The following is a 72,089-nucleotide window of genomic DNA, read 5'->3' as shown; positions in this document are numbered from 1 at the left end:
GTATGTATATAATGCAAGAAACCTCATGAAGGACATACTCTAGATAACAGAGATCTCTAAGAGTCATGAACATGAATAGAAGGAATCAAGGATACAATGAATCCTGTACCATCTAAGAAAGAGAGAGGCTTTGGAACTTGCTCGCTTACTCGTTCCTTTAGACAATAAAGATCATGCCAAAAAAGAATAAAAGGGACAGCCTTAGCATACCTTGAAGCGTATCTACTCGTCCAACGTCTACTCCTTGAAGTCGTAAGTCTACAACCAAGATAACATAGGCCACAATTAGACCCTTTATAAACTTCCATCCAATTCAAGTGAAAGGGGACCTAATGAGGTCCGGACAACATCCCCTTCATAACTCAATAATCCCTCAATTCCAATTTAACTTAAATATCACAATAATACTAACAACAACCATATCAATACTTACATATCAAAATAAAATCAATTCTACTCCAAATCACCCCTCCAACGTAGCCCTCAAGTCCAACTCTACTCTTATTCAACTTACAACTTTCATAACTATAATTCCCTTTTCTTAAAACCACCAAAATTCTTGATAACAACTCAAACACAAGGATAAGAATCATATACATACCTTTATGGAAGTAAAATAACAAGAATCAAACTCTAACTCCTATTCCCAAGCTCACCAACTTCAAAGAAACCCTAGGAACAACCTTTTTGCTTCACTAGCTCGGGTTTACGGGCTTGGATCTTGCTAAAACTCCTCCAATATAATATAAAGTAGTGACAGGGAATATTTAGAGGTTTTCTCTGGTTTGGAACTGAGAAAATAAGAGACAAATTCGTGGGACTAGATATTTATAGATGGATCAAGAAGGTTCCAGTGGTTGCGGGTCGACGGGCGATGGCATGCGACGCCACTCGTCGACGGCCCGTCGACTAGCTCCGTCGGATTCAATGTTTAGCCAATCGAGAGAATATATTCGGAGGAGGTGGCGTGTCGATGGCATGCATTGACGCCCTTGTGACAAAAAATGAGAGGTGTAACCGACACGTCGACGGTCCGTCGTGATTAAAGGGATTACCGGTTTTGTGGTTTAGAAGCTTTATCTTAGGCCCCTATGACGAGTCCATTCCGCTGTAACGATTCAATTTGTTTAGCTTCAATCCTATTGTATTGCGAAGAACATATATTCATACTTTGGTACCCGCGAGGTAAGGCACTTAACGCCTCAAAAACTCAGGTGTGAATCTCCATATTGAGGGTATAAACCACTCATAAGCCAAGGACCGCTTGTGACAAAAATGAGAGGTGTAACAATAAATATGATCATCGATTGAGTTAAATTGTGGATTAGTGAATCTACCTAAGGTCGGAACTTGGACTTGTGATTATCAAGTGAGATTATTGAAATTTGACAGACTTGTGGTTTAGAAGCTTTATCTTAGGTTGTGACTTATATGCGTGAACTAATCGTTATGGATATTCTATGACGGGGATTAAGTATTAAGTGCCTATCTTAATTTATCTTGTTGATTTTATACTTATATGCGCCTGAACTAATCTTAGTTGGCCTATGATGCTTACCGGTACATAGTGTTTGTACTAATACTACCTTGCTGCACCCTTTTTTTAGTGCGGTTGTGTTCCGCAGATTTCATCCGGACCCTTTTTGACGTTTCATCCGTATCTCTAGCTTGAAGCTAGTTAGCTTAATTTGTTTAGCTTCAATCCTATTGTATTGCGAAGAACATATATTCATACTTTGGTACCCGCGAGGTAAGGCACTTAACGCCTCAAAAACTCAGGTGTGAATCTCCATATTGAGGGTATAAACCACTCATAAGCCAAGGACCGCTTGTGACAAAAATGAGAGGTGTAACAATAAATATGATCATCGATTGAGTTAAATTGTGGATTAGTGAATCTACCTAAGGTCGGAACTTGGACTTGTGATTATCAAGTGAGATTATTGAAATTTGACAGACTTGTGGTTTAGAAGCTTTATCTTAGGTTGTGACTCTGTTATGGATATTCTATGACGTGGGATTAAGTATTAAGTGCCTATCTGTTTATCTTGTTGATTTTATACTTATATGCGTGAACTAATCTTAGTTGGCCTATGATGCTTACCGGTACATAGTGTTTGTACTAATACTACCTTGCTGCACCCTTTTTGAGTACAGATTGTGTTCCAGAGATTTCATCCAGACCACATCTCTAGCTTGAAGCTAGTTAGCTTAATCGGATCCGAGGGTGAGCGTCTATCCATGCCATGCCACGCCACGCCACCTGAAGATTTCTCTTTTCATATGTCTACTTCCATTCCAGACATTATTTGTTATTATATTTGAGATATACTCCATTCTTTAGACATTATTGGTTAGAGTCCTTGTACGATGACTTTCAGATTTTGGGGGTGTAATAGTTAAGACTTCCACACTTATATTATCTATTAATTATGACTTGTTTTATTTATTTATTCATTTTATTTATTTATTCATTCACATGATCATTGATTTCTTAAGTATAAATGATTAAAGAAGTTGAGATTGGCTAGTGATTAATGGGTTAACGGATAAGGGTTCGCCTACTAGTGATAATAAGGTAGGTGCCCGCACGATCGGTGACTTGGGTCGTAACAACAGTCATAGGAGTTTTCTTGTCATTGATAACACTCTGGTCATCCTGGTCCCGGAGGCGAGGCCGAATTTCCAAGGCTACCTTAGGGAACTTCTGATTTCAGGCTCACCCTGCCCGTCCCTTTCAGGATCGGTTTGATTCTTCTTTTTCCTCTTCTGCCTCTTTGAAGATACGCCGGAGTTAGAAGTGGCTGAGGGGCCAGACCTGATTTTGCATATGGATAGAAGCTCTTCAAGCTTCTCGACCAACTCTTCAGGCTTATGGGGCTTCGGTAGATCATGTAGATTCTTCTTGGTGATGAGACCTATAAAGCTGAAAAGGTCCAAATCAGGACTTGGATCGGTATCACGAGAATCAGAAAAGAAAACTGAACATATAATCGCTATTGAATTTCCACCCTATGTCCTTAGCCACAACTTTCCAGGTCTGAGCAGGCTTCTCAGGTTCGTCAGGCCCGAAAGGTCTAAAATGGCTTGTACCCACTTAGTCATCTCGAGCACAACATCTGGAACACAGATAGAGGGTTATACAACAAAAGACAAATAGTGAGGCTAACAAGAGTAGAGTAATAGCATGAAAGCTGGTGATATGACACTAACGAGAACTGTTCCAAATCTCTAGAAATGATTGGTGAGAAGTAGGGATAATCTCGGGGGTAGGAACCACAACAAATCGGTCAATCCACCCCTAATTGTTGTAATCGTCATTGTTCGTCAGGATATTCTATTAACTCCAGCCTAGAAAAGTGAGCATACCCCTTCTGAAGGTCGCTGGTAGAGGTAGATAAGGTGCTCGAGGTTGAAAGGTTGTTCGGCTAAATTGCAAAAATGACGAGGCAGCCCACTACGCTCCAAATTACTGGCCTAATTTGAGCCAGATATACATTGTACCAGTGGCAGAAATCCAGAATAACATTATCAATCAGGGGGTCAAACCCTACAGTGATAGAATGTGTGTACAAAAATGAATAGTTGGGTTGGAGGCTCGAGAACTGTTCATACGAAAGCGGGACTTCAACTTGAATGTCTTTGTCTTCCCAGTGGAAGTCCTTCACAACCTGCGGCAATAGATCAGGTGTAATTATAGACGAAAAATCTTCCATCGGCATATCCCGATCGCTAGAGGAACAGCCTGTATTGGCAGAGCAATATTTTGTGTAATTCCAAGCCTTGGGAACAATTTTCACCGCCATATAAACCAATAATTCAGATTACTTGACCTTTTCCTTTGATGAAGATGGACATGCTCTAGCTGGAGCTGTTTATGTGGCGATGATCGGCGGCAGGTTGCTAGAGACGGCAACAAATTTGGCGGAAGGCGATGATATCTAGGAGTATAAGGAGAAGTGTTGCACCTAGCCATGATGGAAAGAATAGATAACGTGTAACACCAGTAGCAAAAACGTGAACAAAGAAAGTGGTGAAGAGATTGGTCACAATGTGGATATTATGTAGAAATTGGGGAAGAATTGAAATCGATAAAGAAGCGGAAGGGAAAGGATTTTATAATGAGGTTTTTGGTAAAAAGGCCACTCATCATTACCTCAATACCTCGTGCCTAGGAGGACGTCCAACACGTGTACACAACATTTAATGTTAAAGGGTGCGTGATTAGGGTATTTAATTCGAAAGGTCGCGCATGGTCAAAACAAACGGCGGAGAAGGACGAGGGTCATTTTGTGTGTTAGAGGCATGTCTCGTTCCCTTTCCCACCAAGAAATCTGCAACTCTTTTACTTCCCCGGAATGTTTCATCAAGTGCCAAAAGTGGGGGACTATTTGTAAAGGGTAAAATCTGGTCTTGAAAAAGGACCCAACCGAAGGCGGACACGTGGAAACTTAGCTCTAGCTCGGTCCTGGCTATCTGGGAAGTTCTCATCCTGCCAACATCACCCTATGGGTACAAGAAGTAACCCACAACTTGGGAAATGATAGAGTAATTGTCATTGTGTCATTGCGTCCCAGCCCGGCTCCTTGTACAGTTGTAATGCACTCCCAACAACTCCTATCCCATCAGTCGGCCTCGGGCTTTAGATCATTGTTCAATGGGACGTTTGCACTGTTGCATAGTTATTTTGTTGGTACTTGTGTGTTGAAAAGTCTAGTGCCAACTATGTAAATAAATATACCTTCTTAAAGAAGGAAAAGGCATCTCATCTCTCACACTTCTAACCCTAACTCCATTCATGAGCTCTAATATCACAAGCTTCTCTTTATTTTCTTGAACACTGGTCTCATTGTTTTTCAGTCATGTACATAGCATTTTCAGTTTATCTACTCCAAAAAGAGTTTAGATCGAACACGATTCATTTGTCTTTAACTCATTCTTACTAATTTTTTTTTAAGCAAATTTATCAGGAGACATGGCCCCCTGATGTTTTATTAATAATGATCAAGTTCCTAAAATTAACAAATTTAATTGATTATCCTAAAATTATTTTTTAGCTGTAAACAGAAATAAAAGGGAAAAATGCATTCCATTCATTCCAATTTATGTGACATGTTTTTCTTTTTAGTCTGTAAAAAGGAATGTCATCTTTTTATAATTAGAAACACCTCAATTTTAAAATTTTCTCTTTGATCCTAAATGAAATGATTTACAGTCACATAAATGTCTAAGGTTTATTTTTTAGACCATAAATTTTAAAAGTTTTTTTTTTCTTACATTTTATGTCTAAACAAATTGTGCCACATAAATTGAGAAGGAGAGAGTAGTAGCGATTCAAGCATGATCATGCTTAACTTGACTATAGCTTTCCCTTATAATGGCTAGGCCGGCAGAAAAATGAGAAATTACTACTCCCTCTGTCCCAATTTATGTGATACACTTTTCTTTTTAGTCCGTCCCAAAAAGAATGATACATTTCCTTATTTGACAACAATTTAACTTTAAACTTTACCTTTAACGCTTAACGAGATGATCTATAAGCACACAAATATCTTTGGCTTATTTTAGACCATAAAATTCAAAAAAAATCTTTTATTTCTTAAACTTTGTGCCCAGTCAAACTATATCACATAAATTGAGACAAGGGAGTATTAATAGCAAGGACTTGTTTACTTGTGTTGTTATGGTGGATTTAGTGTTTGTAACATCTCCATGATCCTTCTTTTTCCATGTCCACATCAACCAATTTAATATTTCAATTTCCCCTTCTTCCATTAATTGTTCATGATTTTAATCGGTACTTGAAACTACCATCTCCACTTGTGTGTATTCTTTTTTCTCCTCTTGTGTGTACTTGCTCTTTTCTACGGTTTTCACTGGACTAGAAAAAGAAATGTATTTAATATCGCAAATTTAGGAAATATTAGTAGTACGGATCAAGTTGGCCATAAAAATTATTCACTTTTTTTCCAAATTAATTCTTCACTTTATTTGAATATTAGTGTTTCACCATGAAAATTTCAAATCCAAATTGAAGTTGTATTTCAAATTTGGAGAATAACTTATAATCAGTTTTCCAACTTTATTTTTCACTTTTGAAGTTATATTTAAGTACATTCAAGCATGAACATTATTCCAGATATTGTTTGCAAAAAGTATAACCACACACAAGTCGCAACTCCATCTTCAGCTCTAGCTCCATCTACATAAATTTTAAATAAAGTGACAAAAATTTTGGAATGTATGGCCAAACGCTTACTAAATATTGCTCCCTCCAATTCCAATCAAGCGAAAAGAGCCACTTGCCCATTAAGATAAAGGTGAGAATATGACATATCAAAATATTGGAAAAAGCAACTATAGTGTAGTAACAAATTTTGGCGGGTAAGACAATAGTCAAATAAAAGGATAACAAGGTAATGGGGCTGCTGGTCATAAATTCAATTTTGAAGTAATGATATCTTCATCAAGGTCAACGAATACTATAGTCGTCTCATGTCTGCACCAGAAAAAAACGTTGTCATGACTCTGTTGTACCTTCTGCATCCACTTATTCACTTCACCACCAAATATTGTTTCATATTGATAATTAAGTCAGGCTTCAACTTCATCACCAGCACCATCCCAAATTTAGAAAGGAAAACAGTAGTCTTTTGCTAGTACTCAGTAATGGGTCTCTTGGGTATTTGCTTTCTTGTACTTTGGTTGTTGAAAATTGCTGCTGCACAGCCACTCACGGACTCTATTGAAGGTTCTTTATTATGGTTTTTTCCCCTACCCTTTTGTTTTATTAAAGAATTTATAAAGGGGTAGTAGGTGTTTGAAATTAGGAAAGAGAATCACTCTCAGTCACTCAAATTCTTTCTTGAAGATAAATGGAGGAAATGATTCTTTTTTACTTTACTTGCTTTCTCAATCAGTAATTTCTCTTCGAAGAAAAGTGGAGGAAAATATTTTCTACCAACTTGACTTACATAAAATGTTGTAGTGCGTAAGTATTTATAGAAATTCTTCTAACGTATAATTAGAATAGGTACATGTATCATAATTTAATTCTAAACTTTTTTGCCATTCCCTAATTAATGACTAAAAGCATACATGCCTCTTAACATTAATTTCGAACTGGGTAAATTCATGTACTTGGGATGAATCTAGTTTACTTTTTCAACATGTAGTTGGTTGAGAGCTAGTGTAGAAACAGTTAAATTATGACAATTCTCTTAGAACGAACTCGTTAAGACATGCAGTTCAAGGCACATGTTACGACCAGAGTGGATGTAGAGGATTCAAATAACTAACGTCAAATTGGTGTTGGATTGAGCCATATTTGATGGATTTATTAATTGATTGTTTTCTTTTTATGCATGTATTGATTAGTGGATGCTCTGAATAAGATTATTGACCATTGGAATCTGAGGAGCAAGCTGAATTTAACCGGGGATCCTTGTGCTCAAAATGCTCCTTGGGCACCAGACCAAGCAAATCCTAGAGTTATTTGTGTCTGTTCTGCCACTATTTGCCATATTACACACTTGTGAGCTCATTTTCACCCTTTTTTTTTTCCTCTTCTCTGGAGTTGTGAATTCTTCTCTTTAGAGTGTTTGTTAATGTACTGGTGAACTTCCTAAAGAACTGTTTCTGCTAAAAGAATTGATGGATCTGTAAGTGATTGTACTGTTATGATTAGTACAGTAATATTCTGTAACTTAAGATGCTTTAGTTATCATGTTTTCGTTATGCAGGAATTTGGCTCAAAATGTTATCAATGGAACCATTCCAGCTGAAATCAGACAGCTAACAAAGATGCAGTACTTGTTAGTAGCACTTAAGCTTCCAAAAATTTCCTTATAGTCGTCATTATACATTCATGTGACATTCTTCCACTTGAAATCGACCAGTTCTCATTGTGATTAAGAACTTTATGGAACAGGAGCCTTGGCATTAATAATCTCCCTGGTCCTGTGCCTCCAGAACTTGGAAGTCTAACCAAATTGGTATCCTTGTAAGTATTCATCTCACTTTGAGTTGTATTCTGTCGGTCTTAGTGGATTTTAAGCATTTCTGTTTTCTCTAAATGCTGTTTTACCCTTTTTACAGAAGTTTTAGTTCAAATAATTTCAACGGACCATTGCCACCTCAGCTTGGAAACTTAACCTCCTTACAGCAGCTGTAAGTATGAATAAATTCCTTAATTTATGTTCTTGTATCATTCCTTCTTAGATCATGATGATGTACATATGAAAAGGAAGTATTTATTTGAAGGAAGTGAATTAGTTGTCTTCTAGGAATTAAAGGTATATACGTTATTCTGAATTACAATCTAGTCCTTGCACACTAGTTTCTGATACAATCAATTGTACTCAGGTATATTGATAGCAGCGGAGTGAATGGTCCAATTCTTCAGGAACTATCAAACATGAAAAACCTTTTAATAAAACTCGTTACCCAAGTCAGGGACTTCTCCCCTATCGTTAATTCAGAGAAGACTTTGGTCACAATAAAATATTTAAAACAATGCATATGAACACGTCGACCTACATGGCCGCTTTACACAACTGTCGACATCTCGACACACTATCCACAGGACACTGTCTACAAAAGCCTTTACAAGGACTAAGTTACGATAACATAAGTTGAGACAGGGCTCCAACATACCCGTAATGCTTCTGACTCGAGGACACGCATAAGTACTCTGACTCGGCAACACTCCGAATAGAAATGGAGTTACCCAATCCAGCTGATAGCCCGGGAACATCCCATGGCAAGTGTCCTCTACTCAACAGTCTGCACCTGTGTGGCATGAAACACAGCGCCCCCAGACAAAGGGACGTCAGTACGAATAATGTACCGAGTAGGTAAGGCGAGGCGAAACAATATATCTCGATTCGAATGATAAAAAGAGTAACAAACTCAATCTGTACTGTCACCAACACCAACATGTACGTGCATATGAATCATGTACGTGCATATATATATATATATAAATATGAACATCATGCCTTCGCCACCGCTCGCCGACCAAGCCCGGACATAATAGCATAATGGCCCCTTCGGGCATAAGAGCATAATGGCCTCTTCGGGCAGCCCCTTTGGGCATCATAATCATCGTATACCAGATGATCAGGTGGTTTGCGTATATAACACCTTAGCCCTTTTCCCCTTCCCCATGAAATGATATTGTACATGTATATAAATATACAAATGCATGAAAATCTTTGGAAACCATCAAAAGACTCCCTTCGCAGCAACTTTAGTTCAAAACGGGAACTTATTCCCTTTTCTTAAAAATGGGAACTTCTTCCCCGTTTCATTTGTCTCCTTTGAGACTCAAAAATCAAATGTGAAATGCATAGGAATAAGGAAACCTTATAAATGTCCCCTTCAAGAATTAGACATCGTTATGAAATCGTACAACTTATGAATGCCCCTTCAGGCTTAAGAAGGCAAGAAACTCAGGATATCCTACATCTATGAGTGGATTCATTATGGACATCATTACGCTTCGCGCTTGTCATAGATCATGCCAAAAAGAAGGAAAGGATAGCCTTAACATACCTGGATAATCTCCTTCTCAATCCACAATAAAGCTTAACATAATCCTCTTGCGTCTACAACAAGTGAAATGATACTCATCATCAACAAACGGTTGTCGCAACTATCATATCTTGCTAATATTATAACCTTTGAAAAATCGAGCAGCACCTTCCCTATTTATACTACATCCCAAATACCACTAAGGGTCATCAAACAGCCCAACAACAACAACAACAATCAAAAATAGCAATAACAACATCATCAACACCAATAGGCTCCATAAAACATCCCACACGATGGTCTCCCAATTCATCAACCAATCACTAGACTTTACGAAGCTTTAATCAACTAAATCTCCATGATACAATTCATAATATCCATGGTAAAGAATATTCTTACCTCAATCAAGGTTGGAAGAGCTTGACATCTTGTTTATCTTTGATAAATTCCTTTTTCCCGTAAAGATTTGGTGTTTGGCACAAGAATCACAAAACTCTATACGTTTTCCGAACCTCGTATATAATCCCGTCACTTTAATCCGCTCACTAATTACCTCTCAATGTTTCTTGGGAGCTCTCATATATTTTTGGATGAAGAGGAGTGGAGAAAATGAAGTTTAGGGTCAGATTTTGCCCTTATATAGTGGATTAGAGTCGGTGGCACTGTAGCAGCTCGGTACTGTAGCAGCCCCGTTACTGTAGCTTGATGTTTCTGTTCTATCAGCCTAACTTGTAACGTCCGTAATTCTCTACTCCGATATTGTATCGACAAGAGGTTTATTGCGTTGGAAACTAGACACGACGAACTTCATTTTAGGCTTTTGAAACACCTTAAAACTCCTAATATACTAGGAGATATACCCCTCCAAAGTTGACTAAAAATTTGCCCGAAATTCTGCCAACTTTTTTCAAATTTTCGACAAACTTATTTTCTTCGATTTGCTTGGTCCCGGAATCTTCCGAAACTCTCCATACATGATATTTATCATTAATCATACTTGATAATAGTCATGTTCTTTGATTCCAAGGTTGTCCTTTCCGGTTATGACTTACAGGATCGTAATTCATCCTTTACTCATACAATATACTTAATAATGCTTCGTTCCTCATGATCCAAAGTTGTTTTTCTTAGCCATAGCTTGACATACGTACGTTCAAATTTAATAAGTGCTTCTTCGGAAATACGGAGTGTAACATCGTTCCCCCCTTTAGAAACATTCGTCCTCGAATGTTGTAACTTGCGAGCTTACGATGCTATCCTTAATTTCTTGAAATGGTCGTCCTCCTTTTTCACGTTTGCCTTATAATATACTTGAATTTAGTCCATTCTACCTTTTCTCTAGCACATTCTCAATATATTGGTTCATCTCGAGTTTTGGTTCCTTCAAGCCAGTGCATTTCCCTCTTTTGAACTTGGGAATATTGTGGTTCATCTTAGAACTGAATTTATTCTTCCCCCCTTTTAAAAGATGATCTCATGTACCAGTAACCTTCGAGTATTAATTGTCTTTGATAGTCATCTGGCCGACCTTAGCGATCCTTCAACTCCTATCTTCCATATAATGCCAGAGTCTTTTTTATCGCATAGCTTAACTTATTTCCTTTTTGCCAGTTGAGTTCTTGTATCAAACCAAAACGTTTATGCATATCGGATACAATCCTGATACCTCCTCTATTGTCTTTTCACTTCTACCTTTCATGACTAGTAGTCCCCTAGGCTAATGAATTAATGGGGACATCGAATTCATTGGGCCCCTTTTATGGAGTATCCGACTATTCCACGCTCCTTTAGCCCTAGTCTTTCTTCAGGAATATCTTCTTAATATCCTTGAAATTATCCTTGCTCTAGGTTCCCAATTCTGATTTTATTTATACTATACTATTAGAAGTTGATACTCTCTACCATTCATCCCCATAACTCTCCCTTTCTGTTACACTCCATAGTTTCGTACGTCGAGATTTATAAGTGTTGAAGGTTTTAAGTGCGCATACTATAGTTCCCTTCAAGGATGTATGATATTATGCGAGCTAATCCTATGGTTATGGCAGTTTACATTCATACAGTAAGCTATGGAAGGATTGGAGGGCAAGTGAAGCAAAAGAATTAAATTGTTGGAACTTTGGAAAAACATGAAGGGCGACTTGGGTCTGACTTGGAGGAAGAATATCTTATAGTATATGAAGAGTTTTGGAGCACAACTAAAGCCTAAAATGAAGTTCGTCGAGTCTAGTTTCCAACGCAACAAATCGCTCATCGATACGACATCGGAGCAGAGAATTATGGACATTACAAGTTAGGCTGACAAAGCAGAAACGCGCGCTACAGTAATCGCGCTACAGCATCTGCTACAGTACCACCAACTTTAGAACTTTATAAAAGGGGTTTTACCCTCATTTTTCAGCCCAAAAAAAAAATACTCCAAATATTTCCCAAATTTCCTAGAAAATTCTCCCAACTTCCGTCCACTAGATTTTAACGCGTAGTTGCGATTATACTATCATATTGCGGTGAATCTTGGTTGGAATTCAAGGCAAATATTGGATATATTGCGGTACTAGCGATAATAAGGTAAGAATCTCTCCTTATTGATATGGATATAAGTTTATTTACGGAAGTAGAGTTGTTGAATAATTGTATAGTGGATTTGTTAGTGGAAAAACTGGACAAATGTCGTATGGGATATTTTATGGAATATATTGGTATTGATAATATTGTGGTTGATGTTGGTATTGTTTTTATTTTTGTTGGTTGCTGGATTATGATTTCGGGCTAGGCATATAAACAGGGGAGATGCTGCCCGAATTTCGGTAGATTCTAAAAAGTTTTCATTTGAATGCTTGAGACAAGTGTATGATATTGAGCCTAATGATAATATGGATGGTTTATGTGTAGAGTTGCGAGCTTGGAAGAATAAATGTTGAACGACTAAGGCGACCGAAAGGTATGTTAAGGCTAGTCCCTTTCTTTCAAAAGGCATAATTCCTATGTTATGATTCCATACATATTTTTTTCATAACCTTCTTACTTCCAAAAGTTAGAAGTTCATGATTCTTAAAAGCATTTTATGATACTAAGGATGAGATGTTTTCTATGATGAACATGATTATGATGATTTTAATTCTAGAAATTCTGAAGCTATGATTTGAGGGCATTATCAGATTATTGAGTCATTCCATGAATCCCTTGATCTTACTTATTGTTGATGGTCTCACCTCATGTTACTCGTTCCTTCGAGGTGAGATATAGCGAAGATAATAATTCTATTTTCAATGCTATCTAAGTTCATGATTCTCAGACTCCCATGACATCATCGACTTCACCTTAAGATAGTTGATCTTCTAAGGAAGGATATAGTGATAATGATAATGCTAATGATGATGTTTATTTCATTTATTTTTTTTTATGTATATGTATGCATTTCACTCCCACTGATCAGTTGGGTATAACAACGAGTCCCGAAAGGGCCGTGTACAGATAACAACGAGTCCCGAAAGGGCCGTGTACGGATAACAACGAGTCTCGAAAGGGCTGTGTACAGATAACAACGAGTCCCGAAAGGGCCGTGTATGGATAACAACGAGTCCCGAAAAGGCCATGTACGGATAACAACGAGTCCCGAAAGGGCCGTGTACGGATGACACCAAGTCCCGAAAGGGCCGGGTAAGGATGACACCGAGTCCCGAAAGGGCCGAGTACGGATATGACAGATGTATGTATAGTAAATGTATATGAATGCAAATGTGTGTATTTTGTGTATGGATGTGTATGAAATGTTTTTCCTATAGACAAGTTAATTTACGTGACAGAAATCTCAGGAAGTGTACGAGGTATAATTGCTCACTTTATCTTATGTTATCTTCATTCTTATATCATGCTACTATTCATGCCTTACATACTCAATACATTATTCGTACTGACATCCCTTCTTGTGTACGCTGCGTTCATGCCGGCAGGTGCAAGTAGACGAGACAAGGATCTTCCGCAAAAGGGTCGCTTTCGAGGTACCGCTTTTGATTGGTAGGCTCCATCTCTTCTGGAGCATTGCTCCGAGTCGTATATGTTTTTTTTGTGACAAGAGGGTATGTCGGGGGCCCTGTCCCGACTTGTATACTTCAGTCATGTTCATAAAGGCTTTGCAGACAGATTCCTGTGTACAGTTCAGTTATGTCTTGTTAGTGGATATGTGGATGTCGCAGGCCCATTACATATATACGTATGCATGATTTTATATTCATAGTTGGCCTTCTTGGCCTTATTTTTCCATTTGAGACATAGAGGATGTGAGTTATCAGTTGGTTCGCTCGGTTTCAGTAAGGTGCCAGGTGCCAATCACGCCTCACCAAGGTTGGGGTGTGACACTTTCATTGGCTTAGCTCATATTGTCCCGTAGTTCTCTTAACTACTTGTTGGGTTCACAGTCATGCATCATGGTCCTTCTAATCTTCTGCCGGTTCCTGTTCTTATCATGAAATCTCACGAATTCCTCCTTGTTCTTTCTGGTTGCATCGAGTCCTCTTCTTCCCTTTTGATACTACCATTTGCTCGTATTTATACATACCCCCGTACATTCATTTATTTTCCTTATGATCGAATTTTTGTACTCATTATCAAAACTCTTATCCCATGCTATCGATGTTTAGCCTCTTGGCCAATCTTGTTAGCTTATTATCCTTCCTCTTATCCTTGATGGCTACACAACTTCCTTTGCCAATTCATTAGTCCACTTTTCTTACTTTTGCCCTTAGGGTCTTCCTTGGCTTCCCTTGCTCATAAAGTGCTCTTTTTCCTTTGCCAGTTTATATTGTGTGCCTAGAAATCTGTAGAACATCCTGATCTTATGTGTGTGTGTGTGTTGTGTGTGTGTGTGTATATATATATATATATATATATATATATATATATATATACTTTTAGAGCAAGCCTTTCCCTTACTCATTAACTTCCTTTCCCATATCAATATCTCTTCATTATCCCTTGCTCACCAATCTATAAATCGTAATACTGCATTTGGGTTCCTAATGTCAACTTTCCCTATATCTTCAAGCAATCTTAATTCTCCGAAATCTCGAATGCAACTCATTTCAGTTTCTTTAATTACTGATCACTTTTCCCTCTAGGGTTCTTCCCTTAAATTAAGTTCAAATCATTCTAAAACTTCTCTTTGAAAGCATCTCATAATTGTTCATTCAATCATGACTTACCGAACATCCAGTTGTTACATTTTCCCTTCATTCTTTCTCCATAGCACAGACATTCAAACAATTCAATTTGTAAAATTTTCGACAGAGTTTCCTCTATACTTCTTACTGTCTCATTCCTGCACACAGCCCAGAAAACACATCCAATACCTCACAGGGTGATCACAAATACCCGTACCATCTCGCTGCAGTTCTTATATCAAAGTCTATCGATATCAATAAGGCAGGAAACATACCTTTTGGAATATCAACTTCAATTCTCATCAATTATCTCATAGCGACATAATCAAATATTTATCCACAATCAAAACATTTAGGGTTGGAGTCAAGGACAACACATCCTATAATTTAGCTCTACGGCACGATCTAAGATGAGAAGGAAGGGTCGATGGTTCCTAAATGCCCCACAGCCTCTTGTTTATAAGTGTGGCGGGCTTCACACCCATAAATAAGACTCTACTGGACACGGCTTTGCAGACAACCCCTAGGACGAACTGCTCTAATACCACTTGGTCACGACCCAAACCGAAGGGCCGCGACTGACACTCAAGACCCTACTCGGCTGAGCGCCCTACTATCTCTACGCTCATAAGTTACAATCTTGTGTGAACCTTTAAATTATGAAGTGACGCTTCCGTCAAGTAAAACATGAAAAACCTTTTAATAAAACTCGTTCACCAAGTCAGGGACTTCTCCCCTATCATTAATTTAGAAAAGAATTTGGTCATAATAAAATATTTAAAAAAATGCATATGAACACGTCAACCTACATGGCCGCTTTACACAACTGTCGACATCTCGACACACTATCCACAGGACACTGTCTGCAAAAGCCTCTACAAGGACCAAGTTACCATAACATAAGTTGAGACAGGGCCCCAACATACCCGTAATGCTTCTGACTCGAGGACATGCATAAGTACTCTGACTCGGCAACACTCCGAATAGAAATAGAGTTAGCCAATCCAGCTGATAGCCCGGGAACATCCTATGGCAAGTGTCCTCTACTCAACAGTCTACACCTGTGTGGCATGAAACACAGCGCCCCCAGGCAAAGGGACATCAGTACGAATAATGTATCGAGTATGTAAGGAAGAACTGAAACAATAAATCTCGATTCGAATGATAAAAAGAGTAACAGACTCAATCTGTACCTGTCACCAACACTGCGAATCATGTACGTGCATATGAACTTTCATCATGAGTGTGTGTATATATATATATATATATATATATATATATATATATATATATATATATATATATATATACCTTCCTCCTACTCGCGGCCCCTTCAAAGCATAATAGCATAATGGCCCCTTATCATAATCATCGTATACCCGGTGATCGGGTGATTTGCATATATAACGCCTTAGCCCTTTTCTCCTTCCCCATGAAATGATATCGTGCATGTATATAAGTATACAAATGCATGAAAATCTTTGGAAACCATCAAAAGACTGCCTTCGGAGCAACTTTAGTTCAAAACGGGAACTTGTTCCCTTTTTTTAAAAATGGGAACTTCTTCCCCTTTTCATTTGTCTCCTTCGAGACTCAAAAATCAAATGTGAAATGCATAGGAATAATAAAACCTTATGAATGTCCCCTTCGGGAATTAGACATCGTTATGAAATCGTACAACTTATGGATGCCCGCCGGGCTTAAGAAGTCAAGAAACTCAGGATATCCTACATCTAGGAGTGGATTCATTATGGACATCATTATGCTTTGCGCTTGTCATAGATCATGCCAAAAAGAAGGAAAGGATAGCCTTAACATACCTGGATAATCTCCTTCTCAATCCACAATAAAGCTTAACATAATCCTCTTGCGTCTACAACAAGTGAAATGATACCGTCATCAACAAACAGTGTCGCAACTATCATATCTTGCTAATATTATAACCTTTGAAAAATCGGGCAGCACCTCCCCTATTTATACTACATCCCAAAGACCACTAAGGGTGATCAAACAGCCCAACAACAACAACAACAATCAACAATAGCAATAAAAACATCATCAATACCAATAGGCTCCATAAAACATCCCACACGATGTTCTCCTAATTCATCAACCAATCACTAGACTTTACAAAGCTTTAACAACTAAATCTCCATGATACAATTCATAATATCCATGGTAAAGAATATTCTTACCTCAATCAAGGTTGGAAGAGCTTGACATCTTGTTTATCTTTGATAAATTCCTTTGCCCCGTCAAGATTTGGTGTTTGGCACAAGAATCACAAAACTCTATACGTTTTCCAAACCTCGTATATAGTCCCGTCACTTTAATCCGCCCACTAATTACCTCTCAATGTTTCTTGGGAGCTCTCATATATTTTTGGATGAAGAGGAGTGGAGAAAATGAAGTTTAGGGTCAGATTTTGCCCTTATATAGTGGATTAGAGTCGGTGGCACTGTAGCAGCTCGGTTACTGTATTAGCCCGGTTACTGTAGCAGTGTTTTTGCTCTGCCAGCCTAACTTGTAATATCCATAATTCTCTACTCCGATGTTGTATCGATGAGCGGTTTGTTGTGTTGGAAACTAGACACGACGAACTTTATTTTAGGCTTTTGAAACACCTTAAAACTCCTAATATACTAGGAGATATACCCCTCCAAAGTTGACTAAAAATCTGTCCAAAATTCTGCCAACTTTTTTCAAATTTTCGACAAACTTATTTTCCTCGATTTGCTTGGTCCTGGAATCTTCTGAAACTCTCCATACATGATATTTATCATTAATCATACTTGATAATAGTCATGTCCTTTGGTTCCAAGGTTGTCCTTCCCGGTTACGACGTACAAGATTGTAATTCATTCTTTACTCATACAATATACTTAATAATACTTCGTTCCTCATAATCCAAAGTTGTTTTTCTTAGCCATAGCTCGACATAATTACGTTCAAATTTAATAAGTGCTTCTTTAGAAGTACGGGGTGTAACAATAAATTTCACCCATTTCGCATGTCTCTTGTTTTGTTTGGATTGGCTCTTCAAATGCTTCAAGGATTCATGATCCGAACGAATCACAAATTCCTTGTGCCACAAATAATGTTGCCAATGGGTCAATACCCTCACAAGTACATACAACTCGTTGTCATAAGTAGAGTAGTTCAATGACGCCCCTTATAGCTTTTCATTAAAGTAAGCCAATGGCTTGCCTTCTTGTATCAATACCCTACCTATGCCAACCCCGGAAGCATCACACTCAACTTCAAAAGTTTTCTCAAAATTGGGTAATTGCAACAATGGTGACGAACTCAACATGGACTTTAATTCTTGAAATGCCTTCTCTTGCTCATCTCCCCAAACAAAATGAACATTCTTCTTTATCAATTCGGTCAAGGGAGAGGCAATTGTACTAAACCCCTTTACAAACCTTCTATAGAAACTTGCCAACCCATGGAAACTCCTCACATCGGTTGCATTTTTAGGAGTTGGCCAATTTCTAATAGACTCGACCTTTTCATCATCAACCTCCACACCATTTGAACTCACCACAAAACCCAAGAATACCACTTTATCAACACAAAAAGAACATTTCTTGAGATTAGCAAACAACCTCTCACGCAACAATACATCAAATACTTGCCTCAAATGGTCTACATGCTCCTCAATTGATTTGTTATACACAAAAATGTCATCAAAATAGACAACCACAAACTTATTGATAAAGGGTTTCAAGACATGGTTCATCAATCTCATAAATGTGCTAGGTGCATTGGTTAGGCCAAATGGCATGACAAGCCATTCATAGAGGCCAAAATTGATTTTGAAGGCCATTTTCCAATCATCACCGGGGTTCATTCAAATATGGTGATAGCCACTTCTAAGATCAACCTTCAAAAACACACTTGAGCCACAAAGCTCATCCAACATATCATCAAGCCTAGGAATGGGATGGCGATACTTTACCGTGATTTTGTTGACGGCTCTACAATCAATGCACATCCTCTAAGTGTCATCTTTCTTTAGAACAAGAATCACCGGAACGGCACATGGGCTAAGACTCTTCTTTACTAGAACCTTTTCAAGAAGCTCCTCAACTTGCCTTTGCAATTCTTTTGTTTCTTTCGGATTGCTCCTATAAGCCGGTTTGTTGGGAATTTGTGAACCCGGTACAAAGTCAATTTGATGTTCAATACCCCTCAATGGAGGTAATTCATTGGGCATTTCCTCCGGAAATAGCTCATCATATTCCTGCAAAAGAGAAGACACGCTACTAGGCAAAGTGCTAGTAGTTTGGTTAGTATGCAAAAGAAGATCTTTGTTTACAAGGTACACCATGAAGTGCCTCTCATCAACTCCCTTCAAATAATTTCTTGATTTTGCCAACATACACCTCTTGGATCCATCTTGAGATGATCCTTCTCCACCAATAGCCACCAAGGTTCCCTTATCATGCTTCTCCATTTCCTTATTTTGAACCCTCTCTCCGAGTTCCTTTATGATTCGATAATCTTCACTCACTTGATAGGGTGTAAATGGGGCAAGAGTGTACTTTCTACCCTCGAACACAAATGAATACTTTTTGGACCTCTCACTATGTTGCGCATCCCTATCAAATTGCCAAGGCCTCCCAAGCAAAAGATGACAATCTTGCATAGGTACCACATCACACAAGATTTTATCTTGATACCTTCCAATGCTAAATTTAATAACGGCTTGCTTGGTTACCCTCATTTCACGACACTCATTGAACCATTGAAGGTTGTAAGGACTAGAACCAAGAATTGGCTCACCGTATTTGTACAACTTCCGCCATCAATAATCAACGAACACACCTTGTCCACTATTTTGTATCTAGCATGAAATAGATTCTCCCTTTGATCACTCTCCTCTCTAGCTAATGCACCCATGGCTCTCCTAGCTACAATGGCAAAGTTTAATCTCTCCTCCATTCTTTCTTCAACATCACCTTCGGAATCACCCTCATGCTCACTCGTTTCTACCTCATTATCATTACTAAACCCGCCCTCATCACGCACAACCATAATAGTCTTTCTATTGGGACATTCACGTGTAATGTGTCATCTACCTTGACATTTGAAACATTGAATGGTAGATGGACGAGGATCGTTAGGTTTAGCGTTGTTACCTCTTTTAGCCTTATCATCTCCTTTGGCCTTGTAGTCCAACTTGGCTTGCGGTGCTTGAGTGGTGGTCTTGGGCTTCTCCCAAGTGGAAGTTTCCACTTATCTTTACCTTTGTTCCATGTTGAAGATGTGGTGTTCTTTGCCTTGTAAGCTCTCTCTTCCTTCAAATCCACTTCAACCTTAGACGCATCATGAAACGCTTCCTCTAGACTCCTATAAGTTTGTAGCCTCATAGGTTTGGAGATCTCCTAATTTAAGTTAGCCACAAATCTTATGAGAGTGTATTTCAAGTGCTCCTCTATTTTGGACTTCATCCTCAAATTTTCAAACTCATCAAAGTACTCCTCAACACTTTTGGAGCCTTGCTTCAATATGTATACCTTCTTAAGGACTTCTTGATAGTAGGTAGGAGGCAAATACCTCGTCTCTATGAGCACAATCAAGTTATTCCACGTAGGAAGTTCAAAGATACGTTGTTGAGCTCTTTCTAGCTTCTTGGATTCCCACCAAGTTGATGCGTATCCCTCAAATTCAGTGAGGGCATACCTTGTCTTCAAAGCCTCCGACACATTGTTGGTAAGGAATATCCTCTCACTTTGCAATTTTCATTCAAGGAACTCCTCCGGATCACTACTCCCCGTGAACTTGGGAAGCGTGACCTTGATGGTATTCAAGTTCCGGTCATTGTCTCCACGAAACTCATTGCCTTGCCATCTCCCTTGGTCTACATGTCCTTAGAAATGAGCATCATGGCCTTGGAACCTAGAAAATCCACCTTGCCTTCTTCTACCCCAGTTGTTCATCTCTCCACGTCTTTCTCCTTAATAATTCTCATCCCACCACCTTTCTTGTTGCATCTTCTCATACTCCACGTCATCCAACGGGTCTTGGTATTGGTTTTGGTAGGGATCTTGACGTTGTTGGTTTTGTGGAGGTGCTTGTGGTAGTGTATTTTGTGGGGTTCTTTGTGGTATTTGCTCGTTTTGATTGGTTTGGTAGGCTTGGGGATAAGTTTGTCGATTAGTGTTTTGGAAGGCGGGTGGTGGGTTTTGTGGAACTGTTTAGGTAGGTGAGGAGGTGGTTGGGGAATAGCATAAGGCATGTACTTCCCCGGGTGTAAGTGTCGGGGTAGTCTCCGCATTTTTACCCAAATCCCCTTCAACTTGAGTGCGGGGAGTGCTCGCTCTACTTGAACTCTCCAAATTCCCTATCCTCCCTTCTATCCCTATTACCTTCGATGACAACTCTGTTAATTGCTTAAGCATCATGTTCAAGGTATTTGGATCCGCCACTTCTTGAGTATGATCTCCTTGATTAGACATTATGACCTGCAAAACTATCAACAATGTTAGTAGTAAATCCTCACGTCACTCGTAATGAACTCTCAATCTTACAACACTCCGTGCTCTTTCAAAGTTGTTGATGAATCGCGTAACCAATCAAATTCACACGGTTGCTTATACTTTGTGGAAGAATGGATTCTTGTTTAGATGAAAGAAGGACAACTCAAAAACAAACGTACTTGAACCAAGAAATTGTCAACGAAGTTAAAAGAGAAAAGCTAGAAAGAAATTGGCACGAAATGAAATTCGGATGCAAGAACTAATTAGCAACTAATAAGATCGATTACTAGTTGTTAAATAGTTGTAAGAATCAAAGAAAAGAAGTTAGGAAAGAATCAAACCGTTTTTTGACACTTAGAAAAAATTTCTGATGGTCGTGTGCTAGCTGTGTGTCGCGTAACCAACGCACAAAACACCTCTCTCTGAATCTAACACTGAGAAAAAAAATTGGAATTTTCTGAGTCATGCGATGGTCGTGCGTCGCGGAACCAGTGCACACAATACCCCTCTATGAATATGTGCACCACGCCCCTGCAGAGAATCAGAAAAAGTCAAAAAAATTTGCCCCACGTGCGACGCACATGCAGCGCGTGACCGCCTTGTTCGTTGGTCATGCGACGCGAGGCCAAAACACGAGCACCTATACTTTATTTTCTCGAACTTTGTGCTGATTATTCTGATTTTTTATGTTGTGGGACCCCTCCAAACTTAGTATTTTCCCCTTTTGGACCTGTTTAACACCTTTTGACCCTTTGATTAAAATTTTGAAGATCAAACACCCTTCTTAGGTCACCTTCTTCCTTTGAAGATATGAACAACCTCAAGAACATAAGAACAATTTAAAAATTCAACTACTTTCAATTCAACTTGGAATTCGCTCAAATTTCAGATCTAAGCTCCCTTTGATATGGAGAACAAAGACCACTAGGTTTTAGCCTTCAATTTCAACCGAATCACAAGACCCACTTTTCAATTTCTTGAGTTATTCAAAACTTCAAAGCTCAACAATGGTGATTCACTCCAAACATAACCAAATAGCTCGCAACTTCGGATTTAAAGGTTGTTGATAGTAACAAACTCAATTCTAACCTCAAATCTAACAACAAAACAACATTACCATGATTTTCGAATTTTTTTGTATTTTCATTTTTTTTTTTACTTTCCTAGATCAAGGATTGAAGAATCAATGGAATGATCCCTCTATCTTGCTCTGATACCAAATGATAGAATCCTAATTGAAACTCTAAGAAATTCAAAAATAACAAAAAGAAAATAAAAGGATAGATGAAGAATTGGGGTGAGAAGATGAGAAGATAGGAGTTAGACCCACTTAGTAATAAATTCTATAGGAAAATTTAGGTATTCTAAACCTAAACCCTCCTAATTGGAATCCAACCAAGGAACCTAAACTATTTGAATTCAATGAATTACCCAAATGAAATCCACAAATGAGCAACACACTATGAATCCAATGGAAATGCAATTCAATTAGCAACTAAGAAATCACACTTAGAAGCAACCAAACAATCTATATTAAGATAACTAAACAATCTCTCAAAATGAGTTTTTCATCAATATTCAAGCTAAGGATGAAATGAAGGCTAAGTGTCATATTTATACTAAGACTCTTACAACAAAGGCCCTAAAGTGGCTCTTTGCAAAATTACCCAACATGGGCCTTCATTTGCATCCAATGTCCCTTTACTTGCAATTATGGCCTCCATTTGCAATCTTAACCTTGAATTAGATTCTTAGCCAAGATTTGCACCCTTTAGCCATATTTGCGGTCCTAGCCACTTTGTGTCGCGACCTCTTTATGGTCTTCCCAAGCTATCTCCCAAATGTTGTAGACTCTTGAATTCCTATCCTCAAGCTTTTCCAACGCTCCTCTTCTCATGAACATGGCTTGGAGTACTTGGAGCTCCTTTGCTTAGCTACGTGTGAAAGGTCTTGAAGGACTTTTGCCAATTGGGTTCATATCAGGTTAGCTAATGTCGTCGTTGTGCCGAAGAAAGATAATAAATTTAGAATGTGTGTTAATTATAAAGATCTGAACAAAGCATGCCCGAAGGATTCATTCCCTATGCCTCACATTGATCGAATGATCGATGCGATGGCCGGGCATGAGATGTTAAGTTTTCTCGATGCCAACTCTGGGTACAACCAGATTCGGAAGGACCCAGAGGATCAAGAGAAAACTTCTTTTACAACCCGATATGGGACCTATTGCTACAATGTAATGCCGCTCAGATTAAAAAATGCTGGAGGAACTTACCAACGCCTAGTTAACCGAATGTTCGAAGAACAGATAGGTAAGATAATGGAGGTTTATATTGATGACATGCTAGTTAAGTCCCTGAAAACAGAGGACCATTTAAAGAATTTGCAGGATACCTTCGATATACTTCACAAGTACAACATGAGGCTAAACCCAAAGAAGTGTGCCTTCGGAGTAAGATCAGGTAAGTTTTTGGGCTTCATAGTGTCGAACCGAGGGATTGAAATCAACCCGAATAAAATCAAAGCCATTGAAGACATCGAAGTAGTGAACAATGTGAGGGCAGTGCAAAGGTTGATCGAAAAAATAGCAGCTCTGAGCCGTTTCATTTCGAGGTCTTCAGATAAAAGTCACCATTTCTTTTCATTGCTAAGAAAGAAGAATGACTTCGTGTGGACACTGGAGTGTCAGAAAGACTTGGAAGATCTAAAGCGGTACCTGTCGAGTCCTTCCTTGCTGCACACACGAAGGCAGATGAACAATTGTTCTTGTATCTGGCAATATCCCAGGTTGTGGTAAGTGGGGTTTTGGTCCGATAAGAAGGAGGTACGCAATTCCCTATCTATTATGTAAGTAGGACATTAGGAGATGCGGAGACTCGTTATCCTCACCTCTAAAAATTAGCCTTGGTAAGTGCTTCAAGGAAGCTAAAACCTTATTTCCAATGTCACCCCATATGTGTAGTAACTACTTACTCGTTAAAAAATGTCATGCATAAGTTGTAACTGTCAGGTAGGTTGACTAAATGGGCCGTGGAAATAAGCGGTTATGGTATCGAGTATAGACCTAGAACGGCTATTAAATCCCAAATTTAGCCGACTTCATAGCGAAATTTACCCCCGCAATGGTTCCCGAGGTAGAAAAAGAGATTTTGTTAACCTCGGGAAAAACCTAAGGGATCTGGACCCTGTATACGAACAGTGCATCGAACGTAAAAGGGTCCGAATTAGGGATTGTTCTTAAGGCCCCCGCAGGCGACATTATTCGACAATCAATCAGGACTTTAAAATTGACTAACAATGAAGCCGAGTATGAGGCTATGATTGCAGGTTTGGAACTGGCCCAAAGCTTAGGGGCTAAAGTCATCAAAGCAAAATGCAACTCCCTTCTAGTCGTAAATCAAGTCAACGGTGTTTTCGAGGTCAAAGATGAGAGAATGCAGAAATACTTGGAAAAAATTCATGTAATCTTACACCAGTTCAGAGAATGGACTATGCAGCATGTACCGACGGAACATAACAATGAAGCGGATGCATTGGCCAACTTAGGTTCGTCGATAGAAGCGGAGGAATTCAATTCTGGTATGGTCGTACAGTTGATGAACTCGGCAGTAGAAAATGGTTACACCGAGGTAAATACGATGAGCTTGACATAGTCACAATAAATACATAGACTACTTACAAGAAAGGAAGCCCCCAACCGACCCTAAGGAATCAAGGTCCCTTCGAACCAAAGCTGTGAGATTTTGCTTGGTCGATGACTAGTTGTATCGACGATCTTTCTACGGACCTTTGGCTAAATACTTGGGACCCAGAGAAACAGATTATGTGATACGTAAGATCCACGAAGGACCTGCGGTAATCATTCAGGAGCCAAAGCTTTGGTCTGACAGATAATCAGAGCAGGGTATTACTGGAACCGAATGGAGGAGACGCAAAAAAATTTATCTGAAAATTTGATGGATGCCAAAGGCACGCGCCGATAATACACCAGCCGGGAGAGTTGCTTTATCCGGTCTTATCCCCGTGGCCATTCATGAATTGGGGGATGGACATTGTTGGTCCTTTGCCATAGGCTCCAGGTAAGTTTCGATTCATTTTGTTTATGACTGACTATTTTTTCAAATGGGTTGAAGCACAAGACTTCGAGAAAGTCAGAGAAAAGGAGGTCATTAACTTTATTTGGGATCATATCATTTGTCGATTCGGCATTCCTGCCGAGATAACTTGCGACAACGGTTCACAATTCTTTGGCAATAAGGTTAATGTTTCCTCGAAGGATTGAAAATCAAAAAGATTTTGTCAACTCCATATCACCCGAGTGCAAACGGATAGGCGGAGTCAACAAATAAGACCATAATTCAAAATCTAAGAAAGCAGCTAGAGTCATCAAAGCACAAGTGGAAGGAAGTTTTGCCGGAGGTACTATGGGCCTACAGAATGACAACAAAGTCAAGCACTGGAGAAACACTATTTTCTCTAGTTTATGGGGCTGAGGCATTAATTCCTGTAGAAGTTGGGGAACCGAGCCTAAGGTTCAGGTATGCGACAAACCAGTCAAATGAAGAGGCTATGGCCGTGAAGCTTGACTTAACGGACGAACTATGCGAGAACGCACTGGTTAGTTTAGCAGCTCAAAAAAAAAGATAAAGAGATATTACAATCGAAGAACGAACCTTCAGCATTTCCAAGTTGGGGACTTAGTGCTTCGGAAAATTACCCTGCACACTAAGAACCCTGACGATGGAAAGCTAGGTCCAAACTGGGAAGGACCGTATAAGATAACCCGGAATAGTAAAGGATTATATCAATTGGAAACCGGAGACGGCCAACAGCTGCACAACAACTGGAACATAGCACACTTGAAGAAATATTATTGCTAAGGTACGGTCTACTAACCCTTTCTGAATTTCAGTTATTCTTACCTTTTTTCCTTGCAGGGTTAAACCGGAGTAAATTTAGAGATATTAGAGTTAGGTCTGAAAACACATGTTGCACTCTTTTTCTTAGCTCAGTTTTATCCCAAAGTGGGTTTTCCAGCAAGGTTTTTAAAGAGGTAACAAGTACAACATGTTACGTTAATACTAGGGACTGGGTATTCAACAACATCGATTTTCTATAGTGTTTCTCCGCTCATGCTTCACGAACAAACACTAAGGGGCTATGATACCCTCGTCAGGAACAACCGGAGGAAGCTCAAAGAAGCGAAGTAGGAAGTAAGGCCAAAGTTGAAACAATTTTTGTTTTCTTTTGTATTGACCGAGCCTTCTGCATTAGGTTTCGTTGTAACGGCCAAACGATCAAATGAATCGTACCCAGATAGTGTTTTGCTACGGCAAAAGCAGAAGAGGTCAGATGAAGTCCTTAGTTTTTTGTACGAAACAAATATTTGAAATATGAAGAAAAATACTTCGGTAAAAGTACGCTTCAAATATCCTTTTATGAACATTACTCTCAACTGGGGACTGCCGTCACAAAATAGACAAAGGCACTAAGGTTATAATTAACCGAGCCCAACTTACAAAGAATTCAAACAGTCGGATGAGGGTTGAATAATTAAAGACCTCGACTTAAAATGCCCGAGGTGATTCGAAGGCGTCTGAAGTCACAAAGCATAAAAAGGCTCCAGCGGACAAGCCATCAATAAGTTATCGGTCAAACAAGAACCGGTTAAAGTAAAGGCCAAAACTCAAAAGTTAAGTTGGCTCGATTTTCTAAGACAAAAAAATTGTGAAGGGTTTAAGGTCGAGCCTCAGCCATTTTTTACGAAACAATATCAAATACGGAACAATATTATAAAATCTATCCAACATAAAAGAACTGTTAGAAGTTTCACATGACTAAGTGTCAGAAATGATCAGAAGAAATACTGGCAAAAGGAAAGCCCATACAAATTTTATATAGCATAAAGGGCCGATGCTTTACACTTGCGAAAATCACAAAGATAAAAAACAAAAAAATGGTCCTATGAGCCCTATTTACTCTGTCGAAGAAGAACCCGAGTCATTAGAGCCGGACCCTTCAGGGTCTTCCTCGGAGCTATCTTCGAGTGCTTTCTTGGCTCTATCCTCGATCGTCTTTGCCCCAGCTATCCGAGCAGGGATATCCTTAATGCCTCGGTGAATCGCCTCGAGTGTAGACCTTCGAGAATTCCACTTCTCATATTCAACTAGAAGGGTGGATCGAGCCTCGGTAGCCACTATTTCTTCATGGGCTTCCTTCAGGTCGGCCTAAGCCTTTTTCAATTTTTCCTCCAACTCTAATCTCATATCACTCAAAGCGATCCGAACATCGTTAGCAGCAACTAGCTCGGCCTGAAGCGAATCATTGTCTCGGATAGCTGCCTCAAGGTCACTCTTCAATTTCTCATTTGTCCGGGCTCGAGACTCGGCCTTCTCTTGGGCAAGCTTTAAGGTTTCTTTCTCAGTGGCCCTTTCGACTTCGAGCTGCCTGAACTTCTGCTCCATCTTTGCGGCCTCGACCTTAACCTAATCAAGTTCCTGCCTCAATCGGGTGACAGTGGCCTCTAACCCACCTCAGGTGAAGTGTCCCCTGTAACGTCGATCAACTCGACGGCCTTTATGGGAACCGGGGCTTGGATATATTCGACTATAGGGGGAAAGGGATCTCGGTTTCCCTATCAGTGGCTGAGCTCGGTATATCAGCTGCAGTACCCCCCCCCCCCTCCGGGACCTCCACTGAAGCTGTCTCAGCCCCAGTAGCAGCAGGGCTCGATGTGATTTTTACAATCCAAACATCGTCCTCGGGATCATCCCTCAGGCCTCGAGCTTCGGATGAACCTACAGCATCCTTCGAGCTCTTCTTTCTTTTCTGACCCCTAGACTTAGGTTTTTTCTTCTTCTTTTCAGCCTTGGCAATGAGCCATGCTGATCCCGACATATCAAAATCTGAACCCGATGTGGCGGGCTCATCCACTGGTGCGGCCCATAGGGCCGAAGAGCCTCTGCCCAAACCTGGGATATCGAAGGATTAAATCAGAGTAAAGTTGAACGAAAGAGAATAACAAGAACTAAGGGAAGAAAAAGATACCGTGATTCTGTGTTGTCCATTGGTCACGTGACAGATCTCTCCATGTCCGCTCTTCATGAGGGTGTTGGCCGATAATTTTTTCAATCCACCTGGCAAATTCGGGAATCACATCCAGAAGCCATGCATCAGCTGAAACATTGGAAAAAGTTAGGAGAAGTGCTCAAAGACACGTAAAAGGGAGATAAGCCCATAAAACTTACGTTTGTCATTCCACCTTTCGGGGAAAGGCATGTAATTCGCTGGTATAATGTCCTTGGTCTTAACCCGAACAAAATGCTCGTACCAGCCCCGATCCATGTTCTCATCGACACAGGAAAGAATGGGGTTCCTTCCTCGTTTGGAGAATTTTATAACACCGCCGCGGAAGATCCTCGGGCAATATAACCGAATCAGATAGTGCAAGGTGAAGTTGATTTTGGCATTATCAACCAAAAGACGGAGGCAGGCCACGATCCTCCAAACATTCGGGCCTATTTGACCAAGGCATACTTTATATGTCTGGCACATTCCAAGGATAACGGGATCTATTGGAGGGTTAAGCTTGAAGGTGAAAAGATATGTATAAACATATGAAAACCCCTCCTTAAAATCGGTAATTAATTCATCATCACCAGGAACAAAAATCTCTATTGGGGGGGGGGGAGGGGAGGGGAGGGAAGGAGGGGGTTATCCCAGCCATATTTTGTTCGGACTCGAGGAAGGTGCTTCTCTTTAATCGAGGATGGGTAACGTCTCACGTCAAAACCCCGATCATATTTCTTTATGGCCGTTTCGATGGCGAATTCGTGGTTGAAATTGTATTTCGAGGGGATTATGTCTTTGGCCGTGGGTTCGAAGGAACTAGTTTGTGCTTTGTGACCGGGTATGGCTACAGGTTCGGTAACCGGAGAAGAAACCAAAGGAACATTTTTGGAAGTAGATTCGGTATCCGTTGCCATTTCTTGAGTTTGGATGATTCGAGTATGAAGATATGAAGATTTGAAGGCTAAAAATATGAAGATATGAAGATTTGAAGGCTAAAAATATAAAGATATGAAGATTTGAAGATGAACAAATGAAGTTAAGGAGGGTTAAAGAAGATTTTCCAGAAAATGAAGAAGATTTTGGGACCTCGAATGAATTTTTTCAACAACTTTAAGAAGACACAGAATTTCGGAACAAAGATTCAAAGGGAAGCAAGAACGGGGCAAGGTAAATGATCTGATTGGGAGATGAAGAATGAAGAAAGGAAGTGAAGGGTGAAAAGTAAAAAATGAAATCACTATAATGCATTATATAGAGAAAGTTTTGAGGCGGTTACCGAAGTCGGCCAACCAGTAGAAGACACGTGGCCGAAGTCAAAAAGACGTGACATGAAGGGACGTTTCGTTTCCCCCCTGTTTTCAAAGTAGAGACTTACTACGAAAGTCACCGAAGCAATCGTTCCACTTCCCTTCACTTCGACGAAACTTCGATCCGAGAAGTGTGGGGACTATCTGTATACGGTAAAAACCAAAGTAATTTGTATTCGGTAAGAACCGGGATAAATTTTATAGCTGTCCGGTACGAGATCGAGAAAGAATAAGGTCATTAGTCATCAAAGGGAACGAGGACCGAGGGGTCATGAGTTTATTCAACGCAGTATCAAAACTGAGGGTATGTTGATGGGCATAGAAAACTCGAGCCTGAAGCGAATACACTCAACATAGGCTCGAAGATCCGTTATGTTCCAGGCCACGCGTCATCTGACCGTTCCGCCATTTGCGCTGACAACAGTACGGGTGTCAGAATGACCGTACAGACTCCGCCATATCCATTTTAAGGTTTTTTCTAGAAAGGCTTTTCTTAAATTGTACTAAGGCCCATCTATTTTTAGCTATAAATAGGGGTGTATCCCCTTCTTTTTCAGGTTAGCTTTTTCATTATTCTTCACACTTGTAATCTGAAAAGGTGGCAGTGGAATTCTCTTAAGTGATTGGCTCGGTTAAAGAAGACAATCTCCTAAACCGGACCAGTTCTCAGAGCTTACAAACTTGGCTTCTTAAGTTTTCTTTACTATCTTTTATCAATACATTATCATTTCCTTGTTATTGCCTTACGCTATAAATTGATCTAACCACATATTTTATCAACCACTTACAAATTTAATTGTTATCCATTTTCGAGGGTAAACAATGATCTTCATGTATCTTTTGTGTAATACATCGACTTTAGATTCAATTGTTTGAAATCAAAATGTGGGTTTTATTCCTCTTTTGTTGGATTTGTATACCAGGACGCGCATCATTTCATAAATTATCAAAGTTAATGTGATGTTTGGAGCTTTACTTATCTGTATTAGAAGTTTTTAGAATTTTACTTTTGCATTATGTTTATTCATGGGTTAACTTAGATTAATTTCCATATCATAATAAAACGAATATTTCAACTTGTAATATATTTCATACCGCATAAATATTAAAATGCTAAAATATGGAAGCATTTGATCCTGTCATACTCCAACAAAAGTCTGCAAACTTTTAAAGTTAGAGGCTTCCATTTCCTTGTCCATCGAACTGCCAATTTGAGCTGCAAAGCTGAGAAATCACATCAGGAAAGGGAACAAAACAGATTCTTGGAGATCGCATGTGTTTGGAATAGAAGGGAAAAAAAGATACTCCCTCCGGATCAAAAAAAGAGTCCACTTGGCCATTGCACACCCCTTAAAAAAATACTAACTCCTAGACAAAAATAGACAATTTGACTAAACTACTCCTAATTAAATAGGCATTGGGATTTGATCATATAACACTTAATAGGGGCAAATATGGAAAAACAAGATTTATTCTTTCTTGATTTGCTAAGTAAAATCTTTTTTTGATCCAAAAAAAAAAATGGCTAAGTGAACTTTTTTTTTTTAATCCGGAGGGAGTATTATATTAAACTTGATTGTGATAAAAAGAGAAGACAACTTTTTGGTTTATAATTCACGTGAATTGTGAGGAAAATTAGGTAATGAATTTAAGACTCTTTCCTTCCTTACTTGTGAATGTAGACATTTCTTGGTTCATTTACATTTGAAATAATTGCTGGATATATTGAATTAAGATGCATGTGTGACGAGATGCACTCGTAACGCACGCAGAAACTAATTTTATTAAATATACTTGAAATATCTTATTAAAATTGAACTTTAGACCATTAATTTCATTGAGCCTCCTTTACAAAATCATTATTGTAAAATTTATGTTCGGCATGGAAAAAGGAAGTTTGTTTAATATGTGTTACTTAAAAAAAAAAAAAAAGGGTTTTTACAGATCCAAAAAACAGATTAATTAAGTCAATTTGATAGGCTAAAAGCAAAGGCAAATTCATGTTGCTTCAAACATGTGGATCAACCAGTTGAAAAACTTGAATTCCCCAATCAACTAATTAATTAATTCCTCTTGCAATTTTTCTTTTAAAATTGGGGGAGGGATTACAAGTTGAGGAATCGAACCCTTACCAACAAGGTAAAAGTTCAGGTATTCAATCAGCTGAGCTACTAACATTCCCCTTTCCCATTATGACTCTCCTTATGGGAATTCATGACATGACTCTCATTCTACAAAGAACAAGGAGCCTGAATTGTAGACTTCTCATTCTTTATATACTCTCTCCGTTTCAAAATAAGTGTTGTTTTAGCAACAACAAAAAAAGTTATCCTAAATTAACAGTCACTTTAGTAATTCAATACAAAAATTAGTACTCTCTCTGCCCCAATTTATATGAGGGGGTTCAGAGTACAAGGATCAAAGCAGTTAATCATTGACTCAATTTCAAACATAGATTCTTCGACCACTTTCTAATAAAATTTACATATTTTAAAACTATATAAAATGTACTATAAGTCTGCATTATTAGTAATTCACAATATATGAAAAGAGTTAGAGAAAATCGCAATCAAAGAAAGAGTTGTTTGACTCCCTAAATAGTAAAACCCTCATATAAATTGGGACGGAGGGATTTTTCTTTCATATATACCCTGATATTGAAAAACGACTTCTTCTTAATAGTGCTCAATTCTCAAGAAAACATCTAACAAATAGGGGGAATTTAGTAAAGTATACATTAGATTTATTGATTTCTTAATGAATGTGAAGTGGGCTATAGCAAAACTTATTTTGGGATGGCGGGAGTAAAATACCCCTAATATGCAAAACATTTACCCGCCCATGCCTCTTCCTAAACTAATTTCTCTTTTACCCAGCTGACCAAAAATATTTACCGGAGTACCCCATCGCCCAAAACCCTTCCTCCATGAATAACATCTCATTATATTTATACACCATGACGGTATCATGGAAGATTAAGACAGTGTCTTATTGAAGGACTGAAGCAGTCCTCCATGATACCATCTCAGTATATGGTATATATCATGATGATATCATGGAAGACTTAGGAGTATCTCATTGAAGGATTGAAGCGGTCATCCATGATATCATCTCACTATGTGTATATAATATGATGACATCATAGAAGTTTCTTTTAAAGAAAGTGTTTTTTGAATAAATGAACATGATACTCTGTCAGTATATTATATATATACCACATTGGTTTCATAGAGAGCTGATAAATGTTTTTGAAGAAATGAAAAAAGTCCTATGTGATACCATCATGGTATATAAGAGAGACAGGGTGATACCATGTTGGTATCATAATTTTGGGGGCATTTCGGATAAATGATTTTGAGGACATGAAAGTAAGATGCTATGGGCGGTTAAGTATTTTATTTTCAGGGGACATCGACGTTTTTTCCCCAAAATATTATCGGACAAGTTTAAAAGGATAAAAAAACTTGCGTTTTGAAATAAACACATGCTTATAAGACCCCCTAATAGAGCAGACACTCTAATTAACTATATATTACAATTGTTTCACTAATATCACATTGAATTTATCACTATGAAGCCGAAAGTAATGAACCAAGATGCATGCATTTCTTCGATAAATTAGAAGTTAATACGTCAGAACCCGACGTACGGTAAAACTCCATTGCTCTAAAAAGTACAGACCCATTAAAAATGATATACACTTTATTCTAATTCCTTGAAATTATTGAAACTTGTATCTCTAATTCCTTTCTCGGTGGACTGCATCTTATGTATCGTGTGCATGTTAATACAGCCATTTTTCATGTAAATTGTTGTTCCTTCACCCATTCACAGTATCCATTCATTTTTTTTTGCGCGGATTGTCCTTATTTTGGGATGGTCTTTTATTTTCGTCCTTCAAAAATGCCGGTCTTATTTGTCATTCGTTCAAAAATGTGGCCGAAAATACTCCGAGGTTCTGGGTTCGAACCCCCGCTCAAAAAAAAAAAAAAAACTTCGCAAGGCAAGGCTTAACAAAAAGTCTGCCGTCTCCAGCAGACTTTTAGTTATGCCTTAAGGCAAAGTTTTCCGCAAAGCCTTGCCTCGGGACTTTTAGTTTTTATTTTTATTACTAAGTTAGAGTTCGAACCCAGAATCTCGGGATATTTTAGGCGATGGACAAAAATCAAAAGACCAGCAATTTGAGGGGCAAAAATTAAAGACCACCCCCAACAAAGGACAATCGTGCAAATTGCCCGTATGCATTTAAGAAAGGGCAAAAAACCTATATATACATAGTAAGGGGGTATATTTACAAAACATGACGATACTTTTCAGTTTATAAAATATATCAATAGATTTCTTATAAAATCTATATGAATCAGGTAAATTAAAAAGAAGCAAATAAAACACAATAAATAACATAAGGAAATTCCTTCCCTTGTTTTATCCACTTTTCTCTTCCCATTCAAAATTAAGAGATATTGTTCCATGATTTTCTCCAAGTTTTGCTTCCTTATTTTATCCACTTTTCTCTCCCATTCAAAATTAAGAGCTATTGTTTGTCATAAAATTATGAGAAAGTATATATGTATAATAAATTCTCTAATTGATACAAACCAGATTCCATACACATTTCATGCACATCATTTTTCAACATTTTTAAGACTAATTTATGTCGAATTTATTCGCATTTCATACACATTGTGACACATATATCTCAAAAATGATATATAGCAAATTCCATACACATTTCATACATATATTAGTTTTCAACTTTTTTTAAAAACTACAGTATATATAATTTATACAGATTTCATACACACAATGATCACACATATTTCAAAACAATACAAAACAATTTTTATATACAATTAATACACAGGTCAGTAGTCAAAAAAATTCTATTATTAATGTATAAATAATTTATACACATTTCATACACACAATTACAAGACATCTCATACACACATTTCAACTTTTTTGCATGCTGCATTTTTTTTTCATTAAACACATCATCACTCCCAGTATCCCGTTGCTTAAATTCATAATATTTTCTACTCATTATTTCCCACAAACAAAAGCCGAAGCACAACTAAAATCTAACAATGTAGGACTGGAAAACAAAGATTAATATACAAAAATGATGATAAACAATAACAATGGTGAAATATTGGTTTGAAAATTGTGAGTTGAAAATACAGAGAATTACTCGTCGATGAAGCTAAAATCGTATCATATTAGGAGAGAAGCTGAATTTTAGGTCTGAAAATGACGTTTATCAACAACTATAGCGGGGGGGGGGGGGGGGGGGGGGGGGGGCGGGAGAAATCTTTAAAAAGAAGAAGCTAATTGGTAATCATTCTAAAATTAAGCCCACATTTAAAAAATCCGATTCTCTTCCTGAAAAAAGCCCAAAATAGTGAATATTCCATTAAGCCCAAATCTAGTATACTTTGTAATTTTGTTAATATGTTTTGTAAAGAAAAAATATCCTTATGTTTTGTAATATAGAGTCTTAAGTAGTATGACCAGTTCCAAACAAATTATAAAGTTACTCTACTAATGTTTAAAACACAAATAAATCCCATTCCGGATGATATTCCACAACAAAGAAACAAAAAGGACTTTAGGAAACGGACCTTTACTAATTATGAAAAACTTTGCAACAAAAGGTGAAAGTTCTAAATGCAACCAAAATAAGCATAATTTGCCTTAGCACCAAAACATGAAGGTTGTGCCAGTTGCTGCACTGACTCATCATTTCTTGTTCGAAGACCAAAAGAAGCACACAATAACGTCTCTTTCTTACTTCTGAAAACCCTTTCATTCATTATAGTACTCTACTGACTTCTTCACAATGTAAAAGTTCTTGCTGACCGTTGATGAGTTCGATGGTTGGTTTGGGGTGTTTGTAGGCAATCGATATTTTATCCTTTTTTAAGAAAAGAAAGTATAAGTAGGGTATTTAAATTATTTAGGAGGGTATTTACTTAATTTAACATTTAAGTTGGGGGTTTCCTGTTTCTAATATATATACTAGTTTCTATGTATGTATGCCTGGCATGTAATACCTTAGAATGACGAGCAAAGATAAAATAAACAGAAAGGTATACTACAACAACAACCACAACAAGCCTAGTGTAATCCCACAAGTGGGGTCCACGGTAGGATACACACAAACGTTACTCCTACCTTTGCAGGGTAGAGAGGTTGTTTTAGATACACTTAGCTCAAAAGAAGTGTAATCAAAGAAGGAAACATTAACAAGAAGAAGCAAGATAAACAAAACAAATGAACTAATAGATAGTAGTAAAAGAAGAATAAGATAGAATGCGAACATTAAATAATATTGCTAAATAAGGAGAAGAGGAGGCTAGCCCCGCGTCTCTCCCAATAAAAAGTGCTACAACACTCTGCACAATCATCTTTTGAAAGGTACATGGATCAATAGAGTTAGATCATTTCTTCTAATAAGTTATGGCAATAATATGAAATGGTTTCACAACAAATAGGCCAAAACTTTATTTCTACATAGTTTTTTTTTTCCTCGGGAAACCATAACCAAGCTATATATCAAACTGTTGTGCAGGAAGATTTGGCGATAACCTCTACCAGGTATGATATAAATTATCAACAAGTTACATCTAGGAGGGAGGCATAAAACCCGCAAAATAGACACAAAGGCCCACTGTACAACCTTCCATACCACAATAACAAACATAAAATTTACAGGTACTTTGGAGGGAGAACAACCAATCTTCTGCAATACCAAAATAAAAGATCAAGTAAAAGAATTATTAAGAACCTTGTATCTAAAAGAGGGCATTTGAATTACGTCCAGTCGGTATGAGCCAAGAGCCTCTCTGGGGAGCTCATTAACATTGAGGAGAATTTTGTCATCCCTTGTACAACTCCATTTAGCAAGGGTATCCGCAGTTTGATTTCCTTCTCTAAAACAGTGTTGTTTGAGATGTGTCTTCAATAACTTCCAAAAGTTGCCAAGGAACTCCAGTCTTTCCGAAAATAGCCAGGGAAAATTTCTTATGTAGTTGTCTAGTAACGAACAAACCATCAGTCAGAGGATTTTTTTTTTTCCTTAAAAAATCAGGTAATATGTACTAAAATAAAAAATTTAGAAAAGAAAGAGATAAAGTTATAGTACTTCATAGTTCATACCTACAAGAAATAATGGAACAAAAAAGCTTGTGTCATGAAGATATTATTATTATCAATATTTAATACTCATATTGTTTATCAAATTACTATCTGATTTGTTACATTATTACTCCCTCCGACCCAATTTATGTGACATTCTTTCCTTTTTAGTCCGTTCCAAAAAGAATGACATCTTTCTATATTTACTAACAACTTAACTTTAAACTTCACTTTACCCTTAATGAGATGATTTATAGCCACACAAATATCTATGGCCCATTTTAGACCACAAGTTTCAAAAGTCTTCATTTTATTCTTAAACTCCGTGACCAGTCAAACACCCTCATATAAAGTGGGATGAGGGTAGTAGTACTTTTTAACAAAAAAGATTTTTCTAGAAAATATCTTTTCACTTTCCAATCAAATACCTAAAAACATTTCATTGGACAATAATTTTCAAAAGATAGGTCATTTTTTAGATAAATAAATTTTGGAAAATCTTCCCAGTCTTGCCAAACAGGCAAGAGCATAAAAATAGATAACCAAAATCAAGTTGTTTCTCTTACAAACACACGCATTTCATGTTTAATAATAGTAACCAACTACAGTGAAAAAACCCATCTGATTATATTGCAATTGACTTCTTAGTCTATTTAGGACTTGAATTGGGCAATAAAATTCTTTCAACTCAACTCTAGAAGTAGTAGCCAGTTCAGGCACTCAACCATGAAATCAGAGCTCTCCTACAAAGTGTAATAAAGCAATAAAGCACTCATGCTATATAAAATAATAATTGCAATTGCTGATCATCCTGTAGGCAACAATAAGCAACAGAAATAAGCATTGCCTCTGAGTGAATTCAATGCTTTCGAGACTTGAAGAAATGTTCATTTAGATCATAGCCCCCTCTAAATCAATTTTAAAGTTGGCCGTCAAAAATATTAGCATAGATCAAGAAAAAATATTAGAACTTTAAATAGTGGGTTGGCAGGTGGAATTACACATCGAGGTAATCCCCAAGAAAACCTTTCAATGACTGTTTCACTATTCCATTTCAAAGGAGCTTTATAGTCTTTCTTTGAAAACCAAAAAGATATATAACACTAATCAACACTAAAGAAATCCTTTTATCGGGCAAAAATGCCAACAAGACAATAGAGAAAAAGCAAACAGGATGATTCGTACATACCTTGAAAGTACTAAAAGAACTGTTCACCTAATTTCCAAATTCCTAAGGAAGTCCGAGAGCCTGAGGAAACCAGTAACATGGAAGAGCGAATCAAATGGTGATCGTAAACCAAAGCAAAATGAGTACCATGTCAGAGTGTTGTCAAATCATGACGAAATAAAAGTCCAAGAATATATGACCTGATATTTTTAGCGATTACTGTGCTTCCATCTTCAGAACCAAGATGGCGTAGTACTACTTCCTCCAAACGACCATCACGGTATTGATGCTGCAATAGAAGACCGTAATGTCCATAATATGCATTTTAAGCAAAAATATCACAATGTGAACAAAGGATACAAAAGATGAGAAATATAAAAGCAAAACATTGCTAACATGATGTAATATCACTGTACTTGAGCAAAAAATGTTGAAAATTGATCAGGAAGCTCCTTTTGTGAGAGAATATTCGTGCAATTTGTGTGAAACTGCATTGCATTTCATTCGCATGAAAACATCCAAAACTAAACGTTCTACTTCTTTTTTATTAATATTATCAGGGGAAGCTAAACAACCAAAAAATCAACAGACTTTCACCTTATTGGTGAGGGTTCGAATCCCCACATTGTAATCTCCTCCCCATTTCCCCTTCCCCTACCCCCTATGTAATAAGAACAATTTAAAAAAAAAAAAAAAACTATCATCAAGGCAGACTAGGAAAGAAAAACATAGCTAAGTCGATAAGCATGTATTTCATGAAAATATGAAATGCCGAAGTGTCATATGTTTTGAAGATCACATAAAGTTAATTTCTTTGGACACATCAGATTCAAAAATCCAAATTCCAAACTTAAAAAAGTTAGACGCAGCAACTCGGACCTACAAAGGTTAACTACACCAATATCCTACTTTGTAATAACTATATCGAATTCTAATGCCTAGCAAAAAAGTCATTGTCTCAACAGACCAGAAGGAGGTTCTTAGTGATCCAGAGAGATTGTTAAGAATTAGGAGATCATTAATACGGCAAGAGCCCTTTCCTTATATATATAAGAAAGGTTTAGAATCACTACAATTATGCAAATAGAAATAGGAATCACTAGGTATCACTTTCCTTTCCTTTTTAGGATTACTTGTAAGAACAATATAAACCCCAATATGCTTGAGGGAATAATCAAGCAATTCATTCTTAAATCTTTTATTTCTTTACATGGTACCAGAGTTAAGGGTTTGAGTCCCTACTCTGACAATTCCTACTTTCTTTTCCTCTAATTCTTTTTCTGCTCAAGAAACCAAAAAGAAAAGAGAGAGACAAGGGAAATAGGCAGAACGAGGTTGAGATATCAATTCTCAGTTTTCGGCTAAGATCCAAAGGTCAATTTCAAAAAAATTAGTTCATCCACCCCCGGTTACCCTACTGGCAGAAATACGACACCGGTGGGCGCGCGTGAGGGTCATGTGGCCCCAGTCACTCTCGCTTCCATCTCACATGCCGGCACGTGAAGCTTCTCCAACTTTTGATCAAGTAACACTTCTTCAAGCTCACCTAGACTCACAACGCCATCATATCACCTCTGTTCCGGCAAAATCTTACAGGTCCCTTGAAGACTTGGAGCAGTTTCTCGATTTCTCTGTTCTTATGAAGTTTGAGTTACTCCAGTTCTTTATTCTGTTTCATCCCCATTTTTTATTTAAGAGATACTTATAAAACATGGTTGAAAACGACGTTCAAGCTGTTGAAAATCAAATTTTCAGAAAGCCTCTAATTTCATTCACACCTATTATTACTACTTTAAAACTAGAACTTAGTACACCCTCTGTTTTAACTTATGTGTCTTATTTTCCTTTTTGGTTTGTTTCAAAAAGAATGTCACAACAACAACATACCCGGTGTGATCCCACAAGTGGAGTCTTGGGAGAGTGGGGTGTACGCAGACCTTACCCCTACCTTCTGTGGGGTAGAGTGGCTGTTTCTGATAGACCCTCAGCCCAAGAATGTCATTTTCTTGTCATTTTCTATATTTAGTAATTCTTTAATTTCAACATCTCACATGGCATGTTTAAGACCACAAGTTACCCCTACCTTGTGTGGGGTAGAGTGGCTGTTTCTGATAGACCCTCAGCCCAAGAATGTCATTTTCTTGTCATTTTCTATATTTAGTAATTCTTTAATTTCAACATCTCACATGGCATGTTTAAGACCACAAGACTCAAAAAGCATTTTGGTACATTATACACATCTTTGGTTTATGACTACAAGATTCAAGAGTCCTCCTTACTTTCTCAAACTCTGTATCCATTTAGTGTTCCTTCTTTTTGTTTTGGGAGTCACTTAAGGGATTCCAGACCCCACTTGTGGGATTACACTGGGTATGTTGTTGTTGTTGTTGTTGTTGTGAGTGTGTGTATTAAATTTATTTTTTAATTATTTTATTTAGTATAATGATGATATGACATTAGCTTAAATGAAAGAAGTGGGGATTCATATAGCCGACACAGCTTGTTTGGGACTGAGGCGTCGTTGTTATAGAAGTATATTTTTGTTGCTTTACGTACAGTAATGTAATTTACGTAAAAAAGATATATTCCAAGGCAATAAATCACTGTCACTAATTGAAAAATAAAATTCTAGAGATATTCAGGCATCTTAACATTTCTTACCTTGTAGAAACAGCTGGTCCCAAATGGACAAGTCCCATTCCCAAAGTCAAAGTGCTTGCAGTCGATAGATCTGAACACAGCAATTAAAAAGGAATTACTTAAAAATATGGCACTTCAGAAAATCATTTGTTTTCTTGTCCCACAGGGAGAAGCTGGGGCATGGCAGCATTCTAATTAAAAATTTACGAAGCATAAAAACACACCCTCTCAGTTAAAACTTGGCCTCATACAACAATGTGATAAATATAAGAATTATCCAGTATAACAAGAAAAAGCTAAATCTTTTCTAGATTTTTAAGTAAACCCTTTAAATATCCATGTATATCATTCTGAAAGCTTGAACATCCAAACAGCAGCAATGTTTCATGATATGAAAATTCAGGATCACACTTACGTTATGGTCCCCAGTTATGGATCGAGTTAAGGGACGATGTAAGACAGAATCAGAGTTAACGTAGAGAGAATTAGGAGAAGATGATTTCTTTTTCCGACCTATGATGCTGGTTTGTTAAGAGAGAACCTGCAATCTCTTGAGTTTAAGTACTCAAAAACTGGATAATTTTCTTCAGACCTTCCATTGAATTCAAGTACATTTAAATACAATACTGGTGTATTAACCACCTACCTAATAAGGAAATAAATTCGTACTAAAACTGAAAAGAGAATCTGAACGAATAACCTCTTTACTGTAATAACTGCTACAAAGAAATAGGAACATAAATAATAGAAAAACTAAAAAAAATCTACTTCCTAATTTCTTTAAACTTTCCATGTGTAAATCGTTGGTACACTAAAGGAGCGCTAACATTACTCCCCTCCTTCAAATCACGCTTGTCCTCAAGCGGGAAATTTGGAAAGCGCTGCTGCATAGAAGAAACAGTTTCCCATGATGCCCTGGAGAAGTATACTGCCAATGTATCAGGACTTCAGGTATATCATGAACCACCCGACGTTCAAGCACAGCCAAAGGTTGGGGTGAGGGAGCTTCTGGCAAACTTGAAGGAAGAGTAGCGGCTACTGGAGTGTCTACTTCATGAAAAAGCTTCAACTTAGAGTCATAAAAAACCGGATGAAGTTTTGTACCCGGTGGAAACTCCAATTTATAAGCCACGGGCCCAATACGCTGCTCAACTCTGAAAGGGCCATAGAACCTGGGCAGCAATCTCTCATGACGACGATTAGCCACGGAAAGTTGTCTATACGGCTGTAGCTTCAATAGAACTCTATCCCCCACTTGAAATTCCACATGTCGATGTTTGGAATCAAAAGTAGGCTTCATTTTCTGTTGAGCTTGCATCAAATTCTGTTTTAAGGATTGAAGAATCTGATCCCAAGTTCATAAAGCCCTATCCACTGCATCCAACTTGGAAATGCCAGGGAAATAAGGCAAAAGATGTGGCGGAGGACGCCCACACACCACTTCAAAGGGTGTCGTTTTCAAGGAAGAATAAAAACTGGTGTTGTACGTATATTTAGCCCATGACAACCAGTCCATCCATTTGGTAGGATGTGCACTGTTAAAACACCTTAAATAAATCTCCACAGTCCGGTTGACAACTTCTGTTTGGCCATCAGATTGAGGGTGATACGCTGAACTAAAACACAATTTGGTACCACTAAGGTGAAAGAGTTCTCTCCAAAAAGCACTTGTGAAAGTTACATCCCGATCACAAACCATGCTTACCGGTAAGCCGTGTAATTTGAAAATATTGTCAAAGAAGAGCCATGCAATACTTACTGCAGAGTATGGATGAGCAGTTGACAACAAGTGGCAATATTTAGAGAAATGATCTACCACCACCAAGATTACATTTTTCCCACGTGAAGTAGGTAAGCCTTCAACAAAATCCAATGAAATATCTGACCATATTTGCTCGAGGACTGATAAAGGCTGAAGAAGACCAGCGGCTTGCAAAGTTTCTGTTTTATGGCGCTGGCAAACACCACAAGCACGAACAAAGTCGTGAATATGATGCTTCATACCTATCCAATGGAAATCCCTTGCAATCCGAAAAAGTGATTTTTGGTACCCCTCATGTCCCTGGTTATGCAAGGCAGTCATAACTGTCTGAATTGAAGGAGAGTTTGATGCCAAGAATATCCGATGTTTATACATCAACAACCCATTTTTGACACTCCATTGATCTGATGCAGTACCATTATGGACAGCGGATATTAACTGCTGGACATCTAGAGAGCTTCATTGTTCATTTCTGATATCATCAAAAAGACTCAATTGAGGCATAGAAATGGCAAGAAGCATAGCTACATCATTATTTCGATGGGACAAGGATTTGGCTACGGTGTTGAAACGACCAGCCTTGTATTCAACCTAAAATGTGTAACCTAAAATTTTGGCCAACCAATGTTGTTAAGGAGGAGTTAGTGCCTTTTGTTCCAATAGAAACTTCAAACTACAGTGATCAGTACGGACTACGAAGTGTTGTCCCCATAAATAAGAGCGCCAATGCCGAATAGCTTTCGCAAGACCTATCAATTCCTTCTCATAAGCGGAAAGCGGCTGGTGTCGTCTTGCCAACACTCTGATAGAGAATGCAACGGGTTTGTTATTCTGTAACAAAATAGCCCCAATACCCAGATCAGAAGCATCACATTCAATACCAAAAGGTTGAGAAAGATCTGGAAGTGCCAAAATGGGCGTAGTAGTCATAGCAACCTTAAGTTTTTCGAAAGCTTGTGATTGATCTGTCCAGATGAAAGAATTCTTGCAGAGCATGGCTGTTAATGGTGCAGCAATGGATCCGTAATTCTGTACAAACTTACGATAATATCCGGTGAGACTTAAGAAACCCCGCAGCCTTTAAGAGTTGAAGGTTTGGGCCATTCAGTCATGGCTGAAATTTTGCTGGAATCTGCAGAAACCCCATCAGTGGTGATGAGGTGGCCCAAATAAGCAATTTGAGTTTGGGCAAATGAACACTTTGATTGCTTCAGAAAAAGATGGTGATCTGAGATTAACTTGAAGACAAGTCGCAAATGATACATGTATTCGACCCAGGTGCGACTGTACACAAGAATACCATCAAAAAACACCAAAATAAATTTTCTTAAGTGAATACCTCATTCATTAATGACTGAAAGGTAGATGGAACATTTGTTAAGCCAAAGGGCATAACCAAAAACTCAAAATGCCCATGGTGAGTACGAAAAGCTGTTTCCACATCATTCTCCTTCATCCGAACTTGATAATAACCTTGGTGTAAGTCCAATTTAGAGAAATATTTAGCCCCAAACAGTTCCTCCAATAATTCTTCAATTACTGGAATAGGAAATTTGTCTTTGATTGTTTTTGCATTCAACTCGCAATAATCGATGGACATACGCAGGAACCATCAGATTTAGGAACAAGAAGCACCGGAGAAGAGAATAGAAACTGGCTTGGAAGAATTATTCCTTGCTTCAACATCTCTGAACATTGTCGTTCAATTTCATCTTTTTGATTATGTGGACATCTGTATGGCCGAACCACAACGGGTTTTGTTCCTGGTTCTAGAACAATTTTGTGGTCGCAATCACGTCTAGGAGGGAGGCCCACTGGTTCATCAAAGATGCAAGCAAACTCTTGCAAAATATTTCTGAATTCTTCCTCATTCTCTTTGTCAGCCATCATAACATGGGTTTTGCTCCTTTAGTTGGATCAGGAGACTTAACACCTTGTAGCTACACTTATTTTCCATTTAGAAAGAATGACATCCACATGTCTATGAAGTCCCAAAGTATGGTTCCCAAGGTCTTAAGCCAATTCACTCCTAGAACCACATCAAATCCACTTAGATTGAGAACATATAAATCAATGGAGAAAGCATAATTACCAAACCACATTGAAACTCCTTTGCATTGTCCCGGACTTCTGACACGTTCTCCATTTGCCACTACTACCCGTAGCCCTTCTCGCCTTTTGACTTGAAGATTGAATTGCGACACGATTTTAGAGTTCACAAAACTATGAGTACTTCCAGAATCAACTAATGACACCACTGAATTTCCTTCCAATTTGCCCTGTAATCGCATATTTTGCGGAGTTGTGACACCAATGATGGCTTGCAAAGAAAATTCAGGTTGGTCAGTATCAGGATTCGGCTCGTGTTCCAGAGATTCTTCCCCTTCATCCATGGAATCGATCCAGAACAATTTTTTGCACTGATGGCCCCGAGTGAATAGTTCGACACAGTTGAAACAGAGTCCCTTAAGCCGCCTTTCATCCATCTCAGATCTAGTCAATTTTTTCACAAATCTGGTGCGTTGTGGAGGCGAGAAATCTGTTGTTTTTGATCTACGTGCATCTGACAGTGCGAACGAAAGGTTTGTCCCTTGCGTTCATAAAGCCGGGATAAACTCATAGTCGTAGCCAAATCTGGAGGATTATGCAACTCAACCTCAATTGCTATATGATCAGCAAGACGGCTGATATAAAGTTCAATTTTTTGCGACTGTGTCAGTGTACCAGCCCTCGAAATCAACTGCTCAAACTTCTCTTGGTAATCTGCCAGACCCGATCTGGCGTAACTTAGCCAATTCTCCCAACTTTTGACTTCTGATTGGTGGTCCAAAACGAAGGTTACAATGACGATTGAATTCATCCCAAGACGGATGAGGCATATCTGTCTCTAGTTGAAGAAACCAAAGTTGTGCATTCCCTTCTAAATCAAAAGAAGCAAGTCCAACATTTTCTTCTGAAGTTTGTTGGTGTCGAAAGAAGTGTTCACACCTGCTCAACCATCCCAAAGGGTCGTCCCGGCCATTAAATCGTGGGAAATCCAACTTTGTATATCCAGGAATGATGGAACTTCCTCCTGTTTCTGATCCTGAGCCCCCCTGCCGCTGCAGCTTTACCCTTCCAACCTCAGTTTTGACTGGTATTTTCAGAATTGGCCTTCGAATTTGATAAATCCCTTGTGAGTGCATCCAAACGAGCATTTATGGCTTCTTGTCTGGCTAAATTGGCTGCACGTTCTTCCTGGAACAAGTTCAGCAATTGTGACAGTTGATGTTGAATTTGATCTCCCATAATTCCCATCTCTGACACCAAGTTGTTACGGTCCCCAGTTATGGATGAGTTATGGGACGATGTAAGACAGAATCAGTGTTAACATAGAGAGAATTAGGAGAAGATGATTTCTTTTTCCGACCTATGATGCTGGTTCGTTAAGAGAGAACCTGCAATCTCTTGAGTTTAAGTACTCAAAAACTGGATAATTTTCTTCATACCTTCCATTGAATTCAAGTACATTTAAATACAATACTGGTGTATTAACCACCTACCTAATAATAAGGAAATAACTTCCTGCTAAAACTGAAAAGAGAATCTGGAGGAATAACCTCTTTACTGTAATAACTGCTACAAAGAAATAGGAACATAAATAATAGAAAAACTAAAAAAAATCTACTTCCTAATTTCTTTAAATTTTCCATGTGTAAATCGTTGGTACACTAAAGGGGTGCTAACAACTTATTACTTAACGCATGGCAGAGAGTAATCAAGGAAAATGTTACCGTAAAAGATGTCCATTTGGAGAGAGGGGATTCACAAATCCAGTCACAAGGAAAAAGAATATTGAATCCCCTTTTATGTAAAACACCATGTGTGAGGCACACCTCATACGAAGAAATCCAAGTAAAGCAGGTTACCTTAGAGGGTGTTTTACTACTTAAGATTATGATCTCACGGCCTTCCTCGATTCCTGTATTTATCAACAGATGATAGCATGACTTCCAAAAACCTTTCTATCATTTGATGATACCGTGTGTCAAAAACTCTGGCTCTAGCATCAACTGCTTAATTGAATGCCTTTCCCAAGAATTGAATGCCCTTCCCAGTTCCTACTCTTTTAGGTTCAGTCAGGTTCCTTTTGAACCTGATATTCCAACTATTTCCATTTCTGTAATCAACCATTCAAGATCGGTCATTAGTTGCAACAATGTACAGCTATAAGAATGTCTCTTCCAGAGAAGTTTGCTCTATGTAGCAATTTTCCCATACTTTTATATGTTCTCCGTCCCGGAATCATTTCTTGTTTTCCGTCCACCACTTTCAACTTCACCAAATATATGAATTCATCCCAAATCATTCTGACGTGTTAATAGAACAGCCTGTTATAGTTTGCTCTGAATTTCCTACCTTATTTGGAATCTATCATAAATCATAATTGTGTTTTACTTCAAAAAGGTTTTCTTGGTACAAAAGTCTTTCTTGGAGGAAAAGTTTCGGACTTATAAATTGAAGATATTTCCCTCTCACACAGCACAATAGCATCCACAAGGTAGTCATTAACCAATCTTGTTTAGGTGGAGATATTCTCTCAATAGTTTTTATACTTTCTTCGTTTTTCACATGTAGGCAATTGACCAAACCATAATAGGATTATGCACTCTATACTTTTCTTTGTTTCAGATTTATCGTCGTTAAAGGTTTGCAATTGTTAGCTTCCGCATATTCCGATCCCAACACAGCCAACCCATGAGATGCTGTAAAAGGACATGTGCACCATCCCTCCCCAAACTATATCGAGCCCCGACTATTTTCTTCCTTAAGCTTTCCTATTCTTCATAATTAGATCTGCATAACCATTTGAACAGTAGGTTTTTATTTTGCAATGCTCACTTTTGTCAAACTAAGCTCTTCATTCTTTTATGTTTTGTACTGTATTTAATATTATTGACTTATTCCAATAAATGTAATTTCTTCTTTTAAGAATCTCCTTTCCAACTAAAAAGTCTCTCTTTATGCAGACACACACACATACATACATATATAGGCTTCCCCAAGCTTGTGAAAAGCAGAAAGAGGGACATTAAATGTGGGAAAACGATAAAGAATGCTACTGCTGTTTAGATTTCCCCATGGATAACTAGTAAAAACAGCTTCTTTAAGGTGCCAATTTCCTGTCAATTTTTTCAACAGCCCGCCGTTGTCTAGCTCTTGTATTTAGTTCCCAATGGTAACCCTAGAGAGTTGTTGGAATATCCTCCACTTTTACTTCCCAAAATCTTAATTTAAGAGTGCATATTCCTAACCTCATTTAGTAGGAACAGAGAACTCTTTCCCTATATATATATCCAACAACAACAACATACCCAGTGTGGTCCCAGACGTGGGGTCTTTCCACATATATATATATATATATATATATATAAAGGCCAGAAAATGCTTCAAACACATACTACATTAAAATACATCAACTGTTTTTCATCTGCCCTACCACAAGCTTAGCAAAGCTTCAACACCTTCAGAACTATGTGTCTTCTTTCTTAGCAGATGCACGGAACTTGAAACCATTTGCACTCTTGTGGAATATATTCACCTCAACAAATCTTATAAATAGAATTAGCATGCTCATAAACACTGACATGCTAAAACAAAATAAATATTCACTTCAAAAAGACAAGATATGGCACAAAATCAAAAAAACAGTTTCAGATTTAATACCATCAAAGAAGATGCAATTGTAACCCAGACTACAATGGACACTCCTAAGGTCATCATATTCAATGGGACACTCACCAAAACTCATCTGACACATACTAATGCATATTTGAAAATCCTGCGTGCGATGTGTTGATGGAAAAGTTGGTGTTGTATGTAAATTCACACATAAAATAAACACTCTTTTAATATACTTTTCTTTGTTTCAGATTTATCGTCGTTAAAGGTTTGCAATTGTTAGCTTCCGCATGATGCCTTGTTATTTCGATCCCAACACAGCCAACCCATGAGATGCTGTAAAAGGACATGTGCACACTCCCCAAACTATATCGAGCCCTGACTATTTTCTTCCTTACGCTTTCCTATTCTTCATAATTAGATCTGCATAACCATTTGAACAGTAGGTTTTTATTTTGCAATGCTCATTTTTGCCAAACTAAGCTAGTCATTCTTTTATGTTTTGTACTGTATTTAATATTATTGACTTATTCCAATAAATGTAATTTCTTCTTTTAAGAATCTCCTTTCCAACTAAAAAGTCTCTCTTTATGCAGACACACACACATACATACATATATAGGCTTCCCCAAGCTTGTGAAAAGCAGAAAGAGGGACATTAAATGTGGGAAAACGATAAAGAATGCTACTGCTGTTTAGATTTCCCCCATGGATAACTAGTAAAAACAGCTTCTTTAAGGTGCCAATTTCCTGTCAATTTTTTCAACAGCCCGCCGTTGTCTAGCTCTTGTATTTAGTTCCCAATGGTAACCCTAGAGAGTTGTTGGAATATCCTCCACTTTTACTTCCCAAAATCTTAATTTAAGAGTGCATATCCCTTACCTCATTTAGTAGGAACAAAGAACTCTTTCCCTATATATATCCAACAACATACCCAGTGGGTCCCGTACGTGGGGTCTTTCCATATATATATATAATATAATAATAATATATATAAAGGCCAGAAAATGCTTCAAACACATACTACATTAAAATACATCAACTGTTTTTCATCTGCCCTAGGTAATCAGATTATTATCATCTGCATACACAATATGCGACGTTGTCACTTTGTTGACCTTTTTTCTTTTCTTTTTTTTTTTTTTTTAAACTGGTAACTTTTTCTATATTTCATATGTAGCAAACAGTACTAAGGTAGTACTGAAACCGTATTTACAAGAAAGTCTAACTTTTACTGCCCTCTCTCTATATTGTATCTAAAACATCAATTATATTGACAGTATCATTAAAGTAGATCTGATTGCACCAAAAACACAACAGCAAAATAAAGCTTAACTTGATCTTCTGCACCGCATTCTCCACATTCTCAAAACATCTGGAGTTTCTCTCCTTCCAAATTGTCCACCAAATGCAAGCAGGGATAATTCTCCATCTAGTCCTGTCCTTTGCCTGTAAGCCTGTTTCCTCCCAGCTTTTAAGAGCATCTGTAACCTTCCCAGGCATGGTCCAGGAAATGCCTTTGAGATTAAGAATAATTCTCCATAGATGAGCTGTTATCTTACAGTGAAGGAAAAGATGGTTAACTGTCTCTGATGTTTCCCCACACAAAAAGCATCTGGAACATAAAATGAAACCTCTTTTCATCAAATTATCTTGTGTAAGAGCTGCTTCTTTAGCCAGTAACCACACAAAACAGGCAACTTTGTGAGGAATTTTTGTTTTCCAGATGTGTTTCCAAGGCCAGTTGGCTATCTGCTGATTGGAATGATTCATCAACTTGTAAGCTGCATTAACTTTGAATAAACCCTTACTGCTGCCTTGCCACCATAATACATCTTGACCTGTCTGTAGTCCACTAAACTGCTCTAGTGTACTAAAGAATTCAACCACTCTTTGCACTTCCCAGTCATTGATATGTCTTCTAAAAATGATGTTCCACCCTTGAGGTGTCCACATCTCTGCTATAGTCCTTTGCTGGTTTAGAACTATATTGAAGATATCTGGGAAGACCACATCTAAACTGCCAACTTCATGCCAATTGTCCTTCCAAATGCTAGTTTTACTCCCATCAAACACTTTGATCTTGGAATTATCCCTCAACTCACTCCACAGTGTTCTAATGGATCTCCATAGGCTAACCCCAAATGGTGTAGTGACCTCCTTAGTCATCCATTTGTCTTCCTGTTCATATTTTGCTTTAATAATATTCCCCCAAAGGAGTTGATTCTCGTTGGTGAACTTTCACAACCATTTCATTCTAAGAGCTTCACTCTGAATCTTCAAGTTCTTGATCCCTAACCCTCCAAGATTCTTGCCAAAAGTGATTGCTTTCCACTTAACCAAGTGGTAACCTTTCTTTTCTTTGTTCCCATGCCATAAAAAATTCCTCCTGATGCTATCCAACCTATTGATGACCCTTGTTGGGATGGGGAACAAGGACATCATGTATGTTGGAAGTGCATCAAGTACTAAGTTGACAAGAGTCAATCTGCCACCCATAGACAGATATTGGGTCTTCCACCTGGCCAATTTCTTTTCACACTTCTCAATGACATTGTTCCAAATTTCTCCTGACTTAGATTTGGCTCCTAAAGGCATTCCAAGATATATTGTTGGTAAGGTGCCTACTTCACCACCCAGAACAGCAGCTAACAGGTCCATGTTTGCAACTTCATTAATAGGGTAAAGGAAACTTTTCCTCCAGTTGATATGCAAGCCAGATATTCCTTCAAAAAGAACCAGAATCGCCCTAAGATATCTCAATTGATCCTCTTCAGCATCACAGAATATGAGAGTATCATCAGCATATTGTAAATGAGTCACCTCTAATCTGTCATTGCCAATTCTAGCTACATCAAAGCCTTTTATCCATCCATTCAGATTGGCTGTTTTAATCATATTATTAAGGCCTTCCATAGCAATCACAAACAGAAAAGGTGATAAAGGGTCACCTTGCCTGAGTCCCCTTTGTGCTTTGAAAAACCCCGCTGGAGAGCCATTTATAAGGACTGAAAAGCTAGCAGTAGAGATGCAGAATTTAATCCAGTGTATCCATTTTTGACCAAAACCCATCCTTTCTAGCAAGCTCAGAAGGAAACTCCAATTAACATGGTCATAAGCCTTTTCAATATCAAGTTTGCACAAGATACCAGGTTTCTTTTGTTTCAACCTAGAGTCAACTGCTTCATTAGCTATGAGGACAGCATCCATGATCTGTCTACCTTTAATGAAAGCCATTTGTTGAGAATCCACCAATTTTGAGATCACTCCTTTTAATCTCTCTGTCAAAACTTTGGAGAACAATTTGTAGATGCTACCTATCAAGCTGATAGGCCTGAAATCCCTTAGTTCCTTAGCACCTTTCTTCTTAGGAATGAGAGCAATAAATGTTGCATTGAAGTTTCTTTCAAAGACTTCTTTGTCATAGAAGTTTTGAAAAGCATTCATGAGGTCCTGCTTCACTATCTCCCAACACTTGATGAAGAACCCCATAGTAAAGCCATCCGGGCCAGGTGCTTTATCTATTGCACACAACTTCAAGCACCTTAGCACTTCACTCTCATCAAAGCTACCTTGTAGAGAATCCTTATCCTTCTCAGATAAGACTGGGCAATTGTCATAATGGCATGTAGGTCTCCACTGAGTAGTTTCTTTGTACAGTTTCTGATAGTAATCAATAATGTCCTCTTCTATTCTAGCTGGCTCCTCTGTTAATTCTCCCCGGATCATCAGTTGGTCAATATTGTTGAATCTTTTTTGTGCATTTGCCACTTTGTGAAAAAACTTTGTGTTCCTGTCACCTTCTTTCAACCATAGGGCCCTAGATTTTTGTCTCCATGAGATTTCCTCATTTTATTTCCTCATTTTTTATCAACTCCTCGTACTCCATGAACAGTGCTGCCTTCTTTACAGTTTCTTCCTCTGTTAAAACTCTGTCTCCCAGCACCTCATCCAGTTCTGCCATTTGGCTTAACAGATTCTTCCTTTGATGACCCAGATTTCCTGTCTCACTTCTGCTCCAGTCCTTGAGTTTTGATTTGAGAGCTTTTAATTTACAAGCCAGTACACAGTCAGGCATGCTTGAAAAACTGAAAGAGCTCCACCATTCTTGGACTCTGTCATTGAAACCAGTTGTTCCTAGCCACCAGTTCTCAAACTTGAAATAGTTTTTGCTCATGTTCCACGTGTCCCCCTCTAAAGCTAGTGGCATGTGATCAGATACTAATCTTTGTAGGAGAATTTGTTTTATATTACTAAAACTGTAATCCCACTCCTCAGAAATCAGGAACCTATCAATTCTGGAAGCTCTATCTTGATTATCCCCTTTGAACCATGTGTAGTTACCATCTTCTAATTGTAGATCAATTAAGTTCATGTCTTCAATGAAATCAGAAAATTCCACCATACTCCTTGTTCTTTTCCTACAATTTCTTTTTTCTGAGATAAATCTGGCGACATTAAAGTCTCCACAAACAGCCCAAGGCCCTTCCATCAATCCCCGGACTGCACCAACCTCGTCCCACACTGTCCTTCTTTCGATGTAGTTATTTGGAGCATAGACCCCAGTTATATGACATGAAAAGTTCTGAAGTTGTGCTTCAAACTTGCACGTCAAAGTATAGCTACCAATTTCCAAAACTTCCCCCTTCCAGCTTCTGCAATCCCACATCATCATGATACCCCCTCTAGTGCCACTAGCCTCCAAGTAAGCAAATTTGATCCATCTTCCTCCCCACACTTGTTTGACAATATCTCTAATGTCCCCCTCTAGTTTAGTCTCCTGGAGGCATATGATATCTACCTTCCAGTCAACTACCAAACTCTGCACAATTCTTCTTTTATCCCTGTCATTCAATCCCCTCACATTCCAAGAAACTATTTTGAACTGCATGGATCCAAGTTAAGTATCTTGCTCCCCTTACTCCTTTCCCCCTTGCTCTTGAATTTAACATCAAAAGTAAGTAGACCTTTTAATTCTTGTGCCCCTTTGAATCTTGTCTTCTTGCACACACTGTCAGACTCCATCCTTCTAGCTTGTCTGCAACTATCTACTTGTAACAACAATTACAAGGCCTCCTCTTCATGCCCCTGGAAATCTGCCCCTAGTAATTTGCCCAGTTTGATCATATTTTGTTGAACCCAAACTGATGTCTCCCTTTCTTTGTCATGAATGGCTTGTTGTTGTTGAATGAGAAGAGGTTCAGCCTCTTCTACTTCCAATTTTCTATAGCTGTGATTGAATTTTGTTGGGCTAATTCCATAGTTTGATCTTTCATATCCCTGCTCTCATCTTCTCTTTCCTCTGAAGATTCTGTTGCCCCATTTAAACCTTGAGAAGTTCCCCCAAAACCAGCCTCTGTTGTTATGGCAATTATCTCTGCATTATTTACTTGATATTCTGCACTTTGAAGCTTTGCAGGCTCCGGCTTTTGAATGGAATAAGGTTCCAGTACTTCAACAAAGTGATCGCTGAAGAGATGTTGTGAACTGAGGCCTTGTAAGTCATTAAAAAGGACTTGGCCTGCAAAGTCTGGCCCAAAATATTTATTAAAAGCTGCCTCCTTATTGGGCTCAACCTGCTGGCCCACTTCTGTTATTTCATTTAAATCAACCACATGCTCCTCACGTGCATATGTTTTCAAAAAAACCTCAGCAGTAGAAGAAGTACCACCCACGTGGTCTCTGTCTTTGAAATCCCTGTAAAAAGGGGATTTTTGTACTTCAATGCAGTTGGTAACCCTATTTGCCTGATGGGTAAAAGCAATAACTGGTTCTTGCTCTGTTTCTTCTTCTCTGATGCCTCCTTCTGCTAATTCCGGTGATAATTCGTATCTTGTCTTACTTTCCGGCCAGATTGGAATGTGGTGAGTGATTCCATTACGAGTTATGGACACCTCTCTTGGCATATTCCTCCTATCGTTCCTTACCAGAATTCTGGCCCATTTTAGATGATTCTTGAGCTCTGTTTCTTCTTCTGTTGCCATCCATCCTCCACACAACTCCCCTATTTCTTGAAAAAATTTCTGCGACCACAGATGAAGAAGAATTCCGAACGCTTTAATCCAGGTTTCCTTGATTTCAACAGAGTTTGAAATACTCCCCGCCATAGGATTCCACCATTCTAATTGCAACCTAAGCTTTTTCCAAAACCATTGCCCTTGAATGGTCCTCTCCGCCATGTATCTATTAGGGAATTCGAATAAGAATAAATCCCCGTACATCTCATAGATGTTCACCCCAAAAACATTTTTCCAAGTTGAAGTTGACCACCTTATATCGGCAAGTGTGGGTCTTTCCTTAGCCTCTTCTCCAAAACATCTCTTTAGAAGCCCTTTCTCTTGTCCTTCAGCAGCTTCAGAGATGACAATGTTTCCACTGTTACTAGTCACCTCTGCTTTACGAAGACTCTTAGTCTGCCATTTACTATCTTGTACAGCCTTCGCATACGGGTAGTTGGCCTCAGTTAATCTCCGGGGAGCAGCCAATGCTACTTTTTTGGAGCATTTAATAAAGTTGTTGATCTTAAATGCTATCTCATTCCAACCTGCATTCAAGACTGGTTCAGGAATAATAAGTACTGATCTTCCTCCACCATTCAAGGACAGAATGCTCATGTATCTCCCATGCTCATTAAATTTCCTGGTGCAAAAGTGCTCTGAGTCCTGCTCTGAGAATTTCCATCTCCTAACCACTCTTTTCTGGTCCTTTGAAGCCTCTGTAAGAGTAAAGCAAATCCATTCCATGATCTTACTGCTGATGGTTGATCTCCTCATCATTTTGCGACTTCTCTCCACCCATTCGTACCATTCTGAGTTGCTGGCAGACCACCTGGTGATATCAAAAGATTTGAACCCAACGTTAAAATAAATCCTGTTCTCCCCCATTCCAAAATCTGGAGAGAGAAGCTAAGAAAGATAAGGGAAGCAACCACAGAAGGTGAGTCCCTGAGAAAAAAAGAGAAGAATGAGAGGAGAAGAAAGAGAAAAAAAAGAGGTATCTCCGGTGGAAGAAAACCGGAGAAAGAGAGATTCTCCCTCCTAGAGGGAAGGAGAGAGAAGAGTCGAGACAAGAGTGCCTGAGAGCATTTAGGAAACATAAGCAGGATGAGTTGAATAATTGTCACTTTGTTGGCCTTTTCCTCTCCTCTACATGTCATATATCCAGCTTCTTACCAGTTACCATGGCAATATTTAGCATTCTACTTTGTCTCTTCATCGCTATTAAGAACAAAAGAAATGTGATGGACTATCAATCCATCTCATGCCTTTGGGAGGATCGAATCGGTGAAAATGATATCCACCGAAGAGACTCTATTGACTGAATATCTCAACAATAGGACCTAAAATGCACCACCCACAAGCTTAGCAAAGCTTCAACACCTTCAGAACTATGTGTCTTCTTTCTTAGCAGATGCACGGAACTTGAAACCATTTGCACTCTTGTGCAATATATTCACCTCTAATAAATCTTATAAATAGAATTAGCATGCTCATAAACACTGACATACTAAAACAAAATAAATATTCACTTCAAAAAGACAAGATATGGCACAAAATCAAAAAAACAGTTCCAGATTGACTACCATCAAAGAAGATGCAATTGTAACCCAGACTACAATGGACACTCCTAATGTCATCATATTCAACGGGACACTCACCAAAACTCATCTAACACATATTAATGTATATTTGAAAATCCTGCGTGCGATGTGTTGATGGAAAAGCTGGTGTTGTATCTAAATTCACACATAAAAATTGAAAAACCTTGTTTTGAGCAAGTCAAGTGCAGTGTTGTCAAATGCTCAGTTAAGGCGTGGCTAAGTCCAAAAACTATGTGCAAAACAGGTTGTGCGGTTCACCTTAGGTGGCGCTTCAGCGCTAGCACCAAAGGACTAAGTTGTGTACCTCATCCCCAGCATGTCACCAAACAACAACGATTTATTTGCGCTTTACCTCAAATCTCCAATAGACATCAGCCCGTTCTCGCTTTTTTGCCTTTGATAACACTGGTCATGTACATGTTTAGCTCTTAATGCTATTTACAAATAAATAAATAAAAAAAAAAAAGGAAAAACAAACAACAATTCTCAATCCCATGCTAATGAATGCGGCTACAAGAATCCTCACTATCCCATTTGCTCCATATGAAACAGAATCATTCCAATGCTCAATAATTCAAGTTAAGTAACACGAGAAGTTCTCTACATTTTCTACTAATATACAAATCTCTAACAAAATTAAGAAGACTCTTAGCAGACATTGGACCTAATGTAAACTTGATTCCAACTAGTTGGTATCGCCTATATTGATCTTTTCCTCAACTGTGTTGTATACTTCACTAAATTTGTATGTGATTGTAGGTCTTTCAAAACTTTTCTCAATGTTATTTTAGGTCTACCTCATCCCCTTTAATACCTTTAATCATCATGGTTTCAACACGTACGCCTTAATGCATCCGACGATCTACTTGAGTGTTAGCAATCCTTGGTCTCCTAATAGTTTATACTTTATAGTAGTAGTTATTTGCAGTAGTTATTTCTTTATAGTAGTTAATTGCAGTTTCTTTATAGTAGTTGTTTGCAGTTCCTCATTCCAGTAATGTTAGGAAAACATGTCCTAGTTTATTTGTATTTCAACTCTATGTTTATCCCATGAAGTGTAAGCAGAAAATTATTTCAGTTTTTGAGTACTTTAACTCAAGAGATTGCAGGCTCTCTCTTAACGAACGAGTTCCAGGAAGAACGTGCAGCCAATTTAGCCAGACAGGAAGCCATAAATGCTCGTTTAGATGCACTCACAAAGGATTTAGCAAATTCGAAGGCCGATTCTGAATCAACTGAAAATACGAGTCAGAACCGAGGTTGGAATGGTAAAGCTACAACGGCAGGAGGGTCAAGATCAGAAACAGAAGGAAGTTCCACCATTCCTATATATACAAATTTGGATTTCCCACGATTTAACGGCCAAGAAGACCCTTTGGGATGCCTGAATAGGTGCGAGCATTTCTTCCGACATCAGCAAACACCAGAAGAAGAAAAAATTGAGCTTGCTTCGTTTCATTTGGAAAGAATTGCAGAAATCTGGTTTCTTCAACTAGAGAAAGATATGCCTCAATGCTCTTGGGATGAGTTCAAACGTCCATGCAACCTTCGTTTTGGACCACCAATTAGAAGTCAAAAGTTGGGAGAATTGGCTGAGTTACGCCAAAATGGATCTGTGGCAGATTACCAAGAAAAGTTTGAGCAATTGGTTTCGCGGCTGGTACCGTTACACAAGGAAGAAAAAAAAATTAAACTTACATTAGTGGTCTTGCTGATTACATAGCAATTGAGGTAGAGTTGCATAATCCTCCAGATTTGGCTACAGCAATGAGTATTTCCCGGCTTTATGAACGCAAGGAACAACCCCTTTGTTCGCAAATGTTAGATGCCAGTAGATCAAAGACTGCAAATTGTTCACCTCAACAACCCGCCAGATTTGTGAAGAAATTGACCAAATCTGAGATGGATGAAAGGCGACTTAAGGGACTCTGTTACAACTGTGATGAACTATTCACTCGAGGACATCAGTGCAAGAAATTATTCTGGATTGATTTCATTGACGATGAGCAAGAATTTACTGAAAAAGAGGGAAATACTAGTACTCTCCACACTTAGCGCCTGAGGACAAGCGCGATTTGAAGGAGGGGAGTAATGTTAGCAGTCCTTGGTCTCCTAATAGTTTACAGTAGTAGTTATTCCTTTGCAGTAGTTAATTGCAGTTTCTTGGTAGTAGTTGTTTGCAGTTCCTCATTCCAGAGAGGTGAATACTCCTTATGGAGTTAGTTTGTGGAGATACATGAGTATTATGGCCTTTCTTGAGGAATCATGGAACAGTAAAGGTAAACAATGGAGATAAAACATCATTTTGGAAGGATAAATGGTTGGGTAATAGAAGTTTAAAGGACCTCTTTCCTGACATTTATGGGCTGACTGTACATCAACAAAAGACTGTAACTGAAACATGGACTCCTCAAGGATGGAACACTCAGTTTAGGAGGAATTTTAATGACTGGGAAAATGACACACTGACTGAATTCTTTAGAAAGCTGGAAGAGTTCAAAGGCATTCAAGATGGAGTAGATAAACTATGGCGGAAAGAAGACAGTAAAGGCATATTTAAAGCGAATTCAGCATACAAATTTTTGAACCAAGGTAATCAACAGGTGCAACATTGGCCTTGGAAGCATATATGGAAAATGAAAATACCATACAAAGTAGCATGTTTCACTTGGTTGCTGGCAACGGAAGCTGTTTTGACTCAAGAAAATCTTAAAAGAGGAAGTTCTCTCTTTGTTCCAGATGCTATCTATGTGGTGAAGAGGCTGAAACACAGCCATCTATTTTTACAATGCAAGATAACAGACCAGCTTTGGAGGATTTTTTTTAACCTTAGAGGCTTGGCTTGGGTAAAGCCTAACAAGATTATTCAAGTACTATATAGCTGGGAGGAGGCAGGATTAGGAGCTGCAGACAGAGATAGATGGAGGATTGTTCCAACCTGTATATGGTGGACAATCTGGAAAGAAAGGAATTCAAGGTGTTTCGAAGACATCAGCAATGAAGTAAAAAGATCAAACTGAATTGCATTAGACTTTTTTGTTTTTGGTGTAAGCAGATTTATCCAGAAGATACTGAGTCCATTATAGATATTTTAGGATCTTGTTAGAATGTTGGATCAGTTTTTCCTTTTGCCTGATGTAAATATGGTTTTCAGCACAACCTATATGCTGGTTTAGTCTATACATACAACTGTTCCCTTAAAAAAAAAATGATTTTGTCCTACAACATCCCATAACTAGATCCATAACAGGGGACTGTAACATTAGGACATGACTAAATCAGCTCAAGCAACATTCTCTCATTTTATCCTCTATATCACTATGTGCTACTTGTATCTTCTACAAATTGTATCATTACTAGTCTTGTCTTTTATATGACCACATATCCACATTAGCATTTGCATTTTTGTGACTTGCATTGATGTTGGCCATATTTGGTTATGCATTGATGTCGAATTCCTAATATTTTAGTGTCTTCGAATGTATTTTGAGCAATCAATATGCCCAACTGAGTTCAACGTATTTATTTGACATTAACTAGTGGTGTTGGATGACTAAGGGGCTAATTGGAGTCGAAGTTGTAGAAAAACCGAACTAACAGGAGAAACTCAACATGGATACTTCGCATTCACCTAAAGCTTGCGAAGCTGAGACCTGAACAGGGCCTTAAGCAGTGAACTTCATTCGGGGCGCCACGTGCAGCATGCAGAGAGAAGGTGAGGAGTGAAGAGTGGAGGTGACACGTCCTGCAGAGTGCCAACATCTGGGAGTTTCAAGTTGATGAGTGAAGCAAGGACATGAAGCTAGCATGCATACTTGAAGCCTGACTGGAATTTGAGGGCAAACTTGACCCACGACTTTTGTACCACATATAAAAGCTGAGAACGCATATTTTAGGTCATCTTGCCTATGTTGCTTGGACTGTTTAAAAATGTCAATAGGCGCATGTCGGGTCCTCCACAAGTAGTCCATCTTTTAAGGATCCGACATGGGTGCGGCATCATTTTGAAAAGTCCGAGCAACATAGCATCTGGCACACTAGTAATGCGGAGGAAGTCATTTACGAGTTTGGAAAGCTTGGGATTCATCTAGATTTTTCCCTTCTTTTATTGATTTTTATATATTAATGAGATTTATTTGAGTTTTCTACCGTGACGATGTGTAGCTAATTCTCTAATTCTAGGGATATGTTTCCACATGAATGTTGATATTCAGATGTTAATTTGACGAGTTTAGTTTATCATATTGGTTTGTTTAGTCATATGACCTTAATTATTTGATTGCCTGGCCAACAATTAGATACTACCTATGAATCATGAATTGAACATGAAAAAGTAAATTCTTAATTGCAATAGGATTAAATAAGCGCGGTCTTGAACCTAACCATTAGGGAATTGATTCGCAAATAAAGATAGAAATATATCTATTTGTCGTGCTTAGTCAATTAGTGCAAGAAATCGTTAATGCATTTGTTTTATCTGTAATCCCAGAAATATAGGGTTAAGGATAAATTAAATAAGCGAGTAGGTAATACTAGTCTTGCAGGTTAATAACGAGATAAATCAACAAGTCGAAATAATTGAAGAATTCAGCAGGGTTGTTAGATAAAACCATAACTCTAAAATATTTTTTGCCATTAATATCCAATAAACGTTTGAAGCATGTTCATCAACTATTTTCAGTCTCTAATTTTATTTTTTTAGTAAGTTGTTTCCCCAGACCCCACATTGTGGGATTCAACTGGGTATGTTGTTTGTTGTTGAGTAAGTAAAAATAATTCAAAACCAACTTTCTGGCCCTTTTCTTGACAAAATAATTAGAATTAGTTTAATTTAGTTGCTAGTTAATCACAAGTCATCATGGAAATGATACTTCATTCACTCTTTATCACTTGATTGACCATGTATATTTGTATATGCATTTGTGGGCAGCACATCATGTGGATATGTTGGACTCTTAGAGGCTCAACATTCACTCTCATATGGCATTGCTAGTCTTACGATTGTTTAAGAGAATGAAAAATAAGTAAGGAAAAGGAAAGAAAGAAAGTGATTTACCTGAGTTTGTTTTTATAGTTGTCGACTATTTCGTCCTTTTCTTCTTTTGTGAAGTACCAAATAACACTGGGAATGACAAAATATGAAAGCTTCCGGCATATGGGGCAAGCCCTCAGTGCAGAATTAACATCCATCCCAGAGGAAGAACTGCCACGCCAATTCCTGATACACGATACACAAAATGGATGATCACACTCAGAAAGGATCCCAAACTTCCTCTCAGCTGCTGTTGACTTGGAAAGAACACGTTCAAGGCATACACTGCATTCTATTTCTTGACTGCGCTTCAATAAATCAAGGTGTTTTTGCTTGTTCTCACATGTTTTTATATGCTCCTCTCTTTCCTGAGGCCTGAAAGGATGCAAGCAATGCTTCCCACAGGTTGGACACAGATCTCCATGAATATGAGGACACTTTTCTCCCCGAGGACAATTACCAGCAGCAGCAAAAGCACAGATTGACCTATCAGCTGGATTAACACTCTTCAACTCAATCATGTCATCAATCTCCAATGTATCTTGAAGCTCTGACTTTTGGTTCCATGCTGGTCTGCTTGAAGCTAAATACTCAGTAGAAATACTTGGTACAACATCTGTATTATGTGTACCCGTTCCAGGAGGCACATTGGAAGGAGCAGAACTTGAAAGCAGATATTGTTGAGGTTGTGCTGAAGATTGAGCTGAAGGCTGTGATCGAGACAGTTTAACATGCTCATATCTACACCTGCTTCCATAAGCACAAGCTCCTTTTTGGTAGTAGGTGCATACCTGCAACAATGATCCAGAGAAAACAATCAGATAGTAAATGATCAATTAAGCCTTGATCATCAAACTAAATTGTCAAGAACGTTACATTATTAGAAGGATTGTTCCAATCATGTGAAAACTCACAATGATCCCCCTTCAGACATGCCCCATGTGCGAAAAACTTGCAAAGAACCCTGGAGAAAAAATAGAAGCACATGTGAAGTCTATATAATATGGCCATCTTGAAGAGAATCGCCAAATAAATAGAACTATAATTTAATTCAAAGTAACGATGTACTTTGTCAATTGAAATATTAAGGTAGATAGTTAAGGTAAAATAACAACTTGACAAAGTAAAGATCCGGTAGTGTCGATTTACCTCTTCAAATATTAACTTTTATAGTGTTACCTTTATCAAAAAAAAAAAAAAAAAAAAAAAAAAAATATTAACTTTTATAGAACTTATCAGTAAAAAAGAATGGTAACTTTTACAACAGGCAATGTCTTTAAGAAAATATGGATACACATCATAAACAAACAACAAATAGTTTAAACAACCACCTCAATTTTAAAAACCCAGATAATAATGAAAAAACCCATCAATTTCCTCGAAATTGCTCATTTCAATTCAACTTATAACCGTCAGATAAGAGAAACCTCAATGGCATGTATTCAGAGTTTCTTGCAGTCTATTCAAAGAAAATATCATAAGCACCAGAAACACATAAGCAATACAAAACTATATCTACCAATATACTCAGTGAATTTCACAATCAAAGGGTTGAAAAACCAGTAAGCATGTTAAGAATGTAACAAGCACATGGAGCATTCCCATTTATCACTTCAGAGATAGAACAACAGCCAAGCAGTAAATTGTGTATGAATCTCCATAAACTGAACCAGAAATCCACTTTGAAATGATAGAAACTATCATGTTCAATCCTCTATATCAAATGAGAAGGCCAAATCATATCAAGCTAGTGTTCCATGATTAAATATAACATTTTTCAGAAAATATTCCATTAAGACCACAGCTTCACGAATTGAAAGTTGGGAAAGAATAATCATTAGTGGCAGTGTTGCTGCTTATCAATACAAAATACCCTTTATCAATCAAAAAAAAAAAAAAGAATAATCATTAGTGGCAAAATAGAGAGGAGGCTGTTGGGATTTTAAGCTGTGAATCGGAAATGAGAAAAGGTACCTTTTGGAGTGCACCAAAAAGGCAACTTTTTGGATTGCAACTCTCCATCTCACCCTTTCATTGTCTATAAATCAGAGGAATAACCTCATTTTCTGCACTAAAATTTCAAACTTCTGCATACTTTCTTACAAACAAAAAATCAAGTGTTTGAGTGATTTGTTGCCGAACTTCCCTTCGACGAAGCTGGTGGGGTTTGAGGTACCGCTACGGCATCAATAGGTATATCCATTTTATCCTGGGAGAAAGTAATCCATAACCTCGGCACATTGAGGCGATTAAATTCTTTAAGGACACACAGTGAATTATGTGGCCTCAGATATTTTCAGTTTCTTCATTTTACGTTATCAAGTTTCTAGTTTAGTGGTTTTGAACACAGATATATTAACAGAGGCATCATCAATTGCGTATGAACCTCAAGAGTTTTCCAATCTCATTTTTCATGTTAGCTCAACCAAAGCAACACTTTACATTTCAAACAAAATAATGGAAATAACCAGAATTGACAATAGACAAATGGTCATTAAAACAATGATAAAGGTCAGTAAAAACGATAAAGAACGAAGTGAAAGCATTAACGATGAGCATAAATAATAAAGCTGAAGGATGAAAACGGACCTGTTCATGAGTCGATGGTTTTGAATAGAAAGAGGCTGAGCGGAAACACGGACAGAAAAGAAAACGCAATCCAGGACCAAAATCTCGTCCGAGGTAACAATCGGGTTTTGGTGGATACAACTACAATGCCCTGCTCCTTCCTTAATCGTTAGGTTTTTTTTTTTTTTTTTGGTTACGGCTGCTAGGTTAGGAAAAATAAAATGCTAATTAAATACAAGAAAATTTAGACTCAAGGAAAAATTCAAAGACAACATGTTTTTTTGTAGATTTTTTTTCTTTCTTTTTTGCAAATCTTGTATCCAAAAACGCGACTCCTTTTGTTATTTTCACTTTTCTTTTCTCAAAATTAACCTACTAAAAATGAAATAAAAGGTTAAAATATCAAGATTAATCCTAGAAAATATTTAAACAATAAAAATGTGGAATAAACTTAAGTATCGTCAAAATTTAGTGTTCACAATCATGGCCTACACCACAAGGATAAAGGGCAGCGACCTTTCCCGAGAGGAAACTAAGTCTGTAATAGTTAAGAAATTTGGAGAAACCCTAACTAGGGGAGCACTGTCATGGTATACGCTCCTACCACATCATCCAATCGGATCAATTGGAAAGAATGACCTTCACCGATAACCTTAATATTGAGAGTTCGGAAGCAACCAAAAAACTCAAAGAAGGTTTGAGGGAGTTCCCTCCCATTACTTTGGAACGGTGTGTATAATCGATATAGCACCAAGCTCCAAGTCGAAGAAGAAATCTCTTCAACGGTCATTATATCAGGCAATACCACTACCCAATGCGAAAATTGCCCCAAACCTTTGATTGGACGCCTAGGGCCCGGGAGAAGAAATATAACAAATCAGTACAACACATACCGAACTGCATCAGGACCGAGAATTGATAGGAAAGAGGATCCAAGCCAGACCAATCCCGCACCTGGGCTAAGGGTAAAAGTCGGACCAACCGGACCGCCTAAAAGGGTAGGGCCTGTAAGGATAGTCAAGCAGTCTTTAGTGATTTCCACAACTAAGTTAGTCGTGGAAGTGAAGACTTTGGGTAAGAAGGTTAAATTGCCAAAGGAAGTGAGGTCGGAGCCCGAGAAGAGAAGTCATCACTACTAGTGTGTGATAGCATAATTATTGCGGTCATAGTACCGATTGAAAACTGTTGGGAATTGTGGCTGGAAATAGCCCGTCTGCTAAACTTGGGTTACTTCCGGGAGTTCCTTAGCGACAAAGAAAAGCAACTGTTTGCGAAAATTCGGATGCCGACCCTCCCTGACTCGCTTCTCCGAAGCGTGTCCCAATGTTATCATCGGAGGAGCCGCGGTTCTACTCATAAATCAATCAAGATCTCAATCACCTAGAACAACAGAGTCCGCGATATGATTGATAACATTACTTTCGGTGAAGAGGATACATGCCCTAACATTCCCTCACATCGATGCATTGGTAATTACTTTACGTACTTCTAATAATGATGTTAAACATGTTTTGATTGATCCAGATATCTCGGTGAACCATATTCTTGCACAAGACTTAGAGGAAATGCAGTTGGCTGGAAAGGTCATCCCCTCGACTGTAGGCTATTAGGGCTCAACAATGCAGTGAATCAACTACCGGAATAATCATCTTACCAACCATTGCTCGGGATATTACCAAGGAGACCCCCTTCGAGGTAATGTCCAGGTCGTTAGCATACAACATCATCATGGACAGATCGTGGATCCATGCCACGGAAACCATACCTTCTACTCTACATCAAGTGCTCATATTCCCCCTCCATAGGGGATCAAAGAAACCTATGGAGAATTAAGTGTTTTACCGAAATGTTATTCTATTCAGTGGTCGTGGCAAACAATCTCGCTAAGCAGAAACTATAGCAACAAAGCCAACAATGGAGGATCCCATCTCTTGTTGGTGGGATCCCATCTTAATGTGTATACTCTGGAGGACTAGGGTACTCCTTAAGAGACACCACTGATGATCCTCGAGAACCCTCCGCTAATTACAAAGGCACATAAGGACTCAGGGACTGCACGAGATGCGCCCCAAGCCATCCTCAAGAACTCTCCTTTCGCTGTCAAGGTAATGAGGACTTGGGGACTCCCCAGGGTTCGTCCCACCAAAAAGAGCAAATTTATATGAAGCTTTCCTTGGAGTTCTCACAACCGGACGATGAAGGTGAACCAACCACTACCATCGAGGAGCAAGACACGATCATCCTCTTACCGAAGGCTCTAAACGAAAAAAGTATACGTAAGTTTGGAAGCCAACTCCAAACTCAAAGGTACATATATTTTGTTTTTAAAAGATAACATGAACAAATTTGCTTAGTCCTATGATGATATAAAAGGTATAAACCCAAAGGTTATAACTCAAAAGTTGAATGTCGAGTCCTTTCATAGACTGATAAAAGAAAAAGTACGACTATTATCAGGAGTAAAGTTTGAAGCTGTAAAAGAGGATGTTAACAAGCTCTTGAGGATCGCAGCAATCCGAAAGGTCAAATATCAATTGGTTGGCCAACGTAGTGGTTGTACACAAGAACAATGGGATATAGATGATGTGTATATACTTCAAAGAATTGAATAAAACATGTCCAAAAGATTTTCCACATATTTATCAACTCATAGATGCAATAGCCGGGCACGAGATGTTGAGTTTCCTTGATGCATATTCCAGATATAATCAATTCCTGATGGAACTGAGCAATTAAGAGAAAATAGTTTTCATCACTCATTAAGGTACTATTTCTATAAGTCGTGTCTTTTGGTCTTAAAAATGCAGGTGTTACCTACCAGCAACTCGTCACCGAATATTCGAAACTGAAATTGAGAAAATTGTGGAGGTTAACATCGATGATATACTAGTGAAGTCCCTACATGTAGCCTGGACCATTTGAATGAGACTTTTGCAATCCTAAATCAACCAATATGAAGTTGAAGTTGAACCCTAAGAAGTGCGCATTCAGAGTCTCTTCGGGCTAGTTCCTCGGCTTCGCGATCTCAAAACGAGGGATCAAGGTAAACCCCTATCAAATAAGGGCAATCAAAGAAATCCCAGATGTACTTTCTTGCACCAATGATGTTCAAAGATTGACCCGGGGGATCGTAACTCTCAGTAGGTTCATTTCCCGATCTTCGAAAAGGTGCCATAAATTCTTCTCAGTGCTAAAAAAGCATTGAAACTTTAAATGGACCCCGGAGTGCTTGCAAGCCCTGCAGGACTTGAAAAGATGTCTTACTCACTGGTCAGTTCTAACTAACATGCAAATTTACGTGGTTGACAAGTAATTGATAAGTAGAGTATCGTTCCCAATGAAGACTTGTGATTTAACTATTTACTAAATCAAACTATTATGGCTTATAACAATCCTGTTGAGTTACATATCCATGGGAATTTGCTTATAATGAATCTAGTTAACTAATCCGGGTTGATATTACTTCAGACAGGAGCCATCCTTGACCGATGCCTACCTAAACTACTATAATGTTTATGTCCCCATGATCGTCTCTAATAATGATGCACGTATAGCTATTGTATCAAATAAGTACGGAGTACTAAGTAAAGGTCTAGAACTAGCCTGTCACTTGCTAATCATAAGTTAGTCAGAGCTGCTAATCAGTGCCGGATAAAATGCTGGATCATCGAACTTGCCCTACTTAGTCCCCTTTGCTATCTAAACCCTCTCGCCGGAGTGCATGATTTAGATACGTAGATAGTCCTTGTATGTTAGCTACTCATATAGATAATATACGAACGACTGAGTAAGTAAACCAATCAATGAAAGGATGGTAATAAATAATATAATCAAGTCAAATTATCAAATTACAACATTCATGAAGCACCATAACCCTAAGAACTAACAAATTACAAGAGAAGAGATCAAAGGAAGCTTAAGAACGATGACGCTTGCATTGTCGTTTGAGCCCTCGTCATGCTCCCTCTTTGAGAATACTTGTCTCATCTAGAATATGACTTGCTCCTCTTCAATCTTACATGATACATGGATAACATGCATTTATAGTGTTTGGATTTAACCATGGGTCAGATCTCTTTCCAGAGTCTAAAGCTGATTAGAATTAGGCAGAATTTGTGAAGCTCTAGTGCACCATGTAGGTGCATGGTACGACACGCCTTTGTATTTTTGGAGTTACGTTCTGTAGATCTATTTCTTGAAAGTGTGGCGCGCAGAGAGCACTCCCCATGCAATGCCCCTTTGATTTTTCGGCGATACTTCACTTTTGAACTCTTTTTCATGCATACTTGGCCCCTGTGGTGCTTAGCTCATTCCATATACTTGAAAATGACTTCTAGTCAAACTTTAAAGTCATATTTAATCTCATTTTGTATCAGAATATCAGCTTGCCATCAAATCGTAACCTACACATATTAAACACACATATCATGTATAAAGTAGTAGGAATGTACTTAAAACACAATTAAAGAGTGACAAATGTTAGACATAAAGTGTCTAAAAACATGTACTTCTAAATGCTGATCAGAAACCCCCACACTTGAATCTTTGTTTGTCCTTAAGCAAATCCTGCACTTTAAATTAGCAATCACAAGCTCTTGAGTCAAACGTCCTATCACCTATGAATTTGGTTGAGACAAAAAATTAGGCTCTGTAGAATTTTAATCCATCAAATATATACTTCCTAGTATTACAATCCATTTTTAAACCTGGTTAAAAACGTCTTATGACCAGGCTATTTGTGTAGAAACTTAGTCGCCACCTAATTTTTTTGGAAAATTAGGAAACCATTTTGGAACAGTATTACAAAACCTTATTTAAAAACCAGAAAAAGGGTAAGCATTTTGGTGATCCCCTGAGGAAGGTGTTAAGCACCTCAAAAAATCTGCAAATGCGGTTAATTGGCGGGTTTAAACATTTTGTGGCAAAAAGAATGTATCTAGTGGGCGAACCAATCTCTTAACCAGTCATCATCTAATCAGTAAATTTTAACACATTCAAGGATATAATGATGATAAAAATCTCCAACTGGTCTAGTCATGCCATAAATAATTAAAGGTACGGAAATCCTAACTATTACAACCTTAAATCCGAAACTCATCGTACAAGGTAACTGTCTAAAGAATGAACAACTGTCTGAACTAAACATAAATGTCAGAGATGAAATAGACATCCAAAATGAGAAAGATCTTCAGGCAGCCTGGCATGGATAAGAGCTCACCCTAAAATCTGTCGGAAACTGGCCTCACGCTAAATATAAGGTCTGGTAGACATCTCTGGATCACAATCTGCACTCAACAGAATGTAGCAAGCTAGTATCAGTACAAACACTATGTACCGATAGATATCACAAGCCGACTAAGATTAGTATCATGCATAACATCACAAAATCAATAAAATAAACAGATAGGCACAACAACACATAAACGCAAGAACTTATCAACGAGAATCATTTCGTCATCGAATAATGTAAGCCTACACAATAACAATCAATACAATATAACTCAACCCATATCATGGTCAACACAACCGTAACTCACGAACTATCTCAACTTTGTCACATATCTGTACACATATGCCAAATGGTAATGTTTGCCCAAACAGTTATGACCTACAGGGGACCCATGGTGTCCATGTACCACTCGCTCCGGAATTGTCCTCGGATCACGAGCCCATAACTAAGCCACATCCTCACCCCTATCAAATGTGTTTTTTCATATTTATATTATCTTTCTCATCACAATGTATTTTCGTTCCACAATCAATTAAGGAATGTGAACAATCAGTGAATCAATATCAGGGAACACAAGTCACCATGTCACAAATCATATCAAGACTCAACAATCAATTCATCAATAGCATGAATAGGCGATTACTTCAAGTAAAAAAGAAGAGTATTCATTACTCCTTCTTTATCATATCATAATCGTTAACCACATAATCAATCAACCAATATCAAATAAAGGAATTTCCAACCACACTTTATATCCGAAGCCCTAATCATGCTTCTCCTATCAATTTCATAACATATATAATCAACTAATCAAAGCCTAACTCAAGCAGACCGTAACCTACCTCGAAGCCGAACTGGGACAATGCAATTATTCTGCAACCACTTTCCCCTTTCGCAAAGCTTTGGAACGTTCAAAGTCTAGAACTCATAACGCTAAGTGAGTAATGTATCATCTACTCAACAAACAATAATTGGGGAAGAGAAACCGACTACTCCTACTCTTTTTCAAATGGGTGAACTATAACTAAGTGTGAATTCATACTTAGTGACAGTTCAATCAGTTTTATAGGCTAAAGTTACCATCTTTATGGAACCCTAAGTCTCAATACATCATTCCCATCATTTAATAATTAAATTCTCATCCTAGGAAGTGATAATCTATACTCTTAGATGATTAAACAACCACAAAATCAATAACCCATTCATTTATTCAAGGGTTCGCAACTTCTAGGGTTCTATCCTTTCATTCACCATTAAATACCCTTTAACTAATCATGGAACCTGACAATATGATGGAATGAACAAAATGAAGGGTTGAGACTTACCTTTCAAGAGTATTTTAGCCCTAGCCATAGAATTTCGGCACAGGAGATCTTGAAAACTGTTTTGGAGTTGTGTGGGGAATGAGTTCAGAATAAAGAATATAAAACGCTGATTCTGCCTCCAGTCGACCGCTATAGCGGTCAATGTCTCGCTACAGTGATCTTGCTGTAGCGGTTCTATTTTTTCCGATTCGAATTTGCACTTGCCTCATTTAAAAAGGAAAGTGTTCCGGGGAAGTACGGTTGTCAATCGTACCAGAAAAAAGAAAAAATATACTTCTACGTGGATGGTGCTCTAAATGAATATTGTTTAGAGTCGCCACCTAAATTTTAGGAAATTAGGAAAACTGATTCGAAAAGGATTCATTTAAAACGGTTAATTTTTTAAAAGAATCCTAGTCTAACCAAAGTATGGGTAAGGGTTCTGGTGATCCCCCAGGGAAGGTATTTGGCACCCCGGTATTAAAGATACGTAAAATACGATTGACCTACGGGTTCTAATAGTATGCCTTTGTAGATATAAATTGTTTATAGTGAATTTTTTTTTTTCGGTTTATATTTCCGTAACAAAAAGTTAGTCATTCATGCAAAATATATCACATTTTGAGAAACAAAAGTGGTAGAGTTTTGCCCAAAATTGGGCGTTAGGTTTCGGACTAGAATACCTAGGTTAACTCCCGAAGGCCTTTAACCTAGGTAGAACACTACGTAAGCCCACCCGAGTTTTAGGAAAAGGTTTTTAGTCTTTAAGTTTTATAAAAATCATTTTTTAGACATACTACTATTATCCATTTTTAACCATATTTTATATTTTTAGATTTTAGTCATTTTAGGCCAAATCAATTTTTTAATGGTCCAAGTCCACATTTTGTCCAAAACGGTCCAAGATGTCCACGGGTCCAAAATTGTTTTGTCATAAAATTGATTAAGTCCATTCTTTTGTCCAAAATCATGGTTTTATTTATTAATGAAATATCCATTTACATAAATAAAGATTAGTCCCCAAAAAATTGTTTTGCATGAGAATATTTGTAAAAAATCAATTTTTATACTTAGGAAAAACAGTTTTGGCAACTCTAATACGCGATAATTTTAAAGGGTTCCAATTTTTAAACAAGTAAATAGTAAAGAGGTAAGGAGTTGGGCCGACCAAGCCCAACAGAGAAATGCATAGGTAATTTTCCCGCTCCAAATTGTGCTCCAATGCTTTAGTCCATCCATGATTGGGGTCAACTCGATCTAAGAAGGTTAATGGGTCTCGTTGAACCCACTAACGAATAGGGTAATCACAACAAATGGGTATACATTATATTAGTATTTGATTAAGGACATTAATTAAATTACAAAGCCAAAAATTAATTTACAACCGGTTTAGGCTAGGCCCATGATTATTAAATAAATGGGGAGGGGATAGTTTGTGCAAAAAGGAAGCTAACAACTTAATAAATCAGTAAAGGAGATAGGCAAGCCCAAGTTAGGCCCAACTGCAAATTAGCCACGAATCTTTCTAAGTGTCAGAGCTGTGATATACACGGTATATCACATGATATACTATCACAATGGAGAGCAAAACCTAACGAAGGACATACCTTCCATATACGCCTGATATACACTATATACTCCCTCGATACTCAACCTTCATATACCACATTTAAGCCACTCACAAAATTCTCAAACTTCCCAATAATGTCCAAGACTTTTTCCAGGTTCATACTACTCAAGATTTAGCTAACAATCAAGGCAAGTAGGCAATCAAGGTCACATTTTCAAAATAGCCAGTTCAAGCAAGAATGTTAAGTGACAATTCAGCTAGCACAAGAAAGGAACAAGCAATTCAAACCAAGACAAGTATACATGAACCAGTGTTCAAAACACCAGTGCAAAGAGCAGTTTTAAAATCAAATTGTAATTCCAGAACATGATCAGCTTTGACAAGAGTAAGGCAACACATGACACAAAGATTGATAAGATTCTTAAAGTTTCCAGTTTAAAGCTATGAACACAGATTCCACAAATCCAAATACAGACAAAATCTATAATTCAAGTTAGTTTATTCATTTAGGAATTCAAAGGATGCTAACAGGTAAAAAGATGCAACTAGAGTCTCTAAATTCAAGTCAATGCCAAGCAGGATACCAAAAGTGTCAAGTTCCATAAGGTTTTTTACAGATTCAAAAGAAAAATTGGATTTGCAGGTCTCAATCTATTTTAACTTTTCATCAAACTAGTGGAAACAGTTAACAACTATACACATGGTTTTGGGAGTTAATTAGGTGACAAATACCTCACACAGATTTCAAACAATTTCAAGCAGGGATCAAAGTAAAAGAAGACAGCAATTCTTGATGGAAAACCATGTCTAAAAGTCATGAAGGAGCTATGTTTAATAACACAACAATGTGCATCAAAGGTG

General features: G+C 38.1%; 3 protein-coding genes across 3 annotated transcripts; 1 reads left to right on the top strand and 2 right to left on the bottom strand.

Annotated features, from left to right (window-relative positions):
* Nucleotides 1-7,614: 7,614 nt before the first annotated feature.
* Nucleotides 7,615-8,524, top strand: LOC132044896 (probable LRR receptor-like serine/threonine-protein kinase At1g56130). The gene is made up of 5 exons (XM_059435432.1): nt 7,615-7,661; nt 7,743-7,814; nt 7,931-8,002; nt 8,098-8,169; nt 8,365-8,524. The coding sequence occupies exons 1-5, from the start codon at nt 7,654-7,656 to the stop codon at nt 8,522-8,524; spliced, it is 384 nt and encodes a 127-aa protein (XP_059291415.1). The 5' UTR covers nt 7,615-7,653.
* Nucleotides 8,525-18,693: 10,169 nt separating this feature from the next.
* LOC132044895 (uncharacterized) lies at nt 18,694-19,422 on the bottom strand. The gene has a single exon (XM_059435430.1). It carries the CDS (start codon nt 19,420-19,422, stop codon nt 18,694-18,696), a length of 729 nt encoding a protein of 242 aa, XP_059291413.1.
* A 16,556-nt stretch (nt 19,423-35,978) lies between these two features.
* LOC132044894 (putative RING-type E3 ubiquitin transferase C3H69) lies at nt 35,979-63,383 on the bottom strand. Its single transcript, XM_059435429.1, has 7 exons — nt 63,146-63,383; nt 61,433-61,520; nt 60,581-61,347; nt 40,523-40,592; nt 38,062-38,150; nt 37,883-37,942; nt 35,979-36,591 (listed from the first exon to the last, which is right to left on the bottom strand). The coding sequence occupies exons 1-6, from the start codon at nt 63,151-63,153 to the stop codon at nt 37,906-37,908; spliced, it is 1,059 nt and encodes a 352-aa protein (XP_059291412.1). The 5' UTR covers nt 63,154-63,383; the 3' UTR covers nt 35,979-36,591; nt 37,883-37,905.
* Between the last annotated feature and the right edge of the window lie 8,706 nt (nt 63,384-72,089).

This window comes from Lycium ferocissimum, unplaced genomic scaffold (genome assembly GCF_029784015.1).
Source record: "Lycium ferocissimum isolate CSIRO_LF1 unplaced genomic scaffold, AGI_CSIRO_Lferr_CH_V1 ctg5404, whole genome shotgun sequence".
Taxonomy (NCBI): Eukaryota; Viridiplantae; Streptophyta; class Magnoliopsida; order Solanales; family Solanaceae; genus Lycium; species Lycium ferocissimum.
The sequence above is the reverse complement of the archived record's forward strand: the minus strand, read 5'-3'. Positions and strand labels throughout refer to the sequence as shown.

What these genes read in the sequence shown, in the direction of transcription:
- LOC132044896 (XM_059435432.1), top strand. An exon ending in CTAACAAAGATGCAGTACTT is followed by an intron (nt 7,815 to 7,930) that starts GTTAGTAGCACT and finishes TTTATGGAACAG; the next exon opens with GAGCCTTGGCATTAATAATC. An exon ending in TTAACCTCCTTACAGCAGCT is followed by an intron (nt 8,170 to 8,364) that starts GTAAGTATGAAT and finishes AATTGTACTCAG; the next exon opens with GTATATTGATAGCAGCGGAG.
- LOC132044894 (XM_059435429.1), bottom strand. An exon ending in AACTATAAAAACAAACTCAG is followed by an intron (nt 40,593 to 60,580) that starts GTAAATCACTTT and finishes TGCTGTGTTCAG; the next exon opens with ATCTATCGACTGCAAGCACT. An exon ending in GGACCAGCTGTTTCTACAAG is followed by an intron (nt 38,151 to 40,522) that starts GTAAGAAATGTT and finishes CTTCTATTGCAG; the next exon opens with CATCAATACCGTGATGGTCG.
- LOC132044895 (XM_059435430.1), bottom strand. Translation starts at nt 19,422, where the DNA reads ATGAGGGTAACCAAGCAAGCCGTTATTAAATTTAGCATTGGAAGGTAT.